At 37.5% G+C, this 72,089-nt stretch overlaps 3 protein-coding genes across 3 annotated transcripts; 1 reads left to right on the top strand and 2 right to left on the bottom strand.

The window, feature by feature from the left end:
* Positions 1-10,788: 10,788 nt before the first annotated feature.
* On the bottom strand, positions 10,789-23,010 carry TRAM1 (translocation associated membrane protein 1). The gene is made up of 11 exons (XM_070940495.1): positions 22,733-23,010; positions 20,278-20,341; positions 18,660-18,781; positions 18,409-18,525; positions 17,563-17,621; positions 17,188-17,272; positions 16,143-16,213; positions 14,984-15,088; positions 14,221-14,364; positions 12,509-12,666; positions 10,789-10,994 (listed from the first exon to the last, which is right to left on the bottom strand). Exons 1-11 carry the CDS (start codon positions 22,853-22,855, stop codon positions 10,921-10,923), a joined length of 1,122 nt encoding a protein of 373 aa, XP_070796596.1. The 5' UTR covers positions 22,856-23,010; the 3' UTR covers positions 10,789-10,920.
* A 4,441-nt stretch (positions 23,011-27,451) lies between these two features.
* On the bottom strand, positions 27,452-38,897 carry LACTB2 (lactamase beta 2). The gene is made up of 7 exons (XM_070942224.1): positions 38,704-38,897; positions 35,857-36,020; positions 33,671-33,794; positions 31,772-31,950; positions 30,020-30,168; positions 28,737-28,818; positions 27,452-27,815 (listed from the first exon to the last, which is right to left on the bottom strand). Exons 1-7 carry the CDS (start codon positions 38,823-38,825, stop codon positions 27,772-27,774), a joined length of 864 nt encoding a protein of 287 aa, XP_070798325.1. The 5' UTR covers positions 38,826-38,897; the 3' UTR covers positions 27,452-27,771.
* An 8,166-nt stretch (positions 38,898-47,063) lies between these two features.
* Positions 47,064-53,394, top strand: XKR9 (XK related 9). The gene is made up of 3 exons (XM_070940981.1): positions 47,064-47,401; positions 51,829-52,022; positions 52,766-53,394. Exons 1-3 carry the CDS (start codon positions 47,064-47,066, stop codon positions 53,392-53,394), a joined length of 1,161 nt encoding a protein of 386 aa, XP_070797082.1.
* The last annotated feature ends 18,695 nt before the right edge of the window (positions 53,395-72,089 follow it).

Genomic DNA, 72,089 nt, shown 5'->3' with positions numbered 1-72,089 from the left:
ATTTTTGTCTTTTTTAGTTTTGTAATGGCTTTTGAATATTTCCCTCATCTCCATGGGGACCCAACCTATATGGCCAAAATATTAGTCCAGAGCTCCATAGAACCCAGTATCCTATTTCCTATAGTGACCAGTCTGAGATTTTGCCCTTTCTCCTCTATTTTTCCAATTCTACAGCTGAATTGGATGGTATTCATTCTGTGATATTTGTACCTGACGTTTCTGTTCAACATCAAAAATATCAGTGCCCATTTCAAAACAGTCAAGGAAACACATTATAATTCTTAGTTCTACTGTTAAAAGAGAAGAATCAATATTTTCTATTAGTTTTTTTTAAATCTGTAGTTTGGACACCCACTCTTAATCCTATAAAATGAATTGGTCAACCAAAAATTTGGAGTAACATTATCAGTATTAATATTCCCTTTGGTTTCCATTTACAATAGGATTTTGAAATTAATTATAAGGAAAATAGGTTCTCTTGGGAAATAGGTTCTGTTTTGGTTTTTTACAAGAAAAATGTCATCTTCTAGAAAATCTAGACTGTCTAAAAGATGTTATTGAAGAAATGACAGATGTAGAACAAATTTTATTTGACAAGATAGTGATGATATTGAAACTAAATTTACAACTGACAGACCAAGAGAATGATTTAGAAAAGGATGCTTCACTGGATCTACAAATGAAATTAGCTAAGGTTTTAAAATTTAAAAGGAAAATAAAATGACAAATCAAGAGAATGATCTGGATACTTTTTTTTACTGGATTTACAAAAGAGACTGGCAAAAACTTTGAAGAACTTTAGGTGACGAGACAAAGAAGAAATACAGAGAAATCAAATCCTATAACAATATTTGAATGAACTGAAAATTAAGACTATTAAAAGTAAAAGGGATATAAAGTTGCTTTATTTGATTACGGTTAAAATAAGAAATGTTGAACTTTTGGCAACCCTTTATCGACTTCTTTGACACCAGGATGGAAAACATGATGCTTTATGAATTTGTTTATAGGTAAGGGATAGATTATGGGATGAATAGATACATTTTGTAACCTTAGAGAGGGTGAAAAGTCACTAAATTTGTTTATGCATGTGATGAAGGTTGGAAGTAACTTCTTTATGTTTCCTTTGTTTTTGTTATATTCTTACTTTTTTCTTTCTTTTCTCTTTTTAATTACACTTTTTACTCTTTTCTATTCTATTTTTTTTTTCTTTAGGTTTAGTTTGTATTAAACTTTACTATTATAATAAAAATTCCTAATAAACTGAACATGCAGCTGCAGTGATATCCCTTCAGAGCCAAACTTTTGATTCCCCTCTAGTGTATAAAAGAAGAATTGCAGTTTCTGTACTTGGAACCCATTACATGTAGATTTGGTGAAATTGTCAGACTAATGGTAAGTATTGTATAATAGTTGATACATGTCAGTGCAAACTATTGTAAAATGGGAAATATCCTTCCAGTCAAGTTCAATTCCTAATTGTCTAATGGACATAGAAATATAATACATGGCGCTCCCATGTAACACCGCTCCTGCGCGAGCTGCACTGGCTCCCGGTGGTCTTCCGGGTGCACTTCAAGGTGTTGGTTATCACCTTTAAAGCGCTCCATGGCATAGGGCCTAGCTATCTCCGAGACCGCCTGCTGCTACCGACGACCTCCCATCGACCCGTGCGCTCCCACAGAGAGGGCCTCCTCAGGGTGCCATCAGCCAAACAATGTAGGCTGGTGGCCCCCAGGGGGAGGGCCTTCTCTGTGGGGGCTCCCACCCTCTGGAATCAGTTGCCCCCGGAGATAAGAAGAATCCATGACCTCAATGCCTTCCGTCGTTCCCTGAAAACCTATCTTTTTCAGCAAGCCGGGTTGGCTTAGAACAAATTTTTAAATTCTTTTAATTAGTTTGTGATTCTTAACTTCGGGCCAAAATTTATATATATTTTAAATGTTTTAATATTTGTATTCTATGTTTTTTATCTTGGCTGTACACTGCCCTGAGTCCTCAGGGAGAAGGGCGGTATATAAATTGGAAATTAAATTAAATTAAATTAAATTAAAATATACTTTTATTGGCAGCAATTCTGAAATAACCTTCTTCTGTGATGTTTGACTTCTCGGTTTAGCCTACAAACCTAGGGAAAACTGAAATTTCTGAGAAGTTCCCATTTAAATATTAACCAATGTCATGCTGCATACACTTTGTTGACCTAGTGCTGCCCCCTCCCTGCTGAAATAATCTGTGTTAACATTCTACCACTTGCCAGTCACACAGGAATTATCTTATTAAACAAATATTTATCCAATATTGTCGATGTATTTTTCCCAATTTTCTGTTAAGTATTCTGTAGTAGACTCCTTGGCTATAAATGACTCAAGTAAAACTCAACTTCTGCTCTTTGATTATTGCAATTTTGACCTGCCAGAGGGTCTTTTTTTTCTGTCTCTCTCCAGATTTTGGATGATTAACTTTGAATAGCATTTGTTATAGAATAATATAGTTGTCGTAAAATACATAACTTTATGCAGACACAGCAATAGGATTGGTCATAGATACAGACAATTCTGTCAGGCGAATTCAAATAGCAGAGTCCAAAATAACAAGCAGAAATGCGTTGCCCATGTGTACCTTAATGCTAATTATCATTAGAATACTAGTATGTTTAATAGGCAAAATGCTATATTTTAATATTTTGTTTATTTTCCTAACCATCTTTGGTTAGGAAAAATAAGCATTAAAGATAATGATTATCTTTTTAATTAAAGATAATTAAAAATGCTTATCTTGTTCTAACTTTAGTATTGATGATGTTCTGTTAACTGCCTAATCACAGTTATGAAATCAGAAGTTGGTGACAGGATCGTTAGGAATTCTAGGAATGAAACTGAACTCCACACATCTTAAAGCTTTCTCTCCTTTCCCTGAATGCACTATGTCCTATGGAAATGGGCAGAATTACAGCAGTGATAGCAGTGGGCAGAATCACAACTAAAAGTGATAGGGTACAGTTAACCCTTTTCTTCAGTTTCTCCATCCTCTGCTCCTTATGTTTCAACATTAAATTTCTCATCTCTTCTGTAAACGTCTATGGAGATTCTCAGTCATCCAGGTCATGGCTGTCCCAAACATGCTTTTTCAAGAGGCAACTGGACTTTCTGGTTTTTCTTTGAAGACATTTTGCTTTTCATCCAAGAAGCTTCCCTAGCTCTGCCTGGATGGATCCTTCCATTTACCATCATCCAGTCAGAGCTGAAGAAGCTTCTTGAATGAGAAGTGAAACATCTTCAAAGAAAAACCAGAAAGTCCAGTTGCCTCTTGAAAAAGTACCTTTGGAACAATTTCTTCTGTAACATTTGCCTCAGCATTGGAAGGAACAATAACTGCCATGTTTCTTTCTTTCACTTCATTGATTACCTTTATAGATAGTTCATTGAGTCCTGGAAGGCTCAAAATTCTCATAGGCCTTCAACTGTTAAAATTTACATAATATGAGAGTATAGACAGAAAGAACATTTTAACTTTTTGAAGGATCTATGTTTCATAGAAGCATGCTTTATGGAAACATATGAACTCAATTCACCAGCTATCAATAAATACTACAGTATGAGGCTGAGATGAAATCCTATTTATTATAGCCAAACAAGAATATTTTCAGCAAGGATAGAAAACATGGATGGCTGAGTTGGAGGCATTTGATTTAAGTTAACAAAGAAAAGTTTAAGTTTGTTTAGCCACAATTTCCAACAACCATTCCTTAGCTTGCTTCCTTTTAATGTTCTTATTGTATTCCTTCCTAGACATTTCGTAACATAGACTCCAGAGTAAGTAGTAACTTAACTTTGACAGATACTCTGTTCTTGATTTTTGTGCCTCATTGGCAGCAGCTGAAGAGAAGATGGTGAAAGTCACTGAAAATGGTAGTAGGAGGCAATGATGGAGAGCAGGGCAGCCAAAAGGGAAGAAATGGGGGAAACATAAGTAAATATTATTTACTGCAGTTGTGATTGCAATTTTGCAATCACAAATGTGGATGGACCTGAATTTTGATTGTGTGAATGCAGTTCCCCAACTACAATAGATGTAACTTTAAGGGCCAGCCATTACCATTTGTTCAGTATTGTTGTAACTTTGAATGGTCACTAAACAAATGGTTGTTAAGCAAGGACCATTTGTAAACATGTCATGAAAACTAGAAGGTTTGATAAAAGTCTGTCACTTCCAGCTGTCATTCTCCTGGGTGGAGTTCATTTTAGCATTCTAGCTTTTCCTACTGAGTTTCCTGGCCCCAGCATTCTGAAGTACAGTAGTCACATATCAAAAGTAGAACAGACTTCTACCTCCCAGTATTCTAGTGGAAGTGCAATCTTTCTCAAACAGTTGACATTTCTAATTAAAGCACTATAGTAATTGTGTCAATTAGTTCAAAAAAAAAAATGGAGAAATACCCTTTTCTATATGTTTGGCCCGATTATGGATTATTAATGTTTAACATAGAATATGAATGAAGCAAATGTTCATCAAGATAGAAAATTATTTCATTATTGAAAAAAATTAAAACAAAATATTATTTGCCTACATGAGACTCATATCAGAAAAAAATAGTATAAAATATTTGATTTATAAAACTTTGGGTGAAAAACATTATTTTACCAGATATCAAAAAAAGATGTTGAATTGTCTTGTATATTAACCCTCAACTAAAACCAGTGGTTGCATTGATTGACTGATCTCAGAAGGCGTCCTGCACTTCTTTATCTTATTGCCATGCTTCTCTACTCAGGAGCTAAAAGTCTTGCTTGGATTTCAGCCTCTTCTTGTCTCTGGGGAGACGATTAAAAAAGTGCTCTCTGCTAAAGGATTTCAGCTTGGTACCTGTTTTACACTGAAATCCTTTGGCAGGAACAGGCACAAAGGATTTTATTTTTTTGTCAGTCAGTCAGCCAGTCTATTTATTAAATCTCTGATGAAGGATTTCAGCTCCATGCAAGCTGGAATGAAGGATTTCTGTGCAAGTAGGTATGGAGTTGAAATCCTTTGGCAGGGAGCTCTTTCAACCAGCCCCCAGAACCAAGAGGGAGTCTTGGTAACCTTCCCTGCAGGCTTCTCCATTGACTCTTTGGGGAAGCCAGCAGAGAATATTGCAAATGGCAATCACAGAATTGTAGGATGCTTGGTAATAGATTGTAAGTGCAAACGTGTTGAAAAGCATTCAGATTGCAATCATAGAATGCGTGGGGGGCAGAGGGGGGTTGCTACATAATAAGGTTGGGATATAAATGAATAAATTTTGCAGCGGTTGGAAGTGTTTTACAGTACATAAAACACAGGCAGCAAAAAGCTTCAGGGAAGCCACTCAGGAGCCCGATAGACAAATTAAAGGAGGAATTTGACTGTGCCATTATTAGGGAGGAGGGGCCATCATTAATTTCTGAGGCCATCATTAATTTGAACCATCCTTAAACTGTTAACTGCCCTTCTCATTTTTACTTGTTTTCTTAATTTTTGTTATTTTAAAAACTTGTGTATGTGTGCGTGTATAAATTCTCTGAAGGACAATATAGTGACTATTGTACACTAATTAAAATGATCACTTGGTCAACTTTTAGCAACATATACCAATAATTCCCAGTTTTAAAACTATGGTTTAATAGTATCACGGTAACATAATCTTTCTTTAAAAAGGGCTGGTGATTTATTTGCTTTTGTCGCTGTCCCTTGTATATGACGGGACATCCCTATAGTGTATGCAATTGTATAACTGTGTACATCCCAAGCTTCAGGCTTAATTTAGCAACACCTTTGTTGCAGAAAAGAAAGCTCACATATGAAACAGGTTTCTTTGATCTGTCTATAGCAAAATGTAACCAAGTTCACAGGAGTGGCACCAGTTACCACAAAAGTTGATATTTTCTGATTATACTAGACAACGTTCCTAAATTAACGCATTTTATGCACTTAGCTGTTGTAAACCTGTGCCGATGGTCCCTTTTGTAGTTAGGAGTCATTTTCACTATAGTCAGCAAGCACAGTGGCTCTCAAATATCTGCATAATTAGGGATACATTTCATAAGTCAGACAGGTAAAACAATGCCGCAAATCCAGATTTTCAGGAGTTGCAACTTGCAGAACAGCTTCAACCTTCTTTGGCTCAAGTTTAAGTCCTTCAGCTGAGACATGTCCTGATATAGCAATTTCTTCAAGACCAAAGTGGTATTTGCTTTCATTTGGTTTAAGTTCTCTTTAATGGCATCTGCCAAAAACTCCTGTCAGTCTATGGCAGAGCTCTTGAACAGTTGCTGTATAGCTAACAACATCAACCATATGCCAACAAGAAGAGTCCTCAGGCTAAATTCTATTGCCTTTTGATAAGCTTCCAAAGTACTTGAGATAGGAAACAGTGAACTTTATAGAACCTCTCTTCATTACAATAGTTGTCAAATGGCAAGATTCTGCTGCCAATTTTATTTGCCAAAATATTGTGGAACATGTCCTTGGTTAACAACTGCCTTGTTTAGTGACCATTGAAAATTACAACAGTGCTGAAAAAGTAATTTTACAACTGGTCCTTGCACTTATAACCATTACACCATAATAATTGTAATATGGTTTGTAGTGTTGCTTTACAGAATATAAAGGTCAAGGGTACTTTTCAGCCAAATAATGGATCTTGATCTATATGAACATCAGCCATATTATTGTTCCAAGCAAACTGCACTACAAAATAACCCAAACATATGGGTGAATGGCTCTGTCTGAGAAAAAAAAATGCTGGCGACAATTTTATTCCCGATTTAAAAATACTGCATAAGACTGTTGCAAATAAATTTCTATACAATCCCACTATTAATCATGAATTTCTGTTGCTTCCCAAATATGCTGTTATTTTTTTTTCTTCAGCATTTATAAAAGAAACTCTTCTTCCTCCCCATCTTCCCTTTTTTGTTGCATTACAAAACTTACAAACTTTCTCCTTGAGAATGTTTATCACCTAGCTATGAAATTACTTCTTGATTTTTTTGTAACAAATGTAAGCTAACGGACTCATTTGCAACATAAATAGTGCTCACTGCATTCCATGACAATAATTCACAATATTACCACCTTTTGCTGATGGATACGATTAAATTAACAAGCCTACAGTTGCTATCAACCTGCTTCTAAACCCTTTTCAGATGGTCTGGTTATGATAAATGTTTTATCCAGTCAGATTTTACTGCTGCAGACATGTAGCATGCTGAGTTTTGGGCATGCATTTTCCCACAATATTTGGAGTTCTTTTTGTACATGTGGTTTTGGTTTTTGTACATCTGTTAAGTTTGTTTTCCCCCTTGTTTTGTATTTTATCCTTGGAGATAAATAACATTTTCAGACAGTGTGTGTCCAATCTTTCTCCTTTCCTAAATCTCTCCTTTTCCTCTCTGCCACAGTGTTTTCTAGGTCTTGTAATATTACAGTCTAATAAATTTTTAGTTAAATTTTCTTTTCTTAGTTTTAAAAGATGTGTTATTCTGATTATCTGCAGGAAAATACCGCCCCCCTCCCCCACAATGTAACTAAGCATTTGTCAACCCTGAAGCGAACGTGGCTGAAGCAATCTGTGTGGGTTGCCACAAGGCAGAAGAGGGGACAGGGAGGGAGGAATAGTTTACTGGGGCTTTGCAGTCAAAACAAAAAGTTTTCCGGTGGGAACCAAGGTCATTCCAACAGGTGGCTGAGAGAGGAGGAGTGAAGTAACCAAGCGACTGCCAGTACAATGTGACTGATGACTTGGGGGAAGGGGAAGACTTTCACCTTTTAATTAGGTGAAAACCACGGGAACATTCAGAGTCGGTTTTCACCAGTTGTGCCAATATGATGTATACAATAATAAACTGTTCTTTGAGGAATCTACCTGCCTCGGAGTTCTACTTTCAATGGGTGCATTACTTGGAATGCTGACAGCATTACCTTGCATGCCAAATATCTAAATCTATGTCAAATCTACCTTTCAGAGTTGGCATAAGGCTGAAATTTCACTTCAATGTCTGTTAAAGTTATGGCTTTGATACCGACTACCACATCAAAACCATTCACCATGTTCAAAGCTTTCCAAGTGTGACAGTTTCCTTATCGAGAAACAGAAGCCACTAGTTCCTTTAACGCTTTCTTAATCTCAGCTCAGCATGTAACTTTTTTAAACTTTTCCATTTCCGGGGGAAAAATATAGCACAGAGTGTGGCATAGAGTTAAAAAGAGAAATGTAATCTGTGGCTTTCATTTCTTTGCTATTTGTCTGAAAGAAAAAGCTGGACTATAAATATCCATCACTCTATTCCTTTTCAAAATAAACAACATCATGGTAAATACAGGAAAGAAGAAAGAAATATTAAGTAAAAGAAAGATCATAAAGAGAAACAAAAATATAGCTAAAATTAGCTCCACCTTATTCCACCTCCTCTTCCAAGTAGAAAAGGAAAGTTGAAACTACCTGGATACAAAGCTCACACATATCGCAAATCAGCAACATAATCCAATTATTCAAGGTAAGGACTTTTTCAAAAAATAGACACACCTAACTCCAACAACAGGAAAGTACTGCTGTCAAAGCCCTTTGTATCATGGTTACAAGGCAGGGAAATCTGGTTCAAAGGATTAGTATTGGATAAACAGACAGTAGTGTTAGAGAATAAACAGACAGAAGACAAACACTTCTAACAAGGGAATGCATTTTCAGCTGCTTAGAAAATTGAATATCCCAGACTCATATGATAAATGCACTACTGTTGTACAGAAAAAGGGAAGTTTGTGATTCTTCCTTATTTCCATAAAGACAGATTTTGTTTAGTTAGGTATCAAGCGATTTTTACTTATTTTAAGACAGCATGCCATTCTTTAGAAGAAAGGTTTTTGGGGACATATTTTGTCTTTTCTCCCCAAAATGATTCTAGTTAGATTGGATCTATTTTTATCATATTGATAACAATCAGTCATAATCCAGAGCAGAATTACAAGAAAAAGATAATTTTTAAGCATGTTTCAGAACTACTATACTACTGAATTCATATATTTTTCACACTTTCATTTAAGCAGCTACTTTTAAACTGTGAATCTGAAACTCATATAGATCTACTACATTCTATCCAATAGCTATTCCAAGAACTCAGCTTTTCTGTTAATCCTAATCCATAAAAAAGGTGGCAAAAACTGAAAAAAGTACCAGACAATAAGCTGTTTGGCTGCTTTAACCATTTGGAAGCTAGAAATATAAAACATAAATTAGTTGCAAAAAGGCTCTTCTTAGGCATTACTGGTGATTAGCTGGCTCCTATTGCTACCAGTTTTAAAAAAAAACTTTAAAATTTTGTTAATTGTACAATATAGAAAATTAGAAGCAATTTATAAATAATATAAATTTATCTAATTTGTAAATTTAGGATATCTGTGCCCAATATGCAGTAAGAACAATACTTTCTGGGCCAGCAAAAATATTTTCGAGTATAGCGTTATGAACTTCAAGTAAGCTGCCCACATTGCTCATTTACAATTGAGAGCAAAGATGTTTGAGGTTGCAAGTAGAAATGAATTCCTTTCATCAGCTTAGGAAGTAAAGTTATCATTTTGTTAGCCACTGCTATTTCTGTGTTCTGTCCTTTAATTATATCAGATATAATTACAAAAGCTGAGAAACAATCATCATAATATAACCTTTGTGGAATAGTAGCTTAAGTGTAGTCATGGGTCTAGAGAAACCCAAGTTCAGATCACAAACAGATCATAATACTCGTGAGATAACGTTGGGCCAGCTACATCACTAAGTGTGGTCTATCTTGAAGGGCTGTTGTAAGGAGCATATGAGATTTTGAAGTGCAATGAATTGAGCTCCAAAAGGACAGGCTAGATTTGAATATAATAACAAAATAAAAGACTCAATACTATTTTGAATTCCATACAAGTTGTATTTGATTTAACTAAATATTAATATTCATAGATTAGGATTGTGAATCTATGAACTCCATAAGGATGGTCAGCACCAATACATTATTGAAATTCAAAGAAAAAAAATGGCTGATTTCCAGAAAACTTCTTCCATTTCTTCCCTTAAAATCTCTCCTTCCACAAACTGCACTATTGAAGTGCTGTTACCTTGCAAAGGAATTTCAATAAGAGGATTTTTAGCAGTTTTCAGATCTTGTATAGATTTTAAAGGTGAGAGTAACAGCAGTCTGGTTCATCACCCATTTCCACCTTTAAACTTTGCAAAGTCTGAAAAATTCTGGCCATGTCATGGAATGTCTACTTACCACCTCCAACAAGCTGGGAGGTGGTAAGTTGTCACTGGCCTCAATGACTGGCCACCATTCAGTTACTTCCTAAACGACTTCTTACTAAATCCAGAATTACACAAGAGATTCCTAGATAAATGCATACACAGCAACATTTTAATCAGCCAACTGTGTGAGGGAATTTCTTGAATCAGTGTAGATATTATCTACAAAAAATTGATTGTTTTGGCAGTTTACAAATTCTGTTCCAAGCTGTATTTCAAAATACAAACCTAAATATAAGAGAATGCCTAAAAAAATAGTACAACTTTAACCTTGATTTAACTTCTCCTTTAAAACAAAAATGTCCTAACATCATATTCAGATGGATTAAATTCAACCACTATAAAACTATAAGGAATGTCAGACTGTATTACTGTACTGGTTTTAGAAGTGAATTTTCATTAATACCCAAAAAGATTTTTATGGCTATTAAAAATAAATTGGCCTTTTTCATTTAAATATTTAAAAGGTTGCACAAAACGTTCTGATATCAGTAATCAAAAAGGCATTAATTTTATTATATTTTTTTGTTAACAGTAGGAACTATGGTGCTGAAGGACCTTCCAAGTAAAAAGCAGTTCTCTTTGGGGATATTAGTCAATTAATTTAATAAAGTTCTGTTTTAAGACGATTTTTCTTTTCTGTTGCGAGGCGAGTCTGCTCCATTTGAGGTTAATGTTCCATTGATTCCATTTTCTAAAAATAAAAAAAACCAAACATAATAATTAACTCTTTTCTCTGGATTCCAAGCCCATACATTATGAAGATTTAAAACATCTTAATAGAGAACTTTAAAATTAATTCAGGGGAAGAAGCTTCAAGCACATCATAAATCAGAATGTTTCTCGCAGATGTTTTAACAGTATAATGACCAGAGATTTCTACCGGCCCATTTTAAAATGGTATTCATTTTCGCCTCTAACAAAAAATGACTGAATCACTTTCAACCACTTTAGAACATTAGGGAAAGGGAGGAAGCAGATCGTTCTGGAAAATACAGCTCATCAGTTTTCTCCCTCTATGTGGTAACATTCTCTCAGCAATTGTGCCGAAGATATGCAGGGCCATCACTCATATTTTCTGAGATAGCAATGCATTTTTTCTTCTCTGACCCTGTATTCTATTCTAGATTTCACTTAAAAAACTTAATAGTTTTGCCCAAGTTTGCTCCTCTCTTACCCTTTTCTTCATTCCCCAGGCCAAATATGTAACAAGATAGGCCAAGCCATCTACTTGTACTCTGGAGAAATAAGTATAATAGTCCATTTGTGAGCTGCCTGGGAAATACGGATAGTCTTTGGGTTATGATGGCAACTGGGATTGGAATTTCCATCATTAAGAGATGCAGGCGTAAAGTGTGACATTCAGGTGATCACACTGTTTACTGCTGGCAATCTTGGCAGTGCTGGTTGCCATCATAACTCCAGAATCATGTGGGTTGTTAAGTGAGGACCTGACATGACGACAACATGGGCAGGAATTCCAGGCAAGCAGGCTGATGTTTGTATGTGTGAGGAAGATGTGTGTGTGTGGTGGTGCTGCATGTTGGCCCTTTGGAACGAGAGTAAGCGCTATGGGGTGAGTGCCAGTAGTGGGTTCCACTTACTTGCTACTGGTTCAGAACCGGGAGCGTGTGTGCGCGTGCGTGCGCGTGCGTGCTTGCTTTGCTCACAGCGCTACTGCAAATGCGCAGAGCGTCTAAGATGGTGTCCGGGCAGGTGGGCAGAACCTCCCACTGCCGCCACTACCGGTTCGCCCAAAGTGGGGTGAACCAGTAGAAACCCACCACTGGTGGGTGCTATGGAGAGCTAGTGAGAGACTTCCAACCTCCTGCTGGCTTTCCAATTGACTTGTGGGAAGTCAGCAGGTAATTTTGCCAATGGTGACTATATACCTGCAAGACACTGCAACCATTGTAATTGCAAGCCAGTTGCCCAGTATTCATTCACATGACCCACAGGAATGATGCAATGGCCACAACTTTGCACACTGGGTTGTTCAGCGAAATTGTTCTCTTTGAACAGTCACTGAATGAATTTTAGTAACCCAAGAATTGCCTGTACTAGATGCCCAATGAAGTGTTGCAGATTTATATTAGAGAACTTGTTATCAGATTAAACCACATCATTTAGTTTCCTACTTGTGCAAAGCAACTACTTCCTTTTTGTACTTCTGCCAAAAGTATACAGAAATCTAATTAAAGCACTAACCTCTTTCTTTTTTCGATGGCTTGCCTTTTGTTGTCATAAACTTCTTTTTCATTGGTTGAGGAGGGGAAGAATGTTCTCTCCACCTTCTTAATTGGAAATTAATGAATTTCCACATCATAAAGGCCTGTGTTAAACAGATTGATGCCAGCACACTGATTCTATAAAGACCAGATACAGAATATTAGCATTCCTGATGATCCAGAGATGGAAAGTATTAGAAAAACTGTTTCTTTTAGGAAGATGTTTCTTAAAGGCCACTAATTAATATTTAATTTGCTTGTCACCAGTGCAAACAATTTGGTATATTGGTGGACTACCAAAAGGAAGATCATAAATAGCAATATATATATTAGAAAATGCAAGTTCATGTTTCTATGCAGCAACTAAATTAGGATGCTATGGATCAGAAGATGAGATATAATAGTTTAACCTGGGGCACATCTGTCTTGCATTCTGAAGACCATTTTTACTATATCTTCTGAAAGAGATCAAACCATATGGCTAGATAAATGCCAGCACAATATCTGAAGAATAGAAAATATTGTGATAGCATGCTTCCAAGAACTGCAAATACAGTCAGAGTCTTCTGTAATAAAAAATAAACACGGTTATTCTGAAAGTGTGCATCAAGCTTCTTGCTGTTATTTCTCCTCTTCTTCCTTTTTGTACTTTCTAATTATCAGACAGCACTAAGCAGTCACTTTCACTCTACCATCAAACTGTAATTAAAACGTAACATTGGAAAAAAAAATCAAAGTAAATTTAGTGCCAGGTTTTATATACAGGATTAAGAAATGTGAGGCTCTCAGCCTAATTTCAGATTTTTTTTGTTAAAAATACAGATACAGAACCTAGGAAGAGCTGGTGCCTCTGGGAAAGTTGTTAAAGGGAAAACAGAATATGCTAAAAGAATGTATTTTCACCCTGACTCTTAACTTTGGTGCCATTCACTATTAAATATTTTGGTAACCATGAACTTGCAAGTGACCCTTGATTTACCACAATAATTTGTCATTAAGTGGTGCAGTGACAGGATTGCCCCCAATTTTATAACTTTTGTTGCTTTGGTCATTGAGCAACTTAACCATGGTAATTAAGTGAGAAATTACATGACTCTGACTTGTGACCATCTGCTGCTTTCCCATGGACTTTGCTTTGAAACCAGCTGGGAAGGTTGCAAATGGTGATCATGAGACTGCACGATGCTGCAAGTGTTATTAACCGGCTTCCAAGCACTCAGATTGCAATCAAGTGACTGCAGGAGTTCAGTGATGATTGTTAAGTGAGAAGATCAGTCTTATCGCAACTTTGAATAGTCGTTAAACAAACCATCACAAGTCAAGGACTATCTGTATCTTATAATTATTATCTTATTTATTCTAATTCAAAACAGATGACACAATTAGCAAGCATCGGCTAATTTGGAACATTAGAATTTAGTTTTCCCTCCCCTGAAAATGATTCAAGCAAGCCCAGGTTAGGAAAATTATGATTTTAAAGCATCATAAAAATGACAAAAGAATTTGCAAAATATAGTAAAAGGTATTTTAAATATTCATTTTCTTTCTTCTAATAATATACCCAATATTCCTAATAAAGACTTTCTCAACAGCTTTCTCAAGCAATTAGTTCAAGACAAATCTCTTTGAAAATAATGTTTAACTATTATGTTTTAATATCATATGGTCCAAGAACACATATCTGTGTTATACCTGATTGGTAGCACATTAAAGTTTCCAGTACTAAAATCCAAAGTTTGATTCTCTGCTCTAGTAAGGCCAAATCCAACAGTAAGGACAGACAGAATTAAGGTCAGGAGTCTTCCCAAAACAAAAAGAACAGCCCACAATGTAAACCTAGCAAAAAGAAATAAGAGATATGTGATTTATCAAAATTCATTCACCAATTGTGTTATTCACATCTTCAATTTCAGATATTTATACGCATTATGTACTAAGTTTTCTGGGCGAATAATTCTGCCTGCTAAGAAAAAACATTTTTGAAACGTTATCAGGAAAGATTCTTCTGTATATGATACTATTGAGCTCTGGCAGGGATTTGATACAACATTGCTATCCCCCACTGATAAATAAGGCACAAGAAATCTTCTGGAAAGGCTATTGTGTACTCTTCAGTTGAAGGATATATTCTATGCAAATATTCCTAGGTATGGACAAATCAAGACCATCCTTTAAAATGAACAAATTTGAACTCCTTGCATGTAAATAATATACCAATTGTGTTTAATTCTATTTTGAATAAAAAGCTCATATAAGCACAGCTACTAATATATGACAAACAGCATACATCTTTGATTTATCTAAAAAGTAGGTAATATTCACTGTATTGTTATATACAATATATGTATGTATTTATGCATGCAGCAAGTATTAACTAAATATGAACAATTTTTCTATACAACATTTATAATGTGAGAGATAGTATATGTGAGATGTGACAAGTAGAAGCACGTACCCTTTCTGGTGTTTTTCATCACTGAAGTAAAAAAGTCTGGAGATATGGAACAGAAACTCCACAAAGTAATGTAACACAAGAAGAACAAGACCAAGATGGGTCAAACTATAAAAAAAGAAAAAGAATACACCAGATGTTAATTGCCAAAGAAACAAAAGACCTTTAGAACTACTACCACCAATAGCCTCCCACCGGCCGGTACTCTCTCATAGAGAGGGGCTCCTTCAGGTGCCGTTGGCCAAACAATGTCGACTGGTGGCCACCAGGGGGAGAGCCTTCTCTGTGGGGGCACCTACTATCTGGAACGAGCTCCCCCTGGAGATATGGAGGATCCGGATCTGCGCACCTTCTGCCGTGCTCTAAAGACCTTTTTATTTCACCAGGCGGGCCTGGCCTAACTTTCTCCTTTTTAAACATTTTTAATATTTTTTAATATTTTTAATATTCAAAGTTTAAATTTGTTTTAAATTAATTGGGGTTTTAAATCTGTCTGGGCCGAACTATTTAATTCAATTTTATCTCTGCTTTTTAAATTTTGTATGTATGTATTTTATTGTTGGCTGTTCACCGCCCTGAGTCCTTCGGGAGTAGGGCGGTATAAAAATCAAATAAAAGTAAAAGTAAAGTAAAGTAAAGAACTGTTTGTCATAAAAGTGGATTTTGAGAACATTTGGTACATCTAGGATAGAATACCAACCTCAAATTCTCAACACAACTAAAGGATGGCAACTGGTGTTGTCTCATCTTTCCTTTGAGTTGTGTAAAGAACAATATACATCTATTTGCATGGTAGGGAAGACAGCAGATTCCACGAATGAGTAGCTGCCAAGTTCTCTCTTTCTAGAGACCTTTGCTATTGCCATGCTATCTAATAAAATGTGGGATGGAAACCTTCTAATCATTGGTACATGTTGAAAATTGATATGCACTTAAATTGTACATATAAAATTTGTACATAAAAAATTGTACATAAAATTGATATGTACAATTGATATAGCTTAATTTGGCTTCTAAACTATGCTGCAGGAAATATTGCAACATGATCTTTAAAGCATCATTGGAGGCACAATTTTTTAAAACTTTATTTATTACAAATGATTGGACTGTATCGTACAAATTACCGGACTCCCTCCCCCAGCAAAATAACAATGCCACTCACTTTAACAGATAAGCTCCAGTGATATGGAAAAGATATAGTCCAATGTAAACAAGCTGGCGAGGAATGTCTTCCTATGAAAGAGATGCAAGCTTATGAATGCTCCAAGAATTTTTATCATATTCAATTAGCTTTCATAATTGTGTTTCTTATCTATATCCCTCTCCAACTGTCAGCCCCAAAGGTTGCAGAATATGCTGTTTCGGAATTATAGGAATTGTTGGCCATTATCTAAGAATACTTAGAAAAAATATTAAACTCATTAATTTACTGCAAAATTGTCTGATCAATAAATCCTCTTTTTCTTGCTTACTTTTGTTTTTAATGGAAAATACCATACATGTTAATGATATAAAACACTTAACTATTCTATTAGTGCCTAAAAATATTGTTTAATTTATGTAGTGATTTTAAAAAAGGACACTATGACAGGGTATATAACATGCTACGCTGTAACAGTTTATTTATTCATGTCTCGGTGTACTGTATGAAATCCGCCAAAAAGCTTTATTAAAATAAATGATGATATCGCTCAGGATATCATCAGAAGTTCCAGGATAGGTAGATTTATAACTTCAGTTCCATACTGTAGCAGCTCTTGTCACAACAGTCCAAAACTGAATATGGGGCATATTTGAGGGTGGGGAAGAGACATAATGTTAAACCACAATCTTAGAAGAAGAAATTATGGAAGGTTCATTTCTTGGTTCTTTAAAACTAATCAAGAAGTTGTTTCTCAATTTGAGAAGCTGCTCGAACTGGTTGCAAAAGCAGGGAAAAGAGAGACAGATTTGGACTGGCTGGAAGAGGAAGCAAAGCCTTCCATATATGCAAGTGGGACAAGAGCACAAGAGCCTGAAGTTACAAATCTAAACCTTACATTCTCTCTGACATTTTTTTCAGATTATGCGCAAATTCCATTTCAAAGGTACATTTCTTTGAAAATCCCATAGACAAAATTCTGCTTGTTGGCTAGATAACCATATGTATTATTTATGCATTTAATTTGTAAGCTTGTGGACAAGGTATTTATTAGATGCAATCTTACTTTTTTTATCTTCTGAAAATAGAATTCTGGAAAGGCATGAAACCAGTATGCCATCTGTGAGATATAAAAGAACTTCATTTGAAACCTGCAGAATACAACATGTACAAATCAAAATTAAAATGTACTGATTATTTCATATAAAAACCTTTATTGGGCTAAGTTTTTACAATGGAGTAATATTTGAAATTTTTTGGAGCACATAAAAACTAATGACATAAGATTACTGTAGATGCATTGCTAATAAAATAACTTGTTATTTGCCTGAAAATACTATATATCTTTATACATAATTAAGTAGATGATTATTTTAATAACTACAAAAGTCAGGTGGGATAGAAGAAATTATTAATTAAATTCTTAATTAAAAAAACTCACGGCATTGATGTGTGTGGGTAGTCTCTCCAGAGTGATGTTGGATCTGATACATAGTTTTCCTGAAAATAAGACACAGGAAATATTAATCCAATGCCCTGTGAAGTTGCTTAACCTCTTTCTAAGCATGGCCGATAGCATGGAAGGCTGACATAGAAATCTGAGTTAAATGAATTAGCAAGCCTCAAACTGAACTGTGATTCCTCATTTTAAACAAAGTGCTTCTAAATTCAAGAAAGAGAAGCAACAGTTTTATGTGAACTACATAGAGCTCAAATTAATGCCAGATACATATAAGGCAACTTCAACAAAATGTGAACTCCTTGTTGTACCATAAAAACTATCTGAGAGCCTTTCCTAGCCATAAATGTATCTTGGATGGCAAGTCGTCGTTAACAAATAAGTTGATAAACTTATACACCCCAACTACAACCCCCACTTAATAATTTCATTTAGCAGCATATTATATATATATTTTTTGCATTCTAAGTGTATCATTTTAAACTTCGGTATCTACCGCCCCAGGAAAGTATTGCTCTTTCTTGGATCTTTTCACTTATATACTGCAGCCAATAAGAGCAGCCATTATTAGTATATTATTTATCTTTGACTTTCCCATCAAGCAATAAAATGAATGGCACTATCTGTGTACTTACAATTTTTCTGGAAAACCTAACACTGATACTTTGAGCATTCCATTACGATAAAACAGTACTAATGACTCAAAAGGGAATTATAAAGAAAATGAAAAACATTTTTGATGTGGTGACTATTTTCAAGGCAACATAATTGTGTGATCATAGTCAACTGTTTTACTCCCCATTATATATCTTCCTCTGACTTACTCACCGACACAAGGATGCTTGTTCCCCAGACGCAAGAGAAAAGGTAAAATGCACTGAGTTGTCCAGATTCATTGAATTTACTGTGTTTTGTTTTGGAAAAATGCATTCGCCTGTTAATTTTCTAAAGAAAAAAGTTATCTCATTATTGATAGTTAAGATAGTAAGTTACTTGTCATATATATCAAACGTCCATAATGCAATCAATCAACTTCTACTGTAGTAGTGCCCGTTATTATTCTAACAAACAGTACTTACATCTAACACATATTCTTGAATAACAGCATGTATGATTATTGCCACTAGCATGTAGAAGAAAACAGTAGCCAGATCTTTGATACCATAATGATATAATGTCACTGTTTCTGTAGGCTGGTTTTCTGAGAGGAAAAAAGAACAATATTTAAGAATGCATTTGTTTTAACCAGCCTCATCCAATTTATATCAGGAATAAAAACATATATTTTGTTTCTATATTCCAAGCCAGTACAAACCAGTAGTAGTACAGGAAGAACAACCCTGGTAACAGTTTAAAATATTGTCATTGATCAGATTTTTACTATCTTCCTGTCCAAATTTTAAATTCAAAAGTTCATTAGCAAACAAATAGATTTAATTTAAGCTATGATTCCTAAACTGTGATCTGCAGATCACTGCTGGTTCATAGGGATTTCCAAGTTGATTTGCTAATGCCTGTCCTCTGCCTTAGCTCTGCCCTTCTCTTTTCATTGGCAATTAGCTGGCTGGCTGACCATTGATGCAAGAGAGAGGCTGAATGAAAGCAGAAAGTAGGCTCTGGTTTGGCCAGCTGGCTGATGGTGCACTTAACCAACCAGGTCTCTAACAGTCAGTTGTCCAGAGTCTGCTCACCTCTTAGCTCAAGTAAACAAGTAAGCTCTTCATTTTGACATACTTTTTTTTTTATAAAAAAGTTAATTTAAAAAGTTCTTTTAAAATGGAGGACATGACTATATTATAAACAAATTCATCATGGGATTTCTTTTAACATGAGAAGAAGGGAAGGCTATGTCTTCTCGGAACATTTAGTGGTTTGTGTTATAGAAAGTTCAAGCAATACTCCTTTAGAGGATGCAAAGCAGATGCCAAGCCATAGTTTCATACTATGTAAACAAGCTTTGTAAGATTTATTTCCTCTTTTAGAAAACTGATTCCTTTCTAGATTTGCAGTATGCAAAGATATGTCATTTTGTTAGAACTCACAAAGATTTGCTTGTACATTAAATGCAAGTCAAAATTAGAAACTTGGATCAAATTGTGACACTGGGCTTTTATATTGTGTCTGTCTGTCTGACTGTGGATCTAACTATCATCTATCTTTCTATTATCTATCTAATTTATTGGCTGCCCATCTTACCATAAGGTAAAGAATACAGACAAATCATATTTTATTGTTTTGATGAAAGAACTACCATGTTTTCCCGAAAATAAGACCCTGTCTTAATATTTTTTTGAACCGTGAAATAAGTGCTTGGCCTTATTGCCATGCACTCAAAGCCCAACTGGGCTTATTATCAGGGGATGCCTTATTTTGGGGGAAACAGGGTAATTGATTTTCTACAAACCAAGAAAAAGATGAAATCTCCCTCCATGAGAGGAAGAATGAGCAAAGACTGAAAGAATCCAAATCTCAGAGCCTTTCAAACAGCACTGATTCAGAATTGAACCAGTATGATTATATATCTAAACCACTTCTGTGGTCTCAAGCCACAACTGGAGCAGCTTTATTAACACCCACTAAACATTCCTGCTGGTGCTTCTGTATGTCATTCACACTTGGTTATCATTCAAGATACAATATGTTCCTGGTGTACAATAATATTGCATACAAATACCCAAACATTTAGTAGAAGATTACCTGTAACAGGAATGGTAATATTGTACTGAAGTGTAACAAAGACAACAGCTGCTTTGGCTGTAACCTGCAATAAAACAATTTGTCTGAATAAAACTGTGATTGCACGGTAAATCATAGGAGCATCTACATTCTTTCATATATCTGAAAAAATACATTGAACAAACTGAAAAATAATGAACCAGGCCGAGTCAAAAATAAAGGATAACTGGCTAATTGCAAATAAGCATTGTGGCAATTTTTTGGGGTTGCTTGCTATTGTTTGTTTGTTTGAAGCTCAATGGGAAGAACTGAATATAAACTTCCTTGGCCAGTTACCTGGAAGGAACTATATCTACAGCATGGCAAATGAGTTATAAAATACAGCTGTGTCCAAATAATTGTATTGTATTAATGGTAATGCTGCTATCAAATTATTATTTTTAACCACAAAAGCCTTATAGCAGTCATTAGCCAATTAGAAATTTAATCAGGACAAACCTATTAGGAAATCACAGATTGGCAAAATAATACTGAACAGACTTCATCTTCTGCAATCTCTTCTTCATATGATGAAGAACTAAATTAGTATTACACTGATTAAATACATTTTACACAGTGGTGGCTGAGTTCATAGTGAACCATCATTGATTTAAGAATGGGTTACTCAATCCAATTTCCTGGCTTTGCACAACACTGAACCCTGCATTAACGATACCGGTTGCATTCAGGAAAAAAAAAATCTGAATGGAAAGCCAATCCATAATCCACAGGATATTCAGCCTACGAAGTTTGGGACTTCAGCCAATGTTTATTCAGCACAGGACTGAATATTCTTCCTTGGAATTCTCATTTCACACCTTTCAAGAAGGCAATGATTTCCTCCATGGTAAAAGCGATCAGAACTAGAAAGGGGAAAGTTACGCCATTTAAATGCTTTATTATCTTCTGGAGCAAATTTTCTAACAGCGGGCGAAGCTCCGAAGCTTTTGTGTCCCCCCCCCCCCTCGAAAAGCAAGCTATGGAACTGGGGGCATGCTGCAGCCCTTCTTCCGGTACCCGTTTCTACACTCCAGCTGTAACAGGCAAAACTGGATACGTGTCACACCATCCTCAGGGGCGTGAACCAACCCCGCCCCTTCGGATGTGCATCGCGGACGGCTCTCTTGTACACGTCACCAGCCATTTCACCTTTTCCGAAGCGGAGGGGAGGAGTCGCTTGCCGCAACGCCCCATGGGGTTTGTAGTTCGTCGGCTGCACACAAAAGGCAGCGCGTCTTCTCTCTCTCGCTCCCCCCCCCCCCGGTCTCCTCCTCCCTCCAGCTTCGGCAATGGGAGACGCCTCGCCTTCCAGCCTCCCCCCCTCTTTCGCCCCAACCCTTGCCGGCCCTTCCCGCCCCGAAATCGCAGAGGCGGCCAACTCCCCCCCCCGCCCCGCCATCGAGTGCCACGTAACCTATCCGAGACCAGGAACTCCCGCGCTGGAACGAAGCGTGCGGGGCACAGCTCCTTTTCCCAAAACATGCAACTCTCTCTCTCTCTCCCCTGCCAGTTTCGGTCAGCTCAGCATCGCTGCTGCTGCATAGGCTTGCCTCCAAACCCGTTCGATCCATAATTGATTTCCCAGGAAAGGGGCGTAAAATACAAACGAGTGCAAAACGGGCTTTCGGCGTAGTATTTAAACCCCGGTTGCGCCAGGACACTGCAGGTGCCCGAAAAAGCTCCACTGAGACGGGCGACAGAGCTGCAGTGGGTGGGATTGGAGTGGACCCTCTTGGACGAGAGTCTAACGGTCTGATGAACCAACAGGGACAAGGACCCGACCGGCCGTACCCGTGGAGAAGGGACCGCTGCTCCCGCCGGCAGGTGGTTGCACCTTTTGAGTTTGCTAGTTGGCATCACCTCGCTAGCTGTCATTACTATGTACAGCCCTACCTGCCCCCTTCTTTTCAGACAAGAGCAGGCAATAATAGGAGGAACGACCGAGATGACCAGCTATGAGTCGGAGGACAGACCCTTCCACATGGGAGTCACAGAGTAGGACCCGATCGCCGCTTGCTTGTTATTTTCCTCTTCCTCTATACTAGCGACCTGGTAGTTTCGACAAAGATTTGCGAGCAAAAGACGATCGCCTTCCTCCTCCTCCTCCTCCTAATCAGCCAAGCAGTTAGTGGTACGGGGAGGGGAGGGGAGGGATCCATATGTTCACAGGGTATCTGGGTATCTTTAACACGTACACGGATTCAGGCACTGCATTTACCCCACCCCGGCAACGGCAGGAGAAGCGGCAACCGAGGCATTGAAAGACTCACGCCCTGCGACTAGAAGTCAGTTCTGGCTTTCCTGGTGTTAATGATCCCCATTCGGTGCCCCCTGGTCGGAAACATCTTCCCCGCTAACCTCCGCCCGGCCCTTGCTATCGGGTGTCCGGCAGCCTCGCTGAGGTCTTGCAGCGCCTTTGCCTTCTCCCGCCTCTCACCTCGAACATGAGCCCCAGCAGGAAGACCATGGCCATGCAGGAGACGATGTCCGCGTGATTCTGCACGACGAACTCATGGCTGAGCACCGGAGGGTTCTTGTTCGTCTTCTTGCGGATCGCCATGGCGAGACCCTCCTCGGCCCCTGCTCGGTGGCCTCTCCCTCCGTCCCCTCGCGTGTCTGCTGCGGGGCCCGAAAAGAAGAAAGCTCCGCCAGCCGCTCCGCCCAACTTCGCCTCCGCCTTTTCAGGCGACTCTCTAGCTCCAGCGTCGGGCAAAAAACCGCCACTCGTCGTTTCCTGCCCCTCAACTCCGAACGGAGGGACCTCGCTCCCTGTGGGTAAGTCGCAGGGAATGTCCGACAGCACCCCCTTTCGGATAGGCGGACCCAAATCCGGAACGCGCACCTGATTGGCTGTGGCAAAGACTTGAAGAGGCAGCTGAGACAGCTTGGAGGCGTAAAGGGTAGAGAAAGTGGGTGGTCCTTCGCCCAGCCCGCTCGCGCGTCACTTCAACGTTCAGGAGGATCGTTAGCCAATCACAAAAAAGCTGTCCTGCGGAGAAGCGCGCGCCTCCGGAGTGGTTTTGATCGCAGTTGTCTGCTGAAGCTGCAGTTTCCGCCCCCCCCCCCCCCGTTGTCATTCACCAGTTGGGTGCTGTCCAAACAGGAATTCTAGACCGTTGATTTTTGAGAGTTGTAGTCTGAACACCATCTAGAGGAATCCGGCTCTAATATTCATCTAACACAATTTGTTCTTCTCTTTTCCTTTTATTAAGGAGGAGGTTTTACAACTACAAATGCCTACAGTTATTATGTTAACTTCTTGTCGACTTGCAATTGTTTGAAAGTGAGTCTTACTTACTGTATTTCAAATAAAAATCCCAGCCTTTTACTTTGGGCTTCAGAAAATATGCAAAAAGTCATTGCAGAGATGACTATCATTGGAAAGTAAATATTGTTAAGATCCAGGATGAGAATTAAATCTCATTTGTATGGGAATCCAACTGAAAACACATGAGTAGACTCGTCTAGCATTCTTACTGTGCAAAAGTTTAAACTTAGTTTAAACTGTGAAAAGTTTAAACAAAGTTTAAACTGTGAAGCAAAACAGTTTGGGCTTATTCAGTTTTCCAGCAGAGGCCCAACTTGAAAGGAGCTTTATAGTAGCTTTCATTGCTCTCGAAATGTGGACTTTGATCTGCAGAATTTTCCATAGTAACTACTAGCTTGGGAGCTAATGTGTACATATTTGGAGAACTCTCTGATTAGGGGAGGTGATTTTAGAGGACAAACTTTGACGTTTTCCACTCACCTTTTCTCTGTATCTCTTCCTTGCTTGTTCTTTCTTTCAGATTATAAGCAATGATCTATTTTGGAAGTTGCACTCCAATAGCAGGTCAGGATAATCTAGCACAGGGAGACTCATCTTATAGCAATGTCTGATAGTCAATTAAAGAAATGTGGGAAATCTGTTCTTTGAAAATGTCCATAATGCCTAATTTCTCTTCATTTTCTTCCAGTTAGCATTCTCCCAAGACAAAGAATGCCTTAGTCACAGGGATATCAACCTGGCGGCATGTGTCATGTGCAGGCCACACCCATCCCAGCTCCGCAAAGGCAAAAAACATCACAATACTTTATGTGATGTCACGTGACGCAATCGAGTTTGATATCCATGCCTTAGTGGCTACATATACTGTATATATTTATAATAGAGTTTTTCAAAACTGGTTTTAAAATGGTCTCTTAGGTCTATTTTTCTAAAAAAATTGACATCATATTACCATGGATTGCCATTCAATCCACTTCTGTGACTCTTGGGAATCAAAAAACATGTAGCAACATTGGTACCTTAACAGAATGTTATAAACATGCCTATTAATTCTAAACTCAAAATAGAATGTGTTTTTCACTTAGATCTTTTAGTATTATATTTTTTCATAGTTAATTTTTTATTTCACAAGATTCTATATATTTTATTTTTTTTCTAATTGACACGGATATTGCTGATTTGCTGTCAGCAGTGTAAGCATGTAGCTCTCCTTTAGGGCTCAGATGAAATGCTTGCTATAATCAATGTCAACTTTTCATAATGTTCAGTAGTATGCAACATCATTATTCAAAGCATTTATATCTGCCACTCCACATAACTTATATAAAGACCACACAGCTTGTTCTAATGCCTTACAGGCTTTTCCTAAAGCATTCACCAAATGTTATTGAGCTACAATTTTCAGCATTTCTTATTACTAAGGAGTGCTGAAAATTATAGATCAACACTTCAGTGACACATTTTCCCACATTGGTTAAAAAAAAGTGCCATTGTTATGAATGTAAAGGCTGCAAGCTCAGGTATTCAAAAGTTTATCAGACTGTAGGCCAAACAGGCTCAGACAGACAATTCATATTCATAAGGGAAAGATGTTTTCTGTGATATGAACATAGGAAGATAATCCAGCCCCTTGCTCTGCTAGATATAACAAAAGATTTGAGCCTTTAAAAAATGGGAGCAGAGGTTACTGTCATGAAGATATAAAAGTGAGGGCTTTAACATTGCTTCACCGTACCCTTTGATTAAATCTTGAAGTTTCCAAAATGATAGGAATACAGGAAAATTGAAACGGGAAAAAAGATGCTTCAGGGGAGGCTGATCTGAAGAAATGTCAATATTTTAGGAATATAAATTTTAATTTTTGTGTAATGTAGTTTTAATGTCATTTTTTCTTCCTTTATATAATTTTAGAATTGGATGGTTTTATCTTTGCCTCATGCTTTTTATGCTTTTTTGAAGATGCAGAGAATTTTATGATTACTGTAATACATTCAAATTTGGTATTTGCAGACAAACATAGTTCAGATCTAAACATTTCATACTTTCAACTGTATTTAAAATGAGATTGAATATCATTTTGCTAGTGTTCACTAATCTATAGAAATACTATTCTATAGGATTTTAGTTTTTTTCCAGTCAAGTTAAAAAAGATCCTGAAAAAGTATATAGATGACAATACATAAAAAAGGAAGACATGTGAACAAACTTATTTAGTTATTATATTTATTATACAAATAACATAATGGCAATGAAATTACAATGTTTAAATAAAGAAACAAGCTTAAACCTTCATATTGCTGAGAATCAGGTAGCATATACAGTTGCAAGAAAAAGTATGTGAACCCCTTGGGATTACGTGGAGTTTTGCATGAATTGGTCATAAAATGTGCTCTGAACTTTATCTAAGTCACAACAATAGAAAGACAGTCTGCTTAAAATAATACTACACAAACATTAGATGTTGCCATGGTTTAATTGAACAACATGTAAACATTCACAGTGCAGGGAGGAAAAAGTATGTGAGCCCCTAGCCTAATGACTTCTCCAAAAGCTAATTGGAGCCAGGAGTGAGCCAACCTTGACTCCAATCAGTGTGATGATATTGGATGTGTTGCTGACAGCTGTTCTGCCCTTTAAAAATACACACCTGTTTTGGGTTTACTGGTTTCAAGAAGCACTGTCTGATGTGAACCATGCCTCGCAGAAAAGAGCTCTCAGAAGACCTACGATCAAGAATTGTTGACTTGCATGAAGCTGGAAAGGGTTACAAAAGTATCTCCAAAAGTCTTGATGTTCATGTGTCCACGGTAAGACAGACTGTCTACAAATAGAGAAAGTTTAGCACTGTTGCTACTCTCCCTAGGCGTGGTCGTCCTGTAAAAATGACTGCAAGAGCACAGCGCAGAATGCTTCATGAGGTAAAGAAGAATTGTAGAGTGTCAGCTAAAGACCTACAGAAATCTCTGGCACATGCTAACATTTTTGTTGACACATCTACAATAAGGAAAACATTAAACAAGAATGGAGTACATGGGAGGACACAACAGAGGAAGCCATTGCCTATTGCAGCACGCTTGAAGTTTGCAAAAGAGCACCTGGATGTTCCACAGCACTACTGGCAAAATATACTGTAGACAGATGAAACCAAAATTGAGTTTTTTGGGAAGAACACACAACACTATGTGTGGAGAAAAAAAGGCACAGCACACCAACATCAAAACCTCATCCCCACTGTAAAACATGGCGGAGGGAGCATCATTGTTTGGGGCTGCTTTGCTGCCTCAGGGCCTGGACAGATTGTTGTCATTGATGGGAAAATGAATTCCAGAGTTTATCAAGACATTTTGCAGGAAAACGTACGACCATCTGTCCGCCAACTGAAGCTCCGCAGAGGATGGGTGATGCAACAGGACAATGACCCAAAGCATACAAGTAATTCAACAAAAAAATGGCTTCAACAGCACAGAATACGCCTTCTGGAGTGGCCCAGTCAGAGTCCTGACCTCAACCGATTGAAATGCTGTGGCATGACCTTAAGAGCGATTCACACCAGACATCCCAAGAATATTGCTACACTGAAACAGTTTTGTGGAGTGGTCCAAAATTACTCCAGATCGTTGTGCAGGTCTGATCTGCAACTACAGGAAACGTTTGGTTGAGGTTATTGCTGCCAAAGGAGGGTCAACCAGTTATTAAGTCCAAAGATTCACATACTTTTTCCTCCCTGCACTGTGAATGTTTACATGATATGTTCAATTAAACCATGGCAACATCTAATGTTTGTGTAGTATTATTTTAAGCAAACTGTGTTTTTCTATTGTTGTGACTTAGATGAAGTTCAGAGCACATTTTATGACCAATTCATGCAAAACTCCATGTAATCCCAAGGGATTCACATACTTTTTCTTGCAACTGTAAATTTAATTAATAATAACATTCCTTGAACCAAAGTTCTTTAAAAAAGTATTCAAGTATCCAAAGGAAATTTTGAATATTTTGCTTTGAAATACGGTGAATAATCCACTTGTTCCACCCTGAATTATTCTTCCAATCACTCTCTGACAAGTTATTACTTAATCAGATTAATAACAAAATACAGATCCATTTCTGTATGTGATTTATATGCAATTTTGACATAAAAATGTTAGTGCTTTTAGTTCAGAAAATAGAAGAGCACATTTTCTTATGGCATACAGCATATGCCATACTTATAAAACACTTTTCCACTTTAGGTTAGAAGAATTTTCATATACTGTAACAGAAAGAAGGATCATATAAGTAACCTAATCAGTAAAACTTCTTTAATGCCCTAAGCGATAATATCTAAAATATTTATCTTAAAACATCTAAATGCATATATATATTAACTACATTTTAAATACCCTGTTTTCCCGAAAATAAGACATCCCCTTATAATAAGCTCAATCGGGTCTTTGAACGCATGCGCTAAAATAAGCCTTCCCCTGAAAATAAGCCCTCCCCGAAAATATTTAAAGGCAGAGCTGGAAATCAGGTAAGACGGCAAGAGGAGCCCCATCTTGTTCTACATGCCCCAAAATAATAAGACCTCCCCGAAAATAAGGCCAAGCACTTATTTCGCGGTTCAAACAAATATAAGACAGGGTCTTATTTTCGGGGAAACACGGTAGATACTTTTAAAATCATGAAATCCATGTAATTAATCTTCATATTTTGTGATGATGATATGCTGAGAAGCATTTTGTCAGATACTTTTAGTCATTCTTTTAATCACCTTTATAATATTTTTAGCACAAGTTATTTTTTTCACCAAATAAAAATGAATAAAGGGTATAGGTTAAGAACCTTAACAACCACAATTGGGGCTGACAAATTCAATTGCTAACTGACACAGTTGTTAAGTGAGACATCATGTGAATGTAACTTGCTGCCTCCTCCATTGATTCTGCTTGTTGATAGCCGGCTATGAAGTGTGCAAATTAAATAAACAAGCAAAATTAAATGATGGGTCATGTGATCATGGGATACTGTGAGGTTTGTAAACGCACATTGATTGTGGACTGCCCAAATTCTGACCATGTGACTGCAGGGAAGCTGTGATGATCATAAGCGTGAGGCCTTGTAATTTTATCTTTCTTTCATCATTCAGAATCCAACAATGTAACTGTTATATATAAACAATTAAGTTACTTACCAACTTTCCCTTCTTTTTTTAGCTTCCCCAAGTGATGTTGGAGATTAATTTCTGCAGCTTTATGCAAATGGACAGGTGTGTCCTGGAATAAAGCATTCAAACAATGCATATTAATGGAACTTCATTTTTTAAAAAGTAAAACAACAACGAGAACTCCTCAAATTTGTATGGATTAAAACACTTTTCAGGGTTTTGAGGCAATGGTAGAAATTATCCCATCAATTCCTATTTTAATGGGGGGGTGGGGGGTGGAGAGAAGGGGAATTGTTTAGCCTTATCTTATAATGTATAATGTATTTCTCTGAATAACTTTACTTTTTCCAGGTCATCATGAATTTTTATTAGACGTTTATCCTCAACTTCAGAGTGCAGAGGAAAATTCATAAAATTTGTTTCACAGATTTCTGAGTGATAATTATTCTTCTAATACAATCTTACAATTAAACCAAGAAAACAACCTCAATCAAAAAGGAACAAAGTTGATAGAGATAATATACCTAGATAGAAACAAAGAGAAAAGAAAAGAAAAGAAAAGAAAAGGGGGCTTCATCACAATTCCAAAGTCCTGGGCAATGAGCCAGGTCTTCAAGGCTCTTTGGAACACCAGTAAAATGGGAAGGAAGCATTCATATATCGTCAGGGGAACCTCATTCCAGAGGGCAAGTGTTGCTACAGAGAAGGCGTTTCTCTTTATTTTGAGTGATTCTTTGCAAAAAAGGTAATAGGGATATAGGGAAGTCGTTGATTCAGGGACAGAACATTCCGTAGAACTTAGGAACATTCCATGCCCTCCCCTGTTCCCCTCCCCATTGGCCATGGTAAACTTCCTCCTAGACCACAGTGAAATTGATTAATTTGATAGTGTCTGGGATAATTTCTTCAAGCTGGAAGCAATTTGAAACATTCAGGACATAGTGTTTTTGTTATTCTACTTTAGTTGACATTATTAAAAAAAGAAAGGAAACTGGTGTTTTTGGAAAAAACTCATTAGCGAATTTTACAAAAAAATGTGTCTGATTTTACAAAAAAATGTGTCTGATTTTGGAAGAGCTATTTAAAGTCTGAAAAAAGCATAATACTCTTAATATTTTTATATTACTACTATGTACTTTCCAGCGTACAACCTGGTGCAATATATATTATGGTTTCTGAAAGCAAGTACACATACATGGTGTTCTTTAGATAAATGCTGTTCTTGCTATGAATCATTAATTTCTTTTATATTGCATTGCTTTCTGCATAACTGAAATCTATTTCTAACCCAAACCAGATGCCATCTGTACCTTGTAAACAATTTTCACAAGTTCCTCTACTGTGAGAGATTTCCCAGCATTCTCATCCAGGATGTGTAGGATTTGCTCCTCACGTGCATTTCTATGTAAAATATATTCTTGAATTTTAGCTCTTGCTTCTTTTATTACTGGCCCATGTCCTATAAAGACAACAACAGATGTTTCTTTAAGAAAAAATTATGGGAGAACTTACTAATTAATAGTGCGTACAGGATACTTTTTAAGAAGAGACAATTTGTTCATATTGCAGAGTTAACACAGGACAGCCCAACAGCTTCTAATTTTGTAATGTGTCACTTTATTTGTTGCAGCACATTTCCTCTGGCGTGGGACCAGTGGTGGGTTGCTCCCAGTTCGGGTGAGCTGGTAGTAATGATGTGATGTCAGCGAACCGGTTCTCTATGACTGAGCTAGGCCCTCCCGCTGGCCCCCACGTTATATCTAACTTTGTCGTTTTTTAGCCCAGCTGATAGGTGCGGCAGAGTGGATTGCTGTGCCTCAGCTGGGCAGAAATCTAATGCGCTTGCACATAATATGCAAGTTTGGCGATCGCTCGCAAAGCACATGTGCGAAGAGAACCGGTGGTAACACCGGTTGGAACCCACCACTACCTGGGACCCCTAGAGATCCAGATGTCCCATCCCCCTGACATTCAGGAAGCTATTAAATGCTTTCTTCAATTTATGCCTTGATATTATAGTCACAGCATAGTTCCAGGCTTTGAAGGAAGGTGAAGGATGAGACCTGTTAGATGGGATTCCCCCCCTCCCCCATGATTCTATGTAATCTTTGGGCTACTCAAGAGACTTCTATCTTTTTCAAAAATGCTTTTAATTGTAAGCCACCCAGAGTTGTTGGGAATCCGGTGGCCTATATATTATGTAAACAAAGAAACAAGAATTGTGATAAAAATGCTGGATGGGATGAAAAAAGTACAAGTTCAAGTCTTTGATGAATATGAAGCTAATTCAGTTATCCTACGGCTTTGGTTCCATCTGCATTTCATAATAATAGGTATGGGGATAGAATGGAGAACTTCTACTCCTTCTGGACCATCTTGCATTCCCAGAGAAAAATACAGGATAAATAAAAACAGTAAATGGATGTATTGTAAAATGAGTTCAATTCGTTACATCCCTAAACATCATTTTAAAGCAGGTTGAAGCTGACAAGACTTCCGGTTTAATTATTATTGTGATATTCTATTTCCATAATTTCTTTCATAGGTTAGTTTGGAGATGCTGAATTCTGAATACTTATGGGAATTGGGGAGGTGGGGGAAAAGACAGAGAGAATGAGTGTAAAAAACAGACATTTTAGCAGCCAAAGGACTTTTTACAAGTCAAGTAAATAGAGGATACATTTCATTTACTAGGAAGGAAACAGAAAATTATATTACAGTCTAAAGCACAAGGAAACTTAAATAGTGTTTTATTTAAATAAAAAACATCTGAACTCTCCTCCCACAGTAACCACTTTCTATGAAGCTCCAGATGTAGATTTACAAGGTGAGAGACTTTGAAAGCTGGAACATTTTAGCATAGCCTCTTATAGAGAGAGAAAAAATACAAAATGTCTTGAAAACAGGAGTCAATAAGAGACCCATTCCTATTTCTACAGTATCTGTGATTACAGAACATTGAGATAAAAAATCTCTAGGCAGCAATGCAGCATTTGAGACACTTACAATAATTATACCTGTGGCAAAGAGCTAATACAATTAATATCAAATGTATAACTTACCTGGGTATATTAAATCAGCTTTCATTCCCAGAAGTTTTTCCAATGACTTCATGTAGTCATAAAGGTCTTCAAACACAGTTGTTCCTTCTCCTAAAATACAATCACCAGAAAATATTGCATTTTCTTCTAGCAAATGTAAAGCCATATGGTCATCCGTATGCCCTGGAGTATATAATACACTGCAAAGTGACAGAAAAGAAAAATGTGATTGTAATATTCAAGTCATAAATTGAAGAAAGTTCTTACAGTAGCAAATGAAGATACATTTAAAAAACTCAGATCCAAAATTTAAATGAATGATCTTTATACTGCATGGAAGCAGAACTATGAGCACATTTTTCTCATATTGTAGAAGTATTTTTAAAGTAAGGACAAGCTTTAACTACCTATAGCTTAGTGATGGCTAACATTTTTGCTATCACATTCCAAAAGCGGGGGGAGTGTGGAGGAGGTCACACACGTGTGCCCACATCCATAATTTTATGCACCCACCCATGCTCCCCCTGCTTTTGGCACGTGATGACACGGTGGGTCTGGTAGGCCCATTTTTCGCTCTCTCCAGGCTCCAGAGCCTTTCTAGGAACCTGGGGAGAGCAAAAACGGCCTTCCCACCCCCTCAGAGGCCGGAAACAGTGTGTTTCCTGACTTCTGATGGGCCCAGAAGGTCTGAAAATCAATTGGCTGGTGCACACATACGTGCCAGAGCTGAGCTCGTGTGCCCACCAATATGGCTCCACGTGCCACCTGTGGCACCCGTGCCATACGTTCGCCATCACGGCTATAGCTTAAGATAAATTTCCTAAAGAAACCAAAGGCCTCACAAGGGCAGATAAAGTCATTCCAAAAAAATCATGAATAATTTTATGCAAACTGCCATCCACCAAAAGCACAGAAACCTGTGTAGCCCTATCATGTATACAAGTGGTCCTTGACTTACAGCAGTTCATTTAGGGATTGTTCGAAGTTACAACAGCCCTGAAAAAAGTGACTTATGACCACTTTTCACACTTCCAAACATTGCAGCCTCCCCCGTGGTCATGTGACTAAAATTCAGACGCTTGGCAGCGGACTCATATTTATAACAGTTGCGTTGTCCTTGGGTCATGTGACCAGTTTTTGCTATCTTCTGACAAGTAAAGTCAATGGGGAAGCCAGATTCACTTAACAGTCCTGTTACTAACTTAACAACTGCAGTGACTCATTTGTGGTCCTACGTAACGGACTAATTGTACTGAGAAAAAAGCATCACTTAAAGATATTGGAGCCTGAGCACACACACAAAGGGAAACCCAATTTACTTAGGGTTTTGAAGAAATTTGTTTTGAACATTGTGCAGAAAATATTATCAGAAACCAGTAACTCTTGGAAGAATAGTCACATATTACAGAGATAAATATGTGTATTGTATGCATTAAAGGTAAAGGTTTCCCCTGTACAATCATTTCCCACCTCTATGGGACAGTGCTCATCTCCGTTTCCTAAAAGGGAGCCACCATTGTCTGAAGACACTTCTGTGGTCATGTGGCCAGTATGAGTATATGCCAAGGCTCACAGAATGCTGCTACCTTCCCACTGAAGTGGTATCTATTTATCTACTTGCATTGCATGTTTTCAAATTGCTGGATGGGCAGAAGCTGGGCAGTTAAAGGAGCTCACCCATTCGTGTGGTGCTCGGGTCTCAAACGTGGCCTCTGAGCTGTCAGTTTTCCAGCTAACACGCTCAGCCTTTTTAACTGCTGAGCCATCGCACCCCCTATTCATTAAAGGCTAGCCAAAACATATAATCTATTTTAACAAATCTCACAAGCCTTTTTAGTTCTGAAATGATAAAAATCTGCAAATGAACTGAACAAAAACATGAAAAACTTGCAAGCATCAATATGAAATGTTAACATTTACCTGAGAGTAGCTCCCTCTGTATTTAAAACATCTCCATCTCTTAAATACACATACTTCTGCTTTCCTTTTATTACTTCTTCTTGATGTGGGTTACGTGGAAGCTTACTTATGCAATATTCATAACCTAATTTAAAAATTAAACAATGTGTATCATACCAGAATTTAGTTGGAAATTCATACACCCCTTTCTTAAAAAGATAGTATTTGTAGATGGAATCAGGACTGAGACATGTGGGACTTATGACTGCTCTTAAACAGACTTAAACAGCTTAAAATAGCTCCAAATTATTTCAAAGTTTGGAAACTGGTAATGCATTTAAAAGGTTGCTTCATGATATCAGTGTTTTATTTTTAATGATTTTTTTCTAATAAAATGGATTTATGTTGTTATACAAGTGCAGATTAATCAAGGCAGAACATATGTTCTATGCTATGCATGCTGACTATTATTCAAATAATTGTGACAACAGCCTCACTACAGTCTAGCAAGTCCCTTTGTATGTTAACGGTTTATTTGTTTTGCAATAGCAACTTCTACAACCTTAACCTTAAGTTCTAATGAAACAACTGTCAAAATACATATTAGCAAACATGAATGCAAATATTAAAACAATCAGTGTTCTTTATTTTGCAAAAAGCTCCATTTCCTGCTCTCATGAAGAGATTTGAAAAGACCCATTTCTGCAGGATTTTGGAGTAGCTTAACAACGTCAATACAATTGGAAAGAACACTTGTTTTGGTGTTTGGGAGATCATTCAGCTCATCCTAGTAATAATGTAATTTAGGTTGGTGCTTACTTTTAAAGAAAAATAGATCATACACATACTTTGAGATAAAAGCCCTTCTATTTAAAAAAAAAATGTTTGACTTTCTATATTAAAAAAAAAACAGTGAAAGTTTTAACTAATATTTTAACTAATTTTTGTGTACTTAAATCCACAAAACTGATGCAAATGGGTAATGAGATATAAGCTAATATAATTATCATCCTCTTCCCAAATCAGCAAGAGAAAGAAGATGGCATCTTATATTTTTATGAATAAATATAAAGAATTGATTTTGCAAGCCAGGCTTATTTAAGATAAATTCCTTAGTTTAACAGAATGGCAAATGTTATATTTTTATAATACAGGTAGTCTCAATTTATGACCAAAATTGAGACCACAATTTATGTTGTAAGCAAGGTGGTTGTTAAGTGAGTTGTACCTGTTTATATGTCTTTTTTTGCTACGGTTGTTAAGCAAATCACTATAGTTGTTAATTGAATCATGCAGTTGTTAAGCAAATCCAGCTTCCCTCTTTGACTTTGTCAGAAGTCATCTGGAGAAGTCAAAAGTGGCAAACACATGATTGCGGGATGCTGCAACCATCATAAATGCATGCCAGTTGCCAAGCACCTTAATATTGATCAATTGATCATAGTGATGCTGTGATAGTACAAGGACTGGTTGCAAGTCACCTTTTCAGCGCTGTTTTAACTTTGAGCAGTTATTAAACAAATGGTTCTAAGTCGAGGATTACCTGTACCTGATTTTTGTTAGCTTTAATTTTGGCTAAGCAAATTTACAACTGGTTAATTATTCCCTCCTATAATAAACATTTAAGTCCAATGTTTCTGACATTCTTCCTTCTTTGCCTGTCTACTATATAACCTTTTCTATATAACTCTAACCTGCTTTGTATACAAGACGACACTATAGAGCACTGCACACCAAGACAACTAGATACAATAACAGTTTTTTCCTGAACGCCATCACTCCGCTAAACAAATAATTCCCTCAACACTATCAAACTATTCATATTAGGCTGCATTACTATTGCTATTGGTCTTCTCATCATTCCTGTTGCCCATCTCCTCCCACTTGTGACTGCATGATTGTAATTTTGTTGCTTGTATCCTTGCGATTTATATTGATATTGACTGTTTCCTAGTATGATTTGATTGCTTATTGTACCATATAACTGTCACTGTTATGCCTTTTGATTCTTGACGAGTGTATCTTGTCTTTTTATGTACCCTGGGAGCATATGCATCAAAGACAAATTCCTTGTGTGTCCAATCACACTTGGCCAATAAAGGATTGGATTGGATTGGATTGGATTGAATTGAATTGAATTGAATTCTGTTCTGTTCTGTTCTGTTCTATTCAGTATACAAATTTTAAAAATTACAGAAAATACTTACTGGCTGGAATCTTTTCACAAATATCGGATATGCCTCCTGTGTGATCATGGTGCCAATGAGTTACTACAATTTCCTGGATGGAAACGTTGAATTCATGGAGTGTTTGTTTCAAACAGCTTATATATTCAGGGATGGATGGCTCTCCGGTATCTATTAGGATCCTTCTATAATAAAAACAGATTAGGCCAAGAAAGGTTGGCAGTTGGTAAGTTAGTAACACAGTTGTTAAATGAATCCGGCTTCCTCATTGACTTTGCCTGTCAGAAGATCGCAAAAGGTATCACGTGACTCTGGGCACTGCAATCACCATGAATATGAATCAGTTGCCAAGCATCTGTTCTGACCCGGCCTTCGCAGAAGCAAGAAACTGACTCCCAGCAAAGAAAAACCCCTCTTTTATTTACACATTGGGAATTAACTGCATTCACCAACAGAAAGTCCAGGCAAGAGTCCTGCAAGAAGTTACATGAAGCAATAGTCCTTATCAGCTTGTTATGATAAATGTAAGGTTGTGAGCTCCCAGCCGGGAGGCTGCAAATTAAGTCAGTTCAAACAGAGAAATAGACAACCTTAGTTCTGGCAAGGCAGTCTTTGTCGCACGAAACACACAAGGAGCAAACTTTCCAGAAATGCAAACGGCTGCCTGCGACAATCAAACCTATCCCGTTTCCTCCCTCAGCCAGGGAGGGGCCAGTCAGCGTCCATGTTTGTTTTGCTTCCCAAGCCGGCTCATTGTCCTCCGTTGTTCACCTTTCCTATCTGCTCTGCGCATACGTGCATCTGGAACAGGCCCCAGCTGTTCCTCCTCCTCACTCATCTCTGACTCCAAAGACAGCTGCCTCTCTGGCTGGGAAATGCTGGGCGGCCCTGGCTCTATCTCTGTGTCCGATGCTGAACATCCATCAGAGCCTTCCCAGGCTCCAGAACTGGCCCAAGTTCTTCCCCAACCTCCTCATTGTCTGAGTCTGCTGCCAGCTCTGCTGGTAGGTGGCGGGCCACAACAGCATCCAAATTTTGATCACATGGCCACAGGGATGCGGCAATGGTTGTAAGCGTGAAAAACAGTCACAAGTCTGTCAGGTAGTGATTTAAAAGCTGACCAGCTGCTGCAATAATGTAATGATGGGAATGAGTCAGCAAGATTTTTGGTTGTTATCCCTTTAAGAGCCTGTATAATAAGAGGAAGCCCCGTTATGGTGTCCGTCTCTGTCACTTCCTCCCTCTCTTGTGTTCTTCCCTGCCAATTGCTGATTGTTTGACCTCTGCCTATAGTACATGTATGTATACTATATATTCTCTTGTAGATAAAACCACTGTTTATTACAAACCTCTGTTTGCTGTTATTGCTCCTGGGTTGTCTCACATAATAAAGTTGTGCACACTCTGACAAGTCACCTTTTTCAGGGCTGACTTAAAAGGGTCACTAAAAATGGTTGAAAGTCAACCATTAATTTACCTGTAATTTAGGATGGAGCTTGCATGTTATTAATTATTCCTTCTCATTTTATTCCACTCCTCCAATGAATGTGAAATAGGCCCTGGAGGAGGAGTGGAGTGAAGTGCTGTGCTCCTATGCACTTCATAGCCTCTTCTCCCTATTTCTGAATGGTCACTTTGGATATTTCTAAACATGGCCTGTTCTCTACATCTGCAATCTGTGAACCATGCTATTTTCTGACACGGGATTAGCACTCTTTCAAAAGAGTCTGAGGTTCATATTCAGAAACAGCCCAACCGACTCCTCATAGATGTGCACCTCTAGTCAAGTTGCTTAGTTGAGCAACTTGACTAAAAGAATCTGCCTGTACTTGTCCAGTCAGTCCCCACTAAGCATTAAGGAGACTCATTGGTGTTGTTTCCCCTAAGGCAGTGCTTCTTTTTAAAAAAATAATAGTTATTAAACTTCAAAGTCAAACATTAAAACACCAAGTAACTTAAAAGGGAAAGGAAACAGCAAAACAAATTAAAAGTGATAAAAAGAATACAAACATGTTTATAACAAAGATGACCCCAACAACTGCAGCCCACAAATCTTAAAAGTTGTCAGGTTTGAGGCACTTTACTCTATGGCAGTGGTTCTCAACCTTCCTAATGCTGCGACCCTTTAATACAGTTCCTCCTGTTGTGGTGACCCCCAACCATAAAATTATTCCTAAAACCACTGAAAATATGTGTTTTCCGATGGTCTTAGGCGACCCCTGTGAAAGGGTCATTCGACCCCCAAAGGGGTCCCGACCCACAGGTTGAGAACCACTGCTCTATGGAAAGGGAAAAATAGTGTTTTTCCTTAACTTGTCCCACAAACAAGCACCACTTACAGGCTTTGTCATTGAAGCCGAATAGATGTTTACAAATTTAAGTGACCTTAAAGACTGGAGAACAGCACTTCAAATACAGCAATGGAAGAGTCCCAAGCCTGCACTTCTAGGGAAGTAAGACCCTGGAGTTAAATAGGAAGATTCTGAATAGAGAAGATCGCATTGCAACACTCCTAGGTTGCATTAATAGCTTTTACATTTTTTCATTTACTAGATTTGTGCGCCCTCCATCTGGTTCAAACTTTAATTACATGCATAGAATAATACGGTTAGCAATGTCTCCTCCGCCCCCAAATGTTTATGGATTTATACCTGTACAATAAAGAGGGATCGTATGAATTAATACTTAGAGCAGCCAGTGAAAAGCAGGAGGTCGAAATAGGAATTCCCGGGCAGCTCTCGAGTCTCGCTTTGCTAAACGGAACGGAAGATTCACGCTAAGGAAGCCGCGTTACCCACCGGAGCCCCGAGCCAACAGATCCGACCCGGCCGCCGCGTCTGTCCCTTGCCCGAGCTGCTTCCCACTTACCTGGGCCCGGTTCCCACCAAGTAGGTGTTGGTCCCCTGGAGCGTCATAGGCCCGGGGTTACAGCCCAGGACGCGGATCACCCGCGCCGACAGCTTCTCCACTTTGGGCAGCACCGACAACATCTTCGCAGCCACCCTCGCTCGCCGCCAGCCTGAAAAGACGGGCAGAGAGAGAGAGAGAGAAAGAGAGACATAGAGAGCGCGAGAGAGCAAAGAATCTAGAGATAGGAAAAAGTGTAGAGTGACAAATTTGGAGACTTCACTCGGCTTTCTTTTAACGCACCACTGAGTATAATTTTATCTCCTGCGCTCTCCTTTCCCCTTCCTTGGTTAGAATATTTGGGGGCACGAAGAAATCTAGAGTTTTTAAAGAGCGCGATTCTTCAACGGTCCAGATTCACACATTGCGCGGAACAATGCAAGATAACGGAAGATTGCTGCAAATGCAAAGAAAGCGTTAACTCGATACTTCCTTAAAAGCAAAGTGGGCAGAACTTGAACAGAAATCCGGAATCCCGAGGACGCGCCTCCCAGACCAGCTGGGGAGAGAAGGGGAAGGCTGAGAAGTTGATCCAGTGTGTAGAAGAGATAATAGAGAAGCGCTTTTAGCAATCATAGGATAAGTTTCTTTCTAAAATACGTATTTGTCAAAAATAATAATTTTCCTACATTGTCTATTCTATAATATTGTTGAATAAAAATTTTAATTGTAATCAGCTGGTCTTCTGGCTAAATAAATATATGTTCCCCATAAGGTACTATGCAAAAGTACTAAATCACTTTACAGTTTACATCTGTGTGGTTGGCCTGGTAAAATAGAAGTGGTTTGTTCCATTACCTTCTGTGCCATATGAAACATGCCTTCGCTATTGCTAGTAAAGTGATGTCCAGCATGATTTATTATTTATTATATATATAATTTTATTATAATTATATGAGAGAGAGAGAGAGAGAGAGAGAGAGAGAGAATGAGGCAACCTAGCACTTGACAGGGAGCTGGTAGCTAAAATTGGAACTACTAAATCTGAGGTGCAAAAGCTACATATTCCTCTTGAAGGCAAAGAATTAAACTAACTGAATTCCAAAACATCTGGATGGTGCTCCAATTTCCCATCTAGATGGAGATGGTTCATTTCCATATCTGATAGCCCTAAAAAAAGGGAGTTTGTGGAGAATTTCATAGAAGGAACTCCTTTGCCCTGGTTATTTCCATCCAGCTGGATATTTTGGGTACCGTTCAGATGTTTTATAAATCAGTTGTCATAAGATCCCATTTAAATCACCATAATCAATAAGGAATGCAAGTGTTGTGGGCTTCAACACTTCAACAAGTTCCAATTTCTTTACTGTTATTAATCTTTATTGCTTAGAATAGAGAAAATGGGAAAGTGTCTAATCTCTGTAACTATTAAGGAATTTCAATTCCCAGAAGATCCTTAACTGGCAATGATAGAGGATACTGAGAACGCAGTTCAGTGATGTTTTCAAGGGTCTCTCACAGTTTATGGTGAGGATAAACTCACTGAGAGAAAATTTGAAATATGTATGCTTCTTGGGTTCATGGTAATTTCTAAATAATTTGCATAAATGAATAAAAACAATGTTTTAGCTATGCAAACATTATACCAAGATATTGAAATAACATGTCCTTGAGAACACATTTTGTCTGTAGATGGCAGTATCAGTATGAAAATTACAAACTGTCATAATAAAATTTGTAGGGAAAGTTAAATTGCAAAATGCAATTGCCAATATGTATCCTTGCAAAGCAGATAATCAAATTTTCAGGGTATACTTAAGTATGTAATGTTGTGTGTAGCTAAGTTTATATGATTCTTTTTGAGTTTTATAATACTGAAACATTAATTGTTTAATAGATTTGTAGTAATTTTTTTCAAAGATCTATTGGCAATCTACCCACCCCAACTTTAAATAACACTATAGTTAGCAAAGGCATCATTACTTCGTCACTGCATAGTGAGATGGCTACATTACAGTGCAATCCATCCTTGAACTAACAAATACATTATTTTGCCCTATTGGCCAAACCCTATTTTCTCTGAAGAATGGAATAGGAGACTTGTTATTCTTGCATTTTTAAATCCTGGACAAATTAAGGAAATTGACTGTTTCCTTTCCACTAAAAGTCACCTTGCCAGGAAGGAAGAGAACACCAAACTAAATCCTTAAAATGGGTGATATGGGTCTATCTTCCTGATTAGGTAGAACAATCGATCAGTGAGACGATTTGCTTCCAGAAGTTGTGGGTGCTTTGCATTGGAAGTTTTCAAGAAGAGATTGGATACCATTTCTATCTGAAATGGTATAGGGCAGTGATGGCTAACCTTTTTGCCATCACGTGCCAAAAGCGGGGGGAGTGCAGCGAGGTCGCACACGTGTGTGTCCACACCCATAATTCAATGCACCCTGTGCATGTGTGCGTGACCCCCCCTGCACTCCACCCGCTTTTGGCACGTGATGGCATGGTGGGCCTGGTAGGCCCGTTTTTTCGCCCTCCCCAGGCTCCAGAGCCTTTCTAGGACCCTGGGGAGGGTGAAAATGACCTTCTCCACCTCCCTGGAGGCTCTCTGGAGGCCGGAAATGGCCTGCTTGCCGACTTCCAGTGGGCCTGGAAGGCCCGAAAATCAGCTGGCTGGTGCGTGCATGTGTACCAAGAGCTGAGCTCACGTGCCCACCGATATGGCTCCGCGTGCCACCTGTGGCACGCGTGCCATAGGTTCGCCATCACGGGTATAGTGTTTCCAACTCAGCTTGGATCGTCGGAGGCATTTAAAAGGAAAAAAGCCTCTGCCGATCAGGCAACTCAGCTGGGATCGTCAGAGCCTTTTAAAAGGAAAAAAGCCTCTGCCGATCAGACAACTCAGCTTGGATTGTCAGAAGCTTTTAAAAGTATTTTTTCTACAATCTCTGAAGAAAAAATGTTTTTAAAAACCTTTGATGATCCCAGCTGAGCCGCGCAATCATCAGAGTAAAATGCTTTTACTTTTAAAAGCATTTTTTCAGCGGAAGAAAAAATGCTTTTAAAAATTAAAAAAAAAAGCCTCTGATGATTGCGCGGTTCAGCTGGGCATGGGGGGGGCGTGGCCAGGGATTTTTGCTACCGGTTCTCCGAACCATCCGCCTTGGACGATCCGGTCCGAACCGGGAGCATTTCACCCCTGCTCATCTCCCATAATGGAAAGTCTAACAACCTCCATTGGGAATTGCCTGCTAAAGGACAGTCAGAACAAATCCTAACTCATGATGCCATGCTTACTGGACTGGGAAGTCCAGTAAGATAAGAATGTTTGTACTCTCCACATCCAAACCCCACTATAGGATAGCACAATATGTCTTCTGTCCCAAACTGGTGTTTAAACCCTGATGATCAAAGATTACATTTTATTTATCTGTTTGTTTAATTGATTCATGTGATGCCCATTTTGTCTAGAGATGACTTTAGATAGTCTGCTTCTCTACTCTAGATAATCTGCTTCTTCCTTAGACCTATTTAATTGTTGTCTCATCACCTTGCCCATCACATACTTACATAAAGGAGATGCAATATATGATAATAGTTGAGATTCCTGGATTGACTTCAAAGGAGGAGGCAAGCCAGCGTGTCTTTCAAGGTAGCTGCTAACTCCTGCTTCTGCAAGAAGTTACTGATCACTACCTGATCAGCATTACCTGCTCTACCTGCTCTCTCCCTGGGATCTTAACCAGACAGGTGGGGCACAGTTGAACCTTTCAGGTGGCCAGGGTGGATCACAAAGGATCTTTTTTGGTATGCATAGATTTGCAGACACTTTTATAAAACATTGCAAGGTGCCACCCCTCACAATCTATTGGATTTTGACTATCTAGCTTTCAGTCTGGAGTTATAGGTATGATTTTATCCATGAAATGACCAGCGTGTTGCACAGGGTTAGAGCTGGTGCCCGAGCAAGCGTGCTGATCATAAAGAAATTACAATATTTAGTTTCATCCTTTCCTGATAATTCTGAATAGTGCTGCTGCCTGGCATTTCACAGATGGAAGAAGGACAGAAAGTTGTTAGTAGACCTGAGTTCAGAACCTTGTCTGATTAAATCCTTCCAGTGATAGTCCAAAGATTTTATCATTTGCAACTCCTCACTATACCAATGAATGAACCTTCCTTCATTATCAGATAAGGGCAGGAATCTCAGGAACAATCCCATTTAAATATCTTTATTGCTTCCTGTATTCCAGGCTTCAATTCAAAACATCTCTTTGGATTTTTTGAGTCAGATGGGATCTTGAATGAAACACATAATTTAATGAAGAAAAGAGTTTTACAGGAAAGATTGATTAGCTCTTACTTTCTGCCCATTTTTCTCTTCATGTCACTTCCTTCTCAGGGCACTAGTCTAGACATATGTAGAGTTAGTTGCGAGGGACTAATGTTTGGTTTAGCTTCTAAGTGGAGATTTTGCTGGACACTTGCAAGCCTTGGGGATCTAATTAGTGTTCTAAAAATTGCAGCCAAAGCACAGCTGAGTTCCTTCATGGAGCAGAGAGGGCACATTTTAGGAAATTAGGGACCATGAGAAGAATAAAGGCTGTTCCATCATCGAAGTACAATCCAAACAAAAATAGAGCTCGAGGTAAAATTATTGCACCATCAGCAGCAATTTGGAGGATTTAAATACATGATTAGCCTCATGTTTCCAGTGTCACAGATCAGATTAATTTTAGTATCAGGTAATTTCATAAACCAACTACATGTGGGTAGTGCCTGTGGAATTGAGCGTTGTCAGTTTATAGGATAGTCACAATCTTGAATGGTTCAACTAGAATACCACTTGCCATTAAAAGAAATCTAGTTTGCAGGAAAAAATAAGAAAAAGGCTTAATTCAATTTTCACAATATAAAAAAGATGTTGAGACACAAAAAGAGTTCAGAGAACAACAACAAAGGTGATTAGAGGATAAGGGAGAATAAAACATACGAATGGTTGCAGGAATTAGGTATGTCTAGTTTAATGAAAAGAAGGACTAGGGGTGATATGATAACAGTGTTCCAATATCTAAGAGGCTGCCATGAAGAAGAAAACCTATTCTCCAAAGCACCTGAAGGTAGGACAAGAAGCAATGGATGGAACTAATCAACTAATCAACATAGAACTAAGGAGAAATTTCTTGAAAGTGAAAACAATTAATCAGTGGAATGACTTGCCTCAGAAGTTGTGGGTGCTCCAAACTGGAGGTTTTAAAGAAGAGATTGGACAACCATTTGTCTGAAATGGTATAGTTTCCTGCTTGAGCAGGGGGTTGGACAAGAAGACCTTCGATGTCCCTTCCAACTCTGTTATTCTGTTATTAAGTTTTCATAGACAGTTGAATCAGATAAAATGATTTATTAAAGAAATGATTATCGCCAAAAAAATTTATGGTATCTTTGAGCCGGTGTTGACTCTTGACAACTGCCTGGACTAGTTCTTGCAGTTTTCAGAAGTTGTTTGCCATTACTTCCTTCCTAGATATGAGTGTGTGTGTGTGTGTGTGACTGGTAAAGGGTCAGCTGGCTTAGTGTTTAAGGCGGAACTAAAATTCAGAATCTCCTAGTGTCTAGGCTGATGCCTTAGCCACTGTATCCAATTAACAGAAGATTTATTTATTTATTTAGATTTGTGTGCCGCCCATCTCGTCTAAAGTATCACATGGCTTGTGAACAGTTTACTTTATATTTTGCCCACACCCAAACCTCTTCTCAGTGTAGACTACAAAGTCCAACTATGCAAAACATTGTTTCTTTCTACCGAGGATATAGAATTTTCTACTGAAAATGTATAGCTATATGGCAAATTCTAAGGTAAAACTTTTTTTATTACAGTATTATTGAGATTAATTAACTCCCTTGGTGGTAGCTAAAGAATTTATGTTGTGACAATATAGAAAACACTTTATACTATTAAGACGCCTAATGAATTGACTTCACCGAGTTTAAGTCAGGTGAAAAAAAGTATTAATTTACCAAAAGGAAAAATTACATTTATGTTATCCAGAATATTTATTTGTGGTTGTATCATCAGGCCAACAATGTATATCTGCTTGATCCTGATGAATTTTTATTTTTCTCTGTGGAATCTTCATATTGATTTTCAATAAACGTTAACCCCAGAATTACATAATTCTAGATGGAAGCATAAATACAGTAGTGGCCAAAATTATGGAAACCTTTTGGGAAAAGTGTATTTTTGAGGATTGGGATGGCTATTTTTTGGAGTTTCAAGATAATCATATTCCACTGCTGGAATGGCCTGGGAATATCCCAGACCTCAACCCAATTGAAAATCTATGGAGTCGACTAAAGAAACTTGTTAGTCAGAAGCGACCCAGCAATAAAACCCAGTTAATGGAAGCAATCATTCAATCTTGGTTTCACATTATAACAGCTGCTGAACTAAAAGACTTGGTTCACTCCATGGGAAGAAGTAAGGCCATAATTCATGCTAAAGGTTACCCAACTAAGTATTAACTGACGTGATAATTTTTATATATCTTGTTTTTTTCTATTGTGATAATTTTTGCATATCTCATTTTTTTCTACGTATTTCACTTTTCTTCTTTGTACTGTAACTGCTATTCTAATAGCATATTCTTCATAAAAGGTATTGCATTACATTCTTGATTAAATTATCTTTCCATTGATATATAATTTTATGGTACTACTAAAAAAAAAATGGTGTTATTAGCTAGTTTTAGAAAATACACTTTCCCCCAAAGGTTTCTGCAATTTTGACCACTACTGTATCCACAAAAATTCTTTTCTCTTGGATTCTTTTCTTCAAGTGTTGGTTTCACTTTCAACACTTCTGGAATGACATGCAAATTTAGATAGAAACAGCATATAATAATTTACTTTCGAAGTGGCAATTTCTTATATTTTACTCAATATTAACTATAATTACAAGGAGTTTTTAATTGTTTGATTTAGAATACTATAGAGTCAATTTACCTAGCAGATTAAAGTTTTGAAAGGCAGAAGTGACAATCTCTTTTCAAAGAATGTTTAAGTCAAGAAGGCAGAGATTTATCCAATTCCTTTCTGTGTGAATTTTGTTTATCTGTGCCTACAGATCAGTCTTGACTTCAGGCAACTATCTAGACTATATTGGCAAGATTTTCAGAAATGATTTGTTATTGTTTTCTTATAAGGGCTGAGAGAGAGTGACTAGACCAAGTTTATCAAGTTGGCTTCTTGCTTCACAGTCTCCCAGTTTTTAGCCTGATGCTTTAACCATTACCATAAGAGCCGCAGTGGTGCCGTGGTTAGAATGCACTATTTCAGGCTACTTCTGCTGCCTGCCGGCTGCCTGCAATTTGGCAGTTCAAATCTCACCAGGCTCAAGGTTGGCTCAGCCTTCCATCCTTCCGAGGTCGGTAAAATGAGGACCCAGATTTTTGGGGGCAATATGCTGACTCTGTAAACCGCTTAGAGAGGGCTGTAAAAGCACTGTGAAGCGGTATATAAGTCTAAGTGCCAAACCAACTCTCTTCTGCCTGGCAATTGCAGAAAAAACAATTGGTTTTATAGTACTTAACAATTAAATACATTTATTAGAGCATATGTTTTTATGCAATTGTTAGCACTCAAATAATGTCAGGCAGGGTTAGAGGGTTGTAAAAACCCAACCTTCTAAGAAAAGGTAAGGCAGATAGTATGAAGAAGTAGGGAATATTGTAAGTTGCAATGAGGAATGAAGTAGCGGTATTTATGGGCCTTTCCACATAACGTATCTTACTTGGAGGAAATGCCCAGCTTGCTGGAATCATTGCCCTTCCTATTGTGTGAGAAATATATTGTCTTCCAGCAGCATGTGTGTTCTATCATATGTGTTTTATTTTTAATCTGGAATACCTTTTTATTTACAGAATGTAGAGGCTTTTGTAATAAAATTATATAACCAAATGCTGAAATGCCTTAGGGAATTATGAGAAGTCGAAAAAAAAAAAAAGATTTCCACAGGAGCTTTAAAAAGTCTCCAATGTTTCTTTTTTCATCTATTCAGTTAGTGTATTTCTCCTGAGGAAATATCTTCTTGAACTCAGTTAAAACATGCACAGGATTACACATCATCATAACTTTTCATTACACAAGTTGCTCTTTTATAGTTATTGACATTGATAATTTGTTTTTTATAAACCTCTGAATTACTTCGTTACTAATTATTTATTCTTTTCAGGACTCATAAGGAAGCATTAACCTTGCCAGCATATTTTAAACCGTGTGTGGTTACCTTCTTAATGACAATTTAGTGGTCAAACACATTTCATAATACACTTGTGGACCTGACTTTTTAGTTTAACCTGCTGTTTTTACCAACATAAACCTCCATGTTTCATTCTACTAAGAAAAACATTTTGAATTGTTTTACCTGCAATGAAGTGGTTAGTCGTGAAAAACAACAAAAAAGATTTACTAAGGTAGATTTTTTAATTATTCTTTTTGGGCTTGTGGTTTATACATTTGATATTGGAACAGATCTCTGGACGGCAAAGAACTTTTTGTGTGAAGGCCAGTACTTGAAAGGTATCCTAATACTGTCCACAGGACTGTTTTCATCAATAATTATTCAGTTTTTCAGTTGTACCTGGTTTAAAGAAGATGAAACTGAAAAGCTTGCTTGGACGTTTTATTTATTACATTCTTTATATGGTGGATTATTTACAAGGTAAGTACTGAATTTTAACTTAGAGCCGACATACTATATTATAAGGGCATTAAATGAATTTTTATAGATAGCGATGATGTTAACACATAATGTGACTGCTTGTTAAATGTTTTTCTCACATTTCAAACTATTATTCCTACCTGTACGAATAAGGTTTCTATAAATTATTGTTTCATTCAGTTTATAGTAGATTTGTGTAAAGGAGGCATAATACATTTGGCACTTCAGTTTGACATCCAAGACAATGATCTGCCGTGGGGATCAAAATGAAGATGATATGCTTGATTTCCCAAAGGGCAAAGCTAATCTGTTTCAGCTAGTTTCTTTGCTTGAAGGTAACTGTCTTCTATGCATTATATGCAGAAAACTATCAAAGGGCTAATAAAATAGGTTACAGTGGAAGACAAAAGTATTTGTTGCACTAATACACAAGTAGAGGATATTAGGTGTTACTGTACAGTATCAGAAATCTGTAGGTCAGCAATATCTTGAAGATCATAAAATCACACATTTCTTTCATTTCTTTCATTTTGTCTGAATTATTAGCCATCCAGTTCTTACATTATTCTTATTAGAGTTCACCCAAAAGTGCTTTTTCAGGAGGCAACTGGACTTTCTCATTTTTCTTTGAAGATGTTTCACTTCTCATCCAAGAAGCTTTTTCAGCTCTGACTGGATGGTGGGGAATGGAAGGCCTCTGGAATGGCATCTGACCATCCAGTCAGAGTTGAAGAACCTTTTTGGATGAGAAGCGAAATGTCTTCAAAGAAAAATGAGAAAGTCCACTTGCTCCCTGAAAAAGCACCTTTGGGACAACCATGACTTGGATGACTGATATCTCCATAGATATTAGAGTTTACCTATTCCAGGCCTGTCAAACTAGCAGCCCATGGGCCAGATATATCACGCAAAGGCTACACCCACCCTGGCTCTTCAAAGGCAAAAAACGTCATGGTATGTCATGATTCGACCTGTGACGCGATCGAGTTTGACACCTGTGATCTATTCTGTAAGCTGATAAAAAATTTAAAGATAAACAATCAAAACCCATATATTCATACAATATCTATAATTCAATTTATATTTATCTAGCTTTCAAAAAGTAGAATTAAATGTAACTCATCAACTTCTCCCTAAAAGGTACAATAAATATATTACTTTATGAGATTCAGTGTAAGGCAAAGTCCAAAAGTAATTTCTAAGCTGTGAATTTAGCAGCAATTTTGTAAAATAGCCAATCTGACTACAACACAGCTTGGAAAACAAAAGGCTCATATGAATGAATGGTATAAGAACCTGATTTACTTGACTTATTTTTCTGGATTTTACAGTGCTTAGATCCTAGAACCAGATGGTTAATGTTCTTGATTGTTTTATTTAAAAAAATCATGCAGGGTTATTCTGAAGGATAAATACATGTCCATAAGAACATAACATAACATAAGAAAGTAGTGTTATCTTGACAGATAATAGACTTACCTTTCTGCCTGCACAGGAGGCATTCTCAAAGGAACAGGAATCAGTTCCTTGATGTTATTTCACAGCTGCATTCTTGCTTTTTAGTAATATTTTCTATTGAAGGAACATTGTTTTTATGGTGGGGGAGAAAGGCACTTTCATCTGGTGCAATATAGCATTTCAGATAAATTGTCTTTATCTCTGTTTATCTGCTATTGCCTCTCTACTTCTACCTCTCTAGAAATGTTCAGAGAGAGCAAGAACTGTATTTCTGAACATTGTTAATTAAAGCCAATTGTTGAAATGTCATAAAATATACAGTCAACACTCTGGCAGCTGCAAAGAGATACTATAGCCTATTTTTCCATATGATGAAAGGCATTTAACTCAATAGTGCAGCTGTTTTAGGATTGAGTAAAACAATGAAAAGCTGGTCATTGTTGGGAATTATATAGTTTTAAAGTATGTGAATGGAGGAAAGGCCCCTGTGCTGATTTAATGCTCTCATTCCTACTTTATGTAGTAGCCGGTTTCTCCTATGATGCAAAAGCTGTCTTCTTGGAAGGATGCTTAATCAAAATAAATCCTGCTTTCTGCATTATAGCTAGGGGCTCTTGATAGCACTAGCACACCAGCAGATTCTGAAGTAGGGATCAAACCTAAATCTATGGTTTCTCTATTGGCAATCAGACAAACATCCAGCACATGTGAGAAAAGGGGGCATTCCATCTAATAAGAGACCATTAAAGTCATTAGCAACCATGATACTCTGCAGTCAACAGCCGTATATTTCACAGTGTGCATATTTTTTATCTTTTTTGAAGAACACCCAACCTTTCTAGTGTGCATTGCAAATAGAAATGGAGCACAATTTTCATATAACTTAGAGATGCAATAACCAGAACATATGTATATACAATATATCACAACTAGTGGTGGGTTGCCCCCGGTTTGGACTGGTTCGCAAGAACCGGTAGTAAAACCGGCGGGAAGCTCCACCCACTGACCCGGACATCATCAAAGTTGATCTGTGCATGCGCAGAAGACTGCGCGGGCGCAATGCGAACTGGTAGTAAAGGTAAGTAGAACCCACCCCTGATCACAACTCAGTCAGAGTGTTATCAAGCAGCAGCAAAGGAATTATCTTATGAAAATAAATTTATCAGCAAACCCAATCTTCTATGATGAAAGCAGAACAGATTTATGATTTTTACCACTGCTACCATTGCAGAAATCACTTGAATTTTTAAACTATTCTGACGTGGTTTCACAACCACAACCATTCTTTTTTTGTACTTATATCTACAGAGCAAAGCAGCATTTTTCATTCTGATGCCATACAAATAGTGAATTCTGAAAGGGTCTTACTGCTCTAAGAATTTAAAAATGAATTGACTAGAATGTAAACAACATTCTCATGGTCAAACATTCTCAATTTTGAAATATTTTGGAACACATCTAGTCTTGTGGGTGAATATATGAATATTTTTCATTTCTTCCTGCATTCCTCTGTTTTCCCGAATTTGGTCTGAAGAATTCTAATCCTCTGGAGCAGATTTGGAATTAGAGGGCAACAGGGGAAAAGAAAGTATCTTTTGACTGCATTCTTCTGGAAAACAAATACAGTTGTATAAAACTTAAAACTTTCAGGATTTGCATATATTGAACTTATGGAACCTTCCATATAAGTATGAATTAATAGTAGTTGGGTATGCTTATACCCTGTGAAAAAGTTATCTTTATGATACAAACCTTACTGGGGCTAACTGATTGACCTCAATGAGGTGTATTTCTAAAATTGGCATAGGTTATAGCAGCATAATGATGGACGAGAAGTATGGAATTACTGTTCTAAGAGAAAATCTTGAAATAATGGCAAAGGAATATTGGAACATGCTGCAAAACCACTGTTTTGTCATTCATTTCTAATCCCTTGATATGATATAATTTGACAATAGAAATAATTTCTGTAGCTCCCAATACCAAACAATCAAGATTTGAATCGCAAAAGTTGTATAGGAAACAAGAATTAATCTGTTTTGAAATATTTAATATATTATTTGTTTTAAGTTTTATTATTATTAAGATATTATGTCTTAGCCTCAAGGATACTTAGAGAACTGGGGAGTATTCCTGGTCTCACGGTACTATGGAAAATGCTAGCATACGCTTAGAACTTTTTCAGCTTTGAAAATTCACATATGCTAAAAATCAATCAGAATGTTAAGCTGCTATGAGCCCTATTTTCAATATTAATATATAAAGAATCCAGGCATATTTTCCAAGTAAACATGTACATGCTGGGTACTTTGCATCATCCTGCTTCCCTATGTGTACATAATAGATGAAAACTATTTGACAGAAATAATTTCAGTCTGCCATTACCAATAAATGAAGGCCCTTTTGTATGCAGGAGGAATTATATTATCCTGTTTATATCCCAACGGGGAAAAAGGGACAATATGCTTTTAGCAGCTGGATTGTAAAAACAAAAAATTGAATCTCAAGCCTTGTGATACAAGATGTGTGAAAGTGTATGTGTGGATGGTTAGATGGATTCAATTGGAAGGATTCCTTCAGCAGTCAAAAATGCACTCACAGACCACTGTTTAAAGCAGACAGTTAAATACTTCCTGCAAGCTGTCATTTCACAAACAGCAATACAGGAGTTGTTTCCGCCGCCCATCCCCCATAGCAAGTTCCTACCTTTTGAAGGGGAAGAAAAGATCCTAAAAAACATGTCTGATCTTCTATCTAGCACCTCAATATTGCCATCTATTGGTGATTTATATCAATAAAAGCAGTATTTTTTATTCAGCTATCAGCATCAAGCAAATATCATCTTCCTTTTAATAAAATGTTTGGGGTTTGGCAGGGAGGAGTGATAAAATGGAAGATTGATCTACATCTAATTCTCTATACGTCTAGCTTTTTACTTTAAAGAGAGTTATTTTTTTTTCTCATTATAGATACTATTTCACATTAAAACATGGCTATCGGGCTGCATTTATATCAAACAGTTCCACCAACTACAACTTATGCTTCAGTGCAATGGCTGATATAAGTATGCTTCAGCTATTTAAAGCCTTCTTGGAAAGCACCCCCCAGCTTATCCTTCAGATCCACATTGTGATGGCATCTGACAATTCTACTTTTTCTCAATGTAAGTCTAATCTGTATTAAAAATGCAAAAATGCAATGTACTTATGTAAAAATATTTTTTTTACAACATTACAATGAAGATCAAGGTTCGCAAAGTGTAATGAAGATTAAGGTTTGCAAAGTGTAATCAATTACTACCTTTGAAAATAATTAAAGTATTTAAGTATTTTAATACTGTAATTAAGTATTAAATATAATATAATACAAGATCATATAATATAATATAATACAAGGTCATATAATATAATATAATGCAAAGTCATATAATATTGACCTTGGTCAATTTTAAAAAGACTTTATCTGGACTTAACACTTCCACCAATTTGGGTACCTTTGCAGAAGGAGATTATTGGCCTGGTAGCTAACTTTTAGTTTCCGTCTGCTTTATTTCAGGTACAGAGGCACCTAAAGACTGATTTTCAAAATTATCTCAGTTTATTTTGCTTTTGCTTTTACTTTTATGTCAGCTATAAACCACTTTGGGAATAGTGTCATCCAGGAAGGTTGCAAATAAATTTTAATAATCATAAATGTCAATCCTCAAATCAAGGCAACATGAATTATGACTGAAGATCTATTCCCTTTGGAAGACATTCCATTAGTGCAAGTTGATTAGAAGAAATTTTAGACTAAGTTGTTCATGATCCTATGTTATCCACCTTTTTTAAAAAAAGTGTTTAATATAAAAATCAGCAACTTTTTTTGGCCTGAACTAACCCTCCCTATTTTTGTTTTCTTTTAAAGATGTTTCCATCGCTTTGTCTTTCTGCAGCATTTCCTGTGCAACAGTGAACTATCAGATAATTTTGCGAAAATCTCTGCCTGATAAAAATGAATTTAGTGGGGTAGTTTGCAAACTTATATATCTTTTCTATAAACTCATGACATTAACTTCTTGGATACTTACCATTGTCTTACTCTCAATTTTGAGCATTATAGGTTCTATTGTTCTGCTACTTATTCTTTGGTTTGTGAATCTAAGCTGGGTGATAAAGCAAAACACTGAATTTTGTAAATTTAAAGTAACAGAATCTGTTTACAGGTTGATTGTGGCAATCATTCTTATTTTTACTTTTTTTAATATCAAGGGAGAAAACACAGCAATTGTCCAGACTGTTTATTATGTTTTTCGAATAATTGTAACTGTAATTATACTGTGCATATGTGGGTACTGGAAATCATTATTTGATGAAAAAATATATTTGTCAACATTGATTATTGCAGCTGTGATCTTCCTAATATTAGGTATTATTTCTCTTATTATATATTATATTCATTTTCATCCTAATATTTATTGCACACAAGATGAAATCGATGGACTAGAAGTAGAAAGAGTAGAGCCCTGCAGATTTAGTAAATTTCTGATACAATAAAGGATGCTAGATTTGGCTTTCAAAAATATGTATGATTGTTAGATGGCAATATATCATTTTGGAAACTTTTAATTCTCTGCTTCCACTAACTTTTGCAACCCTGACCTAACAGTCCTACTTGTGCATACAGTAGTGGCCAAAATTGTTGAAACCTTTTGGGAAAAGTTTATTTTTGAGGTTTTTTTGGAATAGTACCATAAAATTATATATCAATGGAGAGATAATTTAATCAAGAATGTAATGCAACAAAGTTTGTTCAGTTATCTGTATTCTATAAAAAGTTATAGCCAAATAACCAGAAAAAGGAAGCACAACTTGCTTAGGTTGATATAAGGTAGCTTTCCTTCATATGATTGTAGCCAACGAGTACGAGAGTTTAGAGAGCCAATCAGGTGTCATCTTGTTTTGGCAATGAGCCAATCAGATCACAGTAGAGTTCAGTTATTGATGTCATGTACTGAAACTGAGAGGAGGACATTTGTCAGTGTATTATGTGATTGCTATCAAGTTGTTTGGGTTCTTTTGGGTTCTTTCATTTAGTGAGCTTGTAAAACGTAATAAAATTAAAGTAATGGTCGCCCAGAAAGTGATGTAAAAGAGTATTATTAAGTGAACAAGGCTACAGTTATAAAGAAATTAGAAGAAAAATTGGTGGAAACTTAACTAAAGGTGGCATTTCTAAGTTTTTGAAGAGGTATAAGGCAGTGGTGAAATCCAATTTTTTTTACTACCGGTTCTGTGTACATGGCTTGGTGGACGTGGCTTGGTGGGGATGTGGCAGGGTAAGGATACTGCAAAATCTCCATTTCCACCCCACTCCAGGAAAAGGATACTACAAATTCTCCATTCCCACACCACTCCTGGGGGAAGGATATTGCAAAATCTCCATTCCCACCCCACTCTGGGGCCAGCCAGAGGTGGTATTTGCCAGTTCTGCAAACTACTCAAAATTTCCACTACTGGTTTTCTGAACTGCTCAATATTTCTGCTACCGGTTCTCCAGAACCTGTCAGAACCTGGTATAAGGAGACTCAGTCAGTACAAAACCACACTGGTAAAGGCAGGAAAAGGTGCACAACAGCAAGTGATGATAGAAGAATTAAGAGACTGTATCTATGTGACAGAAGAAAATCATCTGGATGTATACAAGATGAAATGGCACAATGCAATGTGAAGTTGAGTACAAGGACTGTTCGGCGCAGACTGCAGGAATTTGGCCTAATATCTAGAATTCCATGAAAAAAGCCACTTTTATCTCTCAAACAAAGGTTGAAAAGACTAAACTGGGCTAAAAACCCATGTTACCTGGGCAGAGGAACAATGGACAGTATTATTTGGAGTGATGAGACCAAAATCAATAAAGTGGTGTTATTAGCCATCAAACCTCAAAAATGCAGTTTTCCCAAAAGGTTTCCACAATTTTGGCCACTACTGTATATAAACTAAGACTGAAATATACAGTATACATTTTATAACAAAACTTGGAACAGTGTTTAAAAGTCTGATTTTCAAGACATTCAAACTTATTTTGCTCAGGTAAGATCAGTGTGTTTTTCATCAATTTATTTTCACAAATCTTTTCTCTCACTCTCAAGCAAAGTCAATGGGGAAGCCAGATTCATTTAACCAACTGTGTTACTAACTTTACAAGAACAGTGATTCACTTAACAACTGTGATAAGGTCATAAAATGGGGCAAAATTCATTTAACAACTGTCTTAATTAGCAACACAAATTTTGGGCTAATTGTAGTTGTAAGTCAAGGACTAAGTCAGTGACTAAAATATGGATCTAGGGCTCTTGAAGGGCCCCAAAACCCTTTCAGGGACCACAATATCATTATTTGCCTGCCTATGTTGAAAAATAATACAATTTTAAAATCCCATCAACAAACGTGACAAGTGGTAGTGTTAGCTTATGCATAATTTTTAATTTTTACAGTAAATATAGATAAATATAACCCATACAAACAAAATCTCTTTTGAGTCTTCCATAAAAATGGGAAGGGATCTTGAATGAAAAAAAAAAAGGTTACGAAAGACTGATCTATGACTTCCTCTAAGACAGGAGTGTCAAATTCGATTTCATTGAGGACCGCATCAGGGTTGTGTTTGACCTTGGGGGGCCAGGGTGGGCATGACCTGGGTGGGTGTGACTGGGATGGATGTGACCGGGGTGGGCATGACCGGAGTGGGCATGGCCAGCTCAACATTATTCCTGTGAGGGGCACCTGTGGTGGCTAAGTGCTAAGGCGGGACTTCCATCAGACCCTCCCTCACTCTCATTATAATCTTCCCTCCCTCCCTCCCTCCTTCCTTCCTTCCTTCCTTCCTTCCTTCCTTCCTTCCTTTTCTTCTTTTTCCTTCCTTCTTCCTTCTCCTTTCTTCTTTCTTTCCTTCCTTCCTTATTTTTCTTTCCTTGATCTCTTCCTATCTTCCCATTTTTTTCTTTGTCTTTCCTCTTTCCCTTTCTCCTTTGCTGTCCCTTCTTGCATGCTCAAATGCAAAAGGAGAAACATTTCTCATTTTGTTTTTAGTTTGTTTTTCTAGCCCTCTGCCAGCAAAAACAGAGCCTGGGAAGGCTGCAAGTGGCCCCCCTGAGCTCCGTTTTTGGCTGCAATGAAGCCCTCTGCCTCCTGCAGCCCTCTGCCAGCGAAAATGGAGCTTGGGGCGCTGTGCACATCCCCTGGGGCCCTGTTTTTGGCCACCACAGCTTCCTGCAGCCCTCTGCCAGTGAAAACGAAGCTCATTTTTGCTGGCAGAGGGCTGCAGGAGGCCATCATGGCCATAAATGGGGCCAGGGGGCTGCTCACGGCCCTCCCGGGCTCCTTTTTTGCTGGCAGAAGCAGTGAGGGCTGGTCCTTTACTGTTTCCAGGGCGGCCTTGCAGGCCAGATCTAAGCACCCTGCAGGCCAGATGCAGCCTGCGGGCCTTGAATTTGACACGCCTGCTCTAGGAACTCAAGAAGTTTTGTATGTTATTAAATTTTAAAGTCAATAGCATTTATTTAGTTTTGCCTACCATGTGTCAAAATCTACTATATTATATGATTTACAAAATGTAAATGTTTCACAAGAGGTGGAAACAAATATTGAAATAATGTTAATTATTAATTAATTAATTAATGTAGTTGTATTAATAATTATTCAATTAGAGGGAATAATATGTAAATATGTGTTTTTTCTGATGCCCCTTTTTAATGTTTTGGTTGTTTTCTTTTTTCTTTTGGTCTTCTTTTGGTTTTTTTGGGAGCTTTGTATTTTAACCTTGTTTTGAATAAAATAAAATGTATAACAAAAATATTGTATGATTTACAAGTTATTTTGAACCAAGCCTACTCTTATTTATTCAATAAACTGTTATTCAATAATGGTCTAGCTTGCTGCAGGAATTTTCTCTCTCCCCCATTGCCTGCTTTATGATTATCACAAAAACGAATTTAGTGAAAGGAACAAAGTTTTCTCTTATGCTCATCAGGATGGAAGATTCCTCAGAATCATTAAAAGTATTTTAAAAGCTATCTCTGGTTTATTCCATTTAACTCAAAGATAGGCTTTGCCATGTAATTACATCTGCCATGTAATTTCTTGATTTCACCACATGAGGGCTCATTTATTAGAACAATATACAGATAAATACAGCATAGAGCGAAATTTACAAGCGTTTCTTGCAAATAAACAATAAACCCAAGGCTGTACTGGTTAGGTGTGTTTTAAAAGGACATTCTAATATTTATTGATCATTTTCAATTAATATCAATCTACTTAAACAGTAACATGAACATGCATATATTAACTGTTGTATTTCAAATATAAGTTGCCCTTTTGCAAAATTTAAATGGTAAAAGAGTTCGGAGATTTTACTCAGCTGTATGCACACAATTGTGTCCACCTTAAAATTTAGCTGCCAATCTGCCAGTGGATTGTGCTTGACCTTGTCATTTTAATCTATCTGCAAATTGAAAACAAATGCATTCCCCCTTTCCCCCCAACTCCAGGTTGGCCATGACATCCTGCAACAAGTATTTTAATAAGTTAAATGAAAGATAATAAACCATTTCTTCCTGTTTTGACTACTGTCAGTGCTATGGATGAGGGACAGGATTCCATGCTATTATTTGAATTACCTTGCTGGGCTCAATTGTGACATCTGGTGGTACTTGTGAGTTTACCCTATCTGTGTCAGAGGGCCTTGATTTATGAAGCTGTAATTGGCTTTCCAATAAACATTTGTCAGTGTAATGTACCCATTCAAACCAAAGCCTGCTTTATATGATCATATAAAAGAGCACTTAACTTTCAGCAAAGAATTGTCTGCCATCAAAAACACTCTATAAAGGATGGAAATTTATGAAGACTTAAGTACTAAAGAGTGATCACTGGAAGGCCAAAGTTCATTCTGAATGGTTAAGGCGTTGAGTTCTTCTGTGCACTGCTTATTCATACTATATGTATCTCTCTTCCCCTTTTTAATGTGTTGTACTCTAAATCCTGGATTTGTTTATTTTTCTTTTCTTTTCTGGCATGAATGTGACCATGGTTTTTTTTAAACATAAGTTACTAACCAATTACTTTATGGGTAATTAAGATAACAAGGGTAAGATGAGAGGAAGTAAGTGTGTGTGTGTGTGTGTGTGTGTGTGTGTGTATATATATATATATATATATATATATATATATATATATATATGTATGTATGTATATATATATATATATATGTAGGTCTTTGGTTATTCGGGTTTTCTACCGCGTAAAATTGGAAGTGTCTTGGCGAAACATTTCTCCAAGACACTTCCAATTTTACGCGGGAGAAAACCCGAATAACCAAAGACCTACATACAAACATCAGCAAAAACCTCAGAAAACAAATATGTGTGTGTGTGTGTGTGTGTGTGTGTGTGTGTATGTATGTATGTATGTGTATATAGAAAGCTAGAAAGAATATGCACATAAAAGCCTATGAAAAAAGAAAAAAGATACATTATGCCTTTTACAGGGAGGATAATTGGGAAGTGGGTGTGGCCCACTGATGACGCCTTAAGAGGTAGAAATAGCTATCTGGGTCTCCCAGGAAGCAACACAGAGTTGCAGTTTGTCAGCAGAAAAAGGGCCCAAGAACTTGTGAATGAGATTTCACAGAACCTAGGGCTGAAGAACAACTAAGTTTACATAGGTAAAACCTGGCTAGAAAGAACATGCACATAAAAGCCTATGAAAAAAGAAAAAAGATACATTATGCCTTTTACAGGGAGGATAATTGGGAAGTGGGTGTGGCCCACTGATGACGCCTTAAGAGGTAGAAATAGCTATCTGGGTCTCCCAGGAAGCAACACAGAGTTGCAGTTTGTCAGCAGAAAAAGGGCCCAAGAACTTGTGAATGAGATTTCACAGAACCTAGGGCTGAAGAACAACTAAGTTTACATAGGTAAAACCTGGCTAGAAAGAATATGCATATATATATATATATATATATATATATATATATATATATATATATATATATATATATATATATATATTTATATTCTGTATTTCTCTTTAGCCAGGTTCTTCCGACGTAAACCAAGATTTTTATGCAGCCCTAGTTCAGTGAAATCACAATCCACTAGTTTCTAGACTTTTTTCAGGCAGCCAGCAAGCATCCTGCTGCCCATCGGGAGACTAATATATATATGATATAATCATATATATATAATCATATATATATATATGATTCAATGAAAATAGATTTATTTACAATTCCAGTTGGCTTTCATAGACTTACATTGCAATTCTTGAGGATGAAGGGTTGTATGATTCAAAGCTTACTACTAGCTACAGTTTTTGCACAGGTATGTTGACACTATTGCAGTATTGGTAGACCCTGATTAGGAATAAATGTCAAGTTAGACCTAGTCCATGACATGCTCCGAGGCAGTTCTAAGGTAATCTTAGATGAATTAGTTAATGACTTAGATAAGGGAATAGGAGGAGGACTCATCAAATTTGCAGTTGACACTAAGCTGGCAGGAATAGCCAACACCCCACTCAGGATCAAACTGACAGACTTGAAAGATGGACCCTATCCAACAACATGAAATTTAATATGGGGAAAAGCAAGGTTTTACACCTAGGCAGGAAAAACCAAAGGTACAAATACAGATTAGATGCAATCTGGCTCAAAAACAGTAACTGTGAGAGGGACCTTGGAGTCCTAGTGGACAGTCACTTAGTCAGCAGTGTCAGCAGCAACCAAAAAAGCTAATACAATCCTTGATTGCATAAACAAAGGGATAGAGTCAAGATCATGTGAAGTATTCGCTTTATAAATCCATAGTAAGAAACTGGAATACTGCATTCAGTTTTGGTCACTACGTTACAAAAAAGATGTTGAAACTTTGCAAAAAGTGCTAACAAGAGCAGCTAAGATGATTAAGGGCCTGGAGACGAAAACATATGAAGAACGGTTGCAGAAATTAGGTATGGCCAGCCTAGAGAAAAGAAGGACTAGAGGTGATATGATGGCAGTATTCCAGTACTTGAGGGGCTGCCACAAAGAAGATGGGGTCAACTTATTTTCCAAAGCACCAGAAGGCAAGACAAGAAACAATGGATGGAAACTAATCAAGGAGAGAAGCAACCTGAAATTAAGGAGAAGCTTTCTAACAGTGAGGACAATTAACCAGTGGGACAGAAGTTGTGGGTGCTTCATCACTGGAGTTTTTTAACAAAAGACTGGACAGCCACCTATCTGAAATGGTACAGGTCTCCTGTGAGCAGGGGGTTGGACTAGAAGACCTCCAAGGTTCCTTCCAGCTTTATTCTGATTGATATCTTTATCATTGTCTAGTAATTTGAACAAGGACCCATGTTTTATCATTAAAAGTACTTATACATTATTCAAATAATACTAGAACATCTAATCTAAGGCTCTAATCTAGAATAGTTAGACCAGTCTTTTACCAGTAAAGGGCAGATGGCAATATCCAGATGTGGCAGAGGCTGCAAATCCCAGAATTCCAGGTTAGCATGGCCAACAGTTGAGGACTGAATAATACTCCCTAAAACATAGGGAGATCTCAAGATTTTGTCAACTGGGTAGAATGTCATATTGAGAAAAGTTACTTTATAAATAGCCATACACTATAGCTTTACATTAAAAGTAGAAAGAAGCATTCACTAGGAGCTTTAATTAACAATTAAACATTTCATTATTCTATAGCAGTGTTGGTGAACCTTTTGTAGGCTTCTTGCGCGGCCCCAAGCCTCTGGTGGGGAGAGAGGGAAGCTTCAGCTCACTGCTCCTGCTGCTGCCGGGGAAGTGGCAGTGAGAGAATTGCCAGGGCAAGGGGGCATGCTTCTCTCCCTCCTCACCCAAGTGAGCTTTTTGCGGAGCCCCAAGCCTCTGGCAGGGAGGGAGGAAAGCCTCATCGCGCTGCTCCTGCTGCCACCAGGGAAGCGGCAGTGCAAGTATCACCAGAGCGAGGGGGCACACTTCCCTCCCTCCCCACCTGAGTGGAATTCTTGCGTGGCCCCAAGCCTCCGGCAGGGAGGGAGGGAAGCCCCGGCCTACCTGTCCTTGCCTCCACCACCCGCTCGTCCCTGGTGGCGGTGGTTCACAGATATCACTGTGTCAATGGGGAAATGTATAAAGGTGTTCAATTAACAAAGCAATCAGGAAGACCAATTGTGCAGAATTATATGGAGGAGCATAATATGTTTGTCCAAATATAGATTCTCTTTATTATCAGACTTTCCTATCAATGCTGGGAGACAGTAGCCATGTGTCCTCACTTCTCCTCCATGCTTAAGGATTTACAGGCTCTGTAATAACAGGACTATGGCCAGAGCCTAGACAGTGACACAGAATATGAAATATAGCTGCTTTAATTATCCCAAACAGGCATTAAAGCAGATCCTTGGGGAATTTTAATTTACAAAGAATATTGAATGTTCACCCAGTTATATGCAAACTAATCTTTTTTTTTCCTGGCAAAGGAGCTGCCATAAGGAAAATCTCTCTTGTTTCCTAATTTGAGATGAATGTTTATCCAGACTGCCAGTGGAACTGACCTTGCTTTCAGGATTACTTATTCAGTTATATAACACCGAACACAACAGCCAGGTAGGGCACAGTTGTGAGAAATAATTCCCCGAACAGCATGTAGAACATTGTTTGGGTTGGCCTTTCCAAATTTCCAGTCACACTATATGGGTGATGTTTGAGCATATGGCATGGAAGCATTGTTTCTGCTGATTGCATTCACGGTGGAATCGACTTGCAAAAATTTAGTTAAACACAGAAATAGTTAAGGAAAAAAATTCCTAACTGACATTTATGATTAGGCATCTCTTACATAAAATGTGATTCAGTATATTTTGAAACTTTTAAATTGCCTTAACACAAGTATTCCAAATTGCACAAAATTCCAAATTGCACAAAATCTGATCATCACGACAGGAACAGGCCAGGAACTGCCATGGTGGAAAATGCCCAGGCATCTCTTGGATGAATCAGGAAGGGCACCATTGCTTCCAAAGCTGATTTGAACTAAACTATTATGATTTTTTCCTGTTATTTTATAGTGGATGATTTCATCTTCCATTCTTAGTCTGCCTTGATTTCCTTCTACTATCCATTTCTAATGCATTTTTAGTAGGGTTTTTTTAAAAAAGAAAATAAACATGAAATAAATTATAGATTTTACACTTGGGCAGGAAAAATCAAAGGTACAAATACAGATTAGGTGCAACCTGGCTCAAAAGCAGTAATTGTGAGAGGGATTGTGGAACCATAGTGGACAATCACTTTTTGTTCTTTGCAGTGTTCTTTGTTTCCATGAAACAGAATCAGACTGATGGAGCACAGAAACATATAGGAAAAGGCAGAAGTGGGATTCACTTACCTTCCCTACTGGTTCATGTGTGAGAGAGAGTGCACGCGCTTGGTCGCTTCGCTTGTATGCGCCATCTCTGTGCATGCGCATTATGTCCGGACTGGTGGGCAGAGCTTCCCACAGTTGCCGCTACCGGTTTGCACGATCTGGAGAGAACCGGCTGAATCACTTCCCCTTCCACTGGGGAAGGGGAATAGAGTGGTCTTTGGAATTTTCTAGTCTCTAGACTCAACACAATTAGTACATTTCCCAGAACTCTAAAAGACCCAAAATAGATATTTTATTTCTCAGATTCCTGAGCCATGATATCTGAACTGCAGGCTGTTCCCTTTGTGCCTGTCTCATGCCAGCCTTGCATTGCATGCTCTAGAGATATTGAGATGCATTGAGGCTACAATTACACTGTGTAATGAGTTGTAATTACACTGCAATTCCCAACACAATGTTTTGTGTCATGTAGGAAGAGAAATACTTATACTGTTCACTCACAAATGACAGTAGAACACGTTTTTCTCTTAACAAAGAAATGTGTCATGTGGTGTGCTTAATGTTACCAATGGCGGTACCGTGAATATATATGCAAAGATACACACACACACACACACACACACACTGTTTACCAGATAGTTGTTTTTAAAGGTTAATGAATTCTTCATTAACTAAACTTGTCGTATAAATTTTCTCAGACTTTTGACTTTATTTTTCCTTTATATCCAGAATAATTTACTTACCGCCTAGTGTCTGGTGTTCTGCTCTTTACTTTATAATTGTTGTCATTTTATTTTACTTTATTTTATTTATTACTGTAGGTTACTTTGTGGGTAACGAAAGACAGTGAATATACCTAATGCTTTTTCCTCCTCTTATTTTCCCCACTGCAACCCTTTGAGGTGGGTTGGGCTGAGAGAGTGTGACTGGTCCAAAGTCATTGACTGGTTTCTCTTCCAACATTTTTCTTGCAAATCTAATTTTAATCTGTTTCTTTCAATGGATCCTGTCTGCATTTTTTTGGGGAGGGAGGGGCTACTTTGGTGTGCAACTTCAATCGATCACTAAATGAACTGTTGTAAGTTAAGGATTACCTATAACATATCAAAATAAACAAAAACATTATAATTGGTTTGAAAGATACCATTGGCTATCAGCTTATGATGAGAACTGGTGTCCATATCTAGTGCTATACAATATCTGTATTGTACAAGCAAAGTTAAAACTGACTTGCTGCCTGAAGCTTCTTTTAACATTTATTCTTCTCCCTTATTTATTTTATTTTTTTTAAAAAAGTAGATGCATGCAGGAAGGAACAATGATTTATTCATTTATTGAGTAGTTTGTACTCACCAGACTATCTAAAAAGCTTTGGTATTGTAAAAAAGTACTTTGTAGAAAAAAGATCACTCAGAATTTAGTTATAACAAACACTTACTGGAATGATTTTGCTTATACTTGCAAGTTTGATGCAAGGACTTTGATCAGAAAATGCCTGAACTAAGCAATTGTATCATTAGCTATGTTGAGCCAGACTTTTTAATGTGCAATAGTTATGGTTAATTGTAGTAGTTATACCCAGTTTCTATATGATGTCATTTTCCCATAGCGGACAGTTCATGCTTTTCCTCCCTTTTATCCGTAGTTCATTTCAGTGGGTTCTGTTCAATACAGTCAGGTATCCTGTGTGCGGGGGGGAAATGGGTTTTACACCAGCAGTGATTGTCCTTTTCTCTTTTAGGGCTAAACTTCTCCCATATTGTTTCCTTTCATGGAACTGAGCATCTGCACTGGTATTGCATTTATTTCTGTAGTCTGAAAAATCCCGGCTTTGGGTACAAAACAAAAGTTTTGTGCAAAAGTCAATTAATTAATTAATCAACTCTCACATGTTTGTGAGGGTCATAGGTTACGGGAAATGAAGAAGGGAGGGACAAGAGGAACAATGTGCTTCTTGGAGTCATGGATGCTCCATCACTAGAGATTTTAAGGCAAAGGTTGATAGCCTTTTATCTGGGTTGGAATGAGGACCTTGGGCAGGGGGGGGTTGGACTAGAGGATCTTCAAGTCCCTTTCCAACATGATGATTTTATAATTCTATCAGAAAAATTATGAAATGAACACTTCGTTATGATCCAACCATAGAGCACTTCTTTACAACTTCTATAGTTACACTCTACTATAGAGTGCTTTGATAAAAACCATTTTGCATCCATATGTACAATACAATGTTTTACTGTGTCTAAAGTGTAATTAAGGCTTCTCTCTTGGGTTTCTTTCTGCATCTGAAAAAAATTCGCCAATAAAATTATTGATTTGAGGGATTTAGAAATGTCTGGATGTCACTTGGGATGTGGTTTATTTACGAAGTAAAAGCCAACTGTTTTGACCCAGCTCTCCAAACACGACAAACCCTCTGAAGTGAACTCAAAAGATTCCTTTATTAGGAGTGCCGGCAGCCCTGGCAAAAAGTTTCTCTCTCAGGTTGACAAGTCTGGTTGGCTGAAGATGAATAGTTGTCTGCCACATCTATTGATCTCCGCCCCGTGCCTTTTATCCCCAGAGCTAGGGTGGAGCCTTGCTAGTAGTGGTGGCTCTTCCTTCCCAAGAATCAGCCCATGGCTTTCCACTGCTCTCCTCTTCTCTGACTTCTATGTAGCAGCGCGTCAGGCACTGGACCCAGCTGTTCCTCCTCATCTTCATCAACCACCTCTAGACCTGGGGGCTGTTGACTCTCCATCTGAGGGCTGACGGATGGCCCAGCTCCATCCCCTTTTCCCCCTCAGAGCTCTCATGTTACCTTGACGCTGACCCTGACTCCCACGCCTCCTCCTCCTCTGATTTGGCTGCTGGAGGGGCCAGCAGCGACCAGACCACAACACCAACATTTCTACAATCCTCCAGCTTTCTCCACAGCTCTGCAGATCTTTTGCTTAATTTCTATCTTTGGAGGAGTTAATGCTCCATGCTGTGCAGAATAGCACTCTTCCATTCTGATAATATTTTTCTCTCCATTAATTTCTAAGCTTCACCATAAAATGTTTTGGAAGCTATGAGCTTTCCTTCTTCCTCTGACAGTCGAGTTGCTCTGATTTAAAAGGCCTTGTGTTGTGTTGGCATCAAACAAACAAGCAAATTGTGAGAGGTGGGAGCAGTAGAATAAAACCACCAGCTTTTATATTCTTTCTGTGGAGGATGTTCTTTTCGAAAGCTAGCTATACACGCACACCTGTCATCTTGTTCAAATAGCAGAAAGAGTGGAATGACAGTTTTAAACTTGTGGATATTTGTTTCTAATTGGAATAAAACAAAGACAATGACACTACACACTGATAATGATGGGGAGGATATATTGTCCCCAAATCACTTTTTTAATGTGCCATAGAAAGAGCTAGGTATTGCTGGAGACATTCCTTAAGAAGAATCATAGGTGGCTTTTCAACAGTAAAATGTTGAACAGAAGTGAAATGTATGAACACCTGAGAGCAACAAAGAACAGGAAGCAAGTGACATTGGCAAAAGATGATGGCTTGCAGCTGGCTTGCCTGAATATTAGAATTCTCTCACTGCTGTTTGCTCTTTATTCAGTATATACTATAATTGAGGTGGGGAATGGAGAGAAAGGGCCTCATATTTCCTCGGTAGTTGACTCCATAGGGGTAGCCTAGCTTACCATTAATTATTTTTAGAAAGCAAATTTCAAAGACAGATAGTTAAAAACAATGGCTGGTTTTCCACACAACTTCCTTAATGACTTGTCAGATACAAAAGCAGTACTAATCTGATTAGTAACTGCGATTGAGAAAATCTACTGTAAAAATGAATCGTGCCCCAGGTTTGAACATGATAGCAGGCAAGACATTTGAGACTGGCCACTATGAGACATAAAAGTGTCTTTGATGGAATATTTATTTCAGAAGATTTTTTTTTAAAAAGCCATAAGGAATAATATTGTTTGTGTTTGCTTGTTAAATTTTATAGGCAGAGGAAGTGATACCCCAAATGTAAATCAGTAAAATCTGCTATATCATAGAAAGGGAAAGGAAAACTCAACAAAACAATTCACACACTAAGAGAAATTTTCCAGCCTTTTGGCAGCAGCTGCATAGAAGTTAAGAGGAGGAGAATACTGTATTTTGGAATCTTTGCTAAGCAGAAAAATCAGCAAACTTTCTTACATGGAACTTGGACATTTTCCACAGTGTTCTCCCCCCTCCTTCCTCTCTGTCTCCTCTTATATTTCTACTTGTCACACTCTGGCACTCACAACTATTCATTTTAAAGCAGTGAAACCTCTTCATTTCTCAAACCATGTAGACACTTCTCTGAAATTTATTAGAAAATGACAAAAATTCTCTGGCAACTGAAGTCAGGGCCAGAGATATGTCACCATCAATGATGAATGGCTCCCTGAGAGGAAATGGAGAAAGGCCTGAGTAGTAAAATGTAGCTCTGGGCCTTTGTGTTGAAAACTCCAGGCTGATATGTTGCTTTGGACAACTGGAGCCCAACACTCAATAGCTTAAATATAGTCACATTTATATTTATCTGGAGGGAAAGGGACAAGCTATATTACGTTTTCTGGGACATCTATTAATCGGTAATGGTGAAAGAGATCAAATAGTCCCATAGATTCAGTTTATGACCTTTCTGATGCTACCCAAAAGAAGAACACAAGTTAAAAAATATTTTAAGGTGGTATGCACTTTGAGGAATCACATTTAATTCAAATAGATCCTATAATACAGTATTTGTCTGGTAACTTTTGAATGAATAAATGGATAAAATTGTCTTGTATCAGTCCACCTATTCTAGTGGTGAATCCCTCCTTGTGATAGTTTGTTTTATTTTTTTAGTAGTTCTTCACTATTAATCAATAGATGCATAAATTTTATGTAATAAAATTTATGTACATAAATTTGTACAGTAATATTTAGATTTTAGATTTTATTTAGATTTTATTACACTTCTATACCGCCCTTCTCCCAAAGGACTCAGGGTGGTGTACAGCCATCTTAAAACACATATACACTTACAAAATTTAAAAACAATTTAAAAACAAATATATAAAATCTGGCCCACGAAATTAAAAGCTAACAGACACCCAATTTAAAATTCCTATTAGGCCAGCCGGGCTTGTTGGAATAAAAGAGTCTTCAGGGCGCGGCGAAAGGTACGCAGGTCGGGGATCATATGAACCTCTAGGGGCAGCTCATTCCAGAGGGCTGGTGCCCCCACAGAGAAGGCTCTCCCCCTGGGTGTCACCAGTCAACATTGTTTGGCTGACGGCACCCTGAGGAGCCCCTCTCTGTGGGAGCATATTGGCCGGTGGGAGGCTATCGGTGGCAGAAGGCGATCTTGTATATACCCCGGTCCTAAGCCATGGAGTGCTTTAAAGGTGGTGACCAACACCTTGAATCGCACCCGTAGGATTGCCAGGTCTGCTTTCAAAAAATAGCGGACAAGCGCGGGGGGGAGGGGTTAAGTAGTAAAAAAATAAAAAATTTTTTTACAATTAAATTATATATTTTCTTACAAACATTTTAACACGTATTAAAATAATCGCTTCAAAACTTTATCTAAAATTCAAAACATCAAATATATTATAATAATATGTAAAATATTAAATTACATTTTACTTTGCTCTTGTGTGTATTTTTTATTTGACTGCGCAGCTTTGATCAATTCTTTGTGTTTAAGAAATAATTCTTTAATTTCAGTACAACGTTGAGAAATATTAAAAAATATACAAAGTTCACTTCGAACTGATGGTACAAGCAGTTGGTTACGTTCGTCAGTCCACAAATTTCCCATGACGCTGAAAATTCGTTCAATGTTTGCATTTGATACCGGAATTGATGCACAATACTGGAACAGTTTCAGTAAACTCGGAGCTGGCTCTTTCTTGAAAAAGTACGTCCACTTATCAAGGGACGAATCGCCCTGCAGATGAACATAAACTTCTTCTAAGGCAGAAATTTCATCGAAGAGAGTGTTGGGTGGAAGTTCTTCTCGCCATGGTGATAATAACCAGATGTTTGTTATTTCTTCTAAAGTTGGAGGATTATTGCGATCAATTAGATTGAAACAACTTAGCGTCTCATATACTGAATCGGTGAAATTATACCACTTTTCTAGGTATGCAATGGCTCTTTGATACACGTTGATGGCTTCTTTCTTGAACTTTTGCACGGCATTCTCAGGCAAATGTTTTTTACGTAAGGCAAATAAAACTTTCATTCCAAAAAACTGCTCATCGTATTTTTTTTGCAAAGAATCACGCAGCTTACACATGATAATGTGAAGATCACATGCAAGAATTTTCTTGCTTTCCAGCTTCAGTAGGGTGTCTTGCATTATTGACATGAAGAAGTGCATGAAATATAAATACAATTCTGAAATTGTTGGTTCGTCGTCCTTTGTGAGTTCATTTTCCTGATCCGAAATAAGGTTCCAGATAACCTTATGGCACTCATCAGATCCAAGAGAAATAAAATACGATTTTAGAGGTATCCAGTTTAAAAGAAATCTTTCAACCACTTTAAACAAACTTAACCAACGTGTTGGAACATGACGCAAAACTTCATGGAATTCTGACTCACAAAACTCAAAAAATGATTTCAACTCTTCTTGTTTCTTCGCAGAATTCGAAAATTCGGCAAAAACCTTCAGCACTACATTTTCGATATCAAAAGATAACTGCTTTAATGCATTTTTTGCGCTGTTGTGTAAAATGTGATTATTGCAATGAGCAGCTACAATATTGTCATTTTCCAGCAATAATTTTTGGTAAACAGATTTGTTCACTCCATAATTGACCGATGTATTATCTGCTGAGTAAGCTGAAACATTATTTATTTCCAATTTGTTATCACTAAGAACTCGACACAGCTGATTTTTTATTGTAGAATCTTCGAAAGAATCCTCATAAAAGTCTAAAATTTTCACACACAGTCCTTCTTCACAAGTAAAATATTGTGCAACAATGGGATACATTTTGCGATTTCCCTTGTTTGATGCGTCAGTGGAGAGAGAAAATGGAATTCCAGTTTTAAGATCATTGAGAACCAACTCAATAGAAAAAGGATACAAAACCTCATTGACAATAGCTGATGATTTGGTTCTTCCACAAGACATCTTTTTTACAATTTCTGAATCATCAAAAATTTGCTTCATTAACTTAATACCGCAATCTTGAGCCAGAAAAGAAATATGGTGTTTGATCCCATGGTAAGTTTCAGCCATTTCAGCTACAGTTACTTTCTCACTGAAAGACGAGTCTTTAACAATGAAAAATGAATTGATTCGCTTGTTGCTGGAAGCTATTTTCTCCTTATCTAAATGATTTTTTTTAAAATTTGATTTATATGCCGCCCTTCTCCAGAGACTCAGGGCGGCTTACAATGCATTAAGCAATAGCCTTCATACTTTTGTATATTTATACAAAGTCAGCTTATTGCCCCCACAAACTGGGTCCTCATTTAACCTACCTTAGAAAGGATGGAAGGCTGAGTCAACCTTGAGCCTGGTAAGATTCGAACCTGCAGAAATTTTTTGTGCTTGCATGCTGTGTGACAGCTTTTATACCATTATATTCAATTGTGAATGATTTCTGACACAATTTACAGTAGGCAGTCGTATTTGTTCTGTCGGTTTCGTTGTTGATAATCCATGCAAAAGTAGCTTCCCAGTTTTGGTGTATTTGCACACTCCTCTCTTTCGTTTTAAAGAATTTGAAATCTCGCCGCTGTCACTCTCATCAGTCGATGCCATTTTAGGTCAGTCGACACAAGCTACAATACATTTTAAAAATGTGAACTGTACATAATTTTATAATATATTTTAATTTTAATATCCATTGAACTTGGAGAATCGAGTTCAATGGATATTCAATCTTTGTCTCATTCTAACTTATGAAAAAAAAAAAGACAAAACGCAATTCTCCTATCCTTATTCTCTTAGACTTTACATCTTTAGATTACGTACCATTTCATCATAAAGCTTTTGAATAAAAAAAATGTCCACTATTTTGTGAAAAAAAATAGTGAACATAATGTGAAAAAAGGGGACTGTCTGCTCAAATAGTGGACACCTGGCAACCCTACGCACCCGGAAGATCACGGGTGCACCCGGAAGATTAATATTAATATATTAATTCTAAGTTGAGGAATTAGCACTGTAAGATCATTATGTTGGTGTCCTTTCAGATAAAAGTTAATTCCTACTTCAACCTTTAGTTCAGTTGAAGGTGAGTTTGAAAGGTAATTATTTCAGTTATAGCTGGTAAATAATTGAGAACAGGAAATTTATTTATTTATTTTATATATTTTATTAAGAACAGGAAATCCTTGCTAAACTACTGTGAATCATCCAGAAATCTGCTTTTAGAGCTAATCTACTTTTTACCCACTCCTAGTAACCTGTCCAAAATTACAAGCAAAGAACTTGGCAGCTCTACAACTAAGAATGTTTAAACTAGAAATAGCCATAGATTGAAAATTGCTTTCATCTTCAAAATATATTGTCCTACCACTCAGGTAAGACTCTTCCACATAAGGACTTACAGCTGTCATGGTTATATGAGAAATGTATAAATGATGTTTTGGAAAAACATAAACCAACTTCACAACTTGATGTTTTCTTTACCAGATTTGCATCACCTTCTACGTCTAAGCTGCTTAATTCCAAGCCAACAACAAAAATAATATTTATTTCCTGGATTTAACCAGCTCTGTATTTGTGGGTTTTGTGTTTCCATACACAGTTTATGCTTGAAATAACAAAGATGCAATTTGCCAAAAGTGCACATGAGGGCATACATGCATCGTTGTGGGTGGTTAGATGCAGAAACAAGATAGGAAGATGTTCAAGGATCTTGCAGCTGAGATTGTTGAAAAAACTGTCTTAAACAGTGCTGTGAATGAAGGAAAGTCACTGTTCAGGTAGCTTAAAAAGAAAGAAAAAGAAGAAAGACACATCAGCAAATTCATTTCCCAGAGAGCTACAACGAAACTTTGGCTAGAATCTACTGTTCTGTGGTTAACATTTTTATTTCTCTGCCAACCACCCATATGTGATGAGAACAGAAAAAAATGTTATATAAATCATTTGTAGAATCCCCTCTCCTCCTTTGTGGTTCCATTCTTAAGGCATATATCACTGGAGGTGGATCTAATTTTCCCATTGAAATAGCAAATCCAAGTTAGACTTGATACAATAACAGTCTTAAAGGAAAGAATAAAAGAAAACTTCAGCAACTCCTCTTGTCCACGAAAAGACCATCATAGCAAAGTGCAGTTGATGGGGATGTGAAGGAGTGTGGGTTTTTTTCCCCAGAGAAGGGATCAGAAGATAACATCTAGAAGATCATTGGAAAAAGCTGCCCAGTATGTCTTCACAACTGACCTTAAAAGCCAGCCAAGGAGAGAGAATTTCTCTTCTGTCAACTGAAAAAATAGAAGCATAAAGTGAAACTTTTCTTGTAAGTAAGAATCACAGCACAAATCACCTCCAATATTCTAGTACACAATCGCTTGTAATTTTGAACAGCACAGTAGACAGAGTTGAAAGAATACAGTCCATATTGCTGACTTGGTGATTATCCATGGTTCTTCTGGTCCTCTCTTCCAGTTGACAGGAGGGTGTACATCTGTTTCTGCAAAAATCATTAATTTGCATGCTAATTTGGACTTTTCCTACAATTGGTTGGCTTAAAGCATTCTTTGCATAATAACCCTCTTGTGCAATTAGAAATTCATTTAAAAATGACTAAGCCTTCCTTCCTTCTCTTCCTCCCTCCCTTCCTCCCTCTCTTCCTTCCTTTTTTCACCTGGG

This window comes from Pituophis catenifer, unplaced genomic scaffold (genome assembly GCF_029215685.1).
Source record: "Pituophis catenifer annectens isolate HBS135680 unplaced genomic scaffold, rPitCat1.0.hap2 SCAF_3, whole genome shotgun sequence".
NCBI classification, from domain to species: Eukaryota; Metazoa; Chordata; class Lepidosauria; order Squamata; family Colubridae; genus Pituophis; species Pituophis catenifer.
This window is presented reverse-complemented; position numbering and strand designations above follow the sequence as displayed.

Excerpts from the sequence above, each read along its gene's own strand:
- TRAM1 (XM_070940495.1), bottom strand. The coding sequence starts at position 22,855 with ATGGCGATCCGCAAGAAGACGAACAAGAACCCTCCGGTGCTCAGCCAT. Across the intron at positions 17,622-18,408 it reads GAACAAGCATCCTTGTGTCG|GAAAACTATGTATCAGATCC; the intron begins GTGAGTAAGTCA and ends TCTTATTTTCAG. Across the intron at positions 17,273-17,562 it reads TACCCACACACATCAATGCC|GTTTCAAATGAAGTTCTTTT; the intron begins GTGAGTTTTTTT and ends TGTATTCTGCAG.
- LACTB2 (XM_070942224.1), bottom strand. The coding sequence starts at position 38,825 with ATGTTGTCGGTGCTGCCCAAAGTGGAGAAGCTGTCGGCGCGGGTGATC. Across the intron at positions 36,021-38,703 it reads TTGGTGGGAACCGGGCCCAG|AAGGATCCTAATAGATACCG; the intron begins GTAAGTGGGAAG and ends TTTTTATTATAG. Across the intron at positions 33,795-35,856 it reads TTGTGAAAAGATTCCAGCCA|GTTATGAATATTGCATAAGT; the intron begins GTAAGTATTTTC and ends TTTTTAAATTAG.
- XKR9 (XM_070940981.1), top strand. The coding sequence starts at position 47,064 with ATGTTTCATTCTACTAAGAAAAACATTTTGAATTGTTTTACCTGCAAT. Across the intron at positions 47,402-51,828 it reads TATGGTGGATTATTTACAAG|ATACTATTTCACATTAAAAC; the intron begins GTAAGTACTGAA and ends TTCTCATTATAG. Across the intron at positions 52,023-52,765 it reads CAATTCTACTTTTTCTCAAT|ATGTTTCCATCGCTTTGTCT; the intron begins GTAAGTCTAATC and ends TTTCTTTTAAAG.